Below are 71,899 nucleotides of genomic sequence, written 5' to 3'. Positions count from 1 at the left end.
ACAGCAGGACACACAGCAGGACGCACAGCAAGACACACACAGCAGGACGCACAGCAGGACACGCACAGCAGAACACACAGCAGGACTCACACAGCAGGACACACAGCAGGACACACAGCAGGACGCACAGCAGGACTCACAGCAGGACACACAGCAGGACGCACAGCAGGACTCACAGCAGGACACACAGCAGGACGCACAGCAGGACTCGCACAGCAGGACACACAGCAGGACGCACAGCAAGACACACACAGCAGGACACACAGCAGGACGCACAGCAGGACGCACAGCAGGACACGCACAGCAGGACACACAGCAGTGCGGTCGCGGTTACTGCTTCTGGGGGGAGTGGCGGCCGGTAGCTGAGCCCTCAGCTCTCGGGGCTGCTTAAAGGGTACCGGCGGCGGGGGCTCTTTCCCGGAGGCGAGGGCGAGGCGGAGGACGTGGCCAGGTCCTCGGCGGGAGGCGTACAAGGTGTGGAGGGCGGCGATAAGGACAAGACACTCTTCATCCAGTAGGAGTATGCGCCAAAGAGATTTATTCAGGGGTGATCACAGGTTATATAGGCTGGTAAGAAGGGCAGGGCTGGAAAGGAGGTGAAGCAGCCTTAAATGGCAATACTGAAGGGAGAGGGGCTAGGATTGGTTCTGAGAGGACGCAGGAGCCGTTGCAGCGGGCGGGGGTTGTTCTGGCCACGGGCATGCGCGCTGGCGGTGGCAGGAGTGGCCTTGGCACCAGGGAGTGAGTGGGTAAGATAAGGAAGTGGGGAAAGGGCAGTTGGGAGAAAGGCGGTTTCCTCCGGCAAGCCTCCCCTGCCAGTGGCATTTTGGGTGAGGAAAAGGGAGCTGCCTTGACCTCGCTCCCCAGGCTCGGGGGGGCTGCAGAGGGCACTAACGCCCGTACCTACTACCCTCCCCAGGGGGTGATATCAGGTCCCCTGGCCCAGGCCTGGTAAGTCGAGGTACAAGCTCAGTCACCCGCACAGCAGGACTCACACAGCAGGACACACAGCAGGACGCACAGCAGGACGCACAGCAGGACGCACAGCAGGACGCACACAGCAGGACACACAGCAGGACGCACAGCAGGACGCACAGCAGGACACACAGCAGGACACACACAGCAGGACACACAGCAGGACTCACAGCAGGACACACAGCAGGACGCACAGCAGGACGCACAGCAGGACGCACAGCAGGACGCACAGCAGGACACACACAGCAGGACACACAGCAGGACGCACAGCAGGACACACAGCAGGACGCACAGCAGGACGCACAGCAGGACGCACAGCAGGACACACACAGCAGGACACACAGCAGGACGCACAGCAGGACGCACAGCAGGACGCACAGCAGGACACACACAGCAGGACACACAGCAGGACGCACAGCAGGACGCACAGCAGGACACACAGCAGGACGCACAGCAGGACGCACAGCAGGACGCACAGCAGGACACACAGCAGGACGCACACAGCAGGACACACAGCAGGACGCACAGCAGGACGCACAGCAGGACACACAGCAGGACGCACAGCAGGACGCACAGCAGGACACACACAGCAGGACACACAGCAGGACGCACAGCAGGACTCACACAGCAGGACACACACAGCAGGACACACAGCAGGACTCACACAGCAGGACACACAGCAGGACACACAGCAGGACGCACAGCAGGACGCACAGCAGGACACACAGCAGGACGCACAGCAGGACGCACAGCAGGACACACACAGCAGGACACACAGCAGGACGCACAGCAGGACGCACAGCAGGACACACAGCAGGACACACACAGCAGGACGCACAGCAGGACACACAGCAGGACTCACAGCAGGACACACAGCAGGACGCACAGCAGGACGCACAGCAGGACACACAGCAGGACACACACAGCAGGACACACAGCAGGACGCACAGCAGGACACACAGCAGGACACACAGCAGGACGCACAGCAAGACGCACAGCAGGACACACACAGCAGGACACACAGCAGGACGCACAGCAGGACTCACACAGCAGGACACACACAGCAGGACACACAGCAGGACACACAGCAGGACGCACAGCAGGACACACACAGCAGGACACACAGCAGGACGCACAGCAGGACGCACAGCAGGACACACAGCAGGACGCACAGCAGGATGCACAGCAGGACGCACAGCAGGACACACAGCAGGACGCACAGCAGGACACACAGAGCAGGACACACAGCAGGACACACAGCAGGACGCACAGCAGGACTCACACAGCAGGACACACAGCAGGACACACACAGCAGGACACACAGCAGGACGCACAGCAGGACACACAGCAGGACACACAGCAGGACGCACAGCAGGACACACACAGCAGGACACACAGCAGGACACACACAGCAGGACACACAGCAGGACACACAGCAGGACGCACAGCAGGACGCACAGCAGGACACACAGCAGGACACACACAGCAGGACACACAGCAGGACGCACAGCAGGACACACAGCAGGGCACACAGCAGGACGCACAGCAGGACGCACAGCAGGACACACACAGCAGGACACACAGCAGGACGCACAGCAGGACTCACACAGCAGGACGCACAGCAGGACGCACAGCAGGACACACACAGCAGGACGCACAGCAGGACGCACAGCAGGACACACAGCAGGACGCACAGCAGGACACACAGCAGGACACACAGAGCAGGACACACAGCAGGACACACAGCAGGACGCACAGCAGGACACACAGCAGGACACACAGCAGGACGCACAGCAGGACACACAGCAGGACGCACAGCAGGACTCACACAGCAGGACACACAGCAGGACACACAGCAGGACTCACACAGCAGGACACACAGCAGGACGCACAGCAGGACACACAGCAGGACACACAGAGCAGGACACACAGCAGGACGCACAGCAGGACACACAGCAGGACACACAGCAGGACGCACAGCAGGACGCACAGCAGGACACACAGTAGGACACACAGCAGGACACACAGCAGGACACACAGCAGGACGCACAGCAGGACTCACACAGCAGGACACACACAGTAGGACACACAGCAGGACGCACAGCAGGACACACAGCAGGACACACAGTAGGACACACAGCAGGACACACAGCAGGACACACAGCAGGACGCACAGCAGGACTCACACAGCAGGACACACACAGTAGGACGCACAGCAGGACGCACAGCAGGACACACAGCAGGACGCACAGCAGGACGCACAGCAGGACACACAGAGCAGGACACACAGCAGGACGCACAGCAGGACGCACAGCAGGACACACAGCAGGACACACAGCAGGACGCACAGCAGGACTCACACAGCAGGACACACACAGCAGGACACACAGCAGGACGCACAGCAGGACACACAGCAGGACACACAGAGCAGGACACACAGCAGGACGCACAGCAGGACGCACAGCAGGACACGCACAGCAGGACGCACAGCAGGACGCACAGCAGGACTCACACAGCAGGACACACACAGTAGGACGCACAGCAGGACGCACAGCAGGACTCACACAGCAGGACACACACAGTAGGACGCACAGCAGGACGCACAGCAGGACGCACAGCAGGACACACAGCAGGACACACACAGCAGGACACACCAGCAGGACGCACAGCAGGACACACGCAGGACCACCACAGGGACGCACAGAGACACACACAGCAGGCAACACGCAGGACAGCACAGCAGCGACAGGACACACAGCAGGACACACAGCAGGACGCACCAGCAGGACGCACAGCAGGACACAAAGCAGGACACACACAGCAGGACACACGCAGGACGCACAGCAGGACACACAGCAGGACCACACAGCAGGACCACAGCAGGGACGCACAGCAGGACACACAGCAGGACACACAGCAGGACGCACAGCAGGACCACACAGCAGGACAGCACAGCAGGGACGCACAGCAGGACACACACAGCAGGACGCACAGCAGACGCACAGCAGGACACACAGCAGGACGCAACAGCAGACACAGCAGCAGGACACACAGAGCAGGACACACAGCAGGGACACAACAGCAGGGACGCACAGCAGGACACACAGCAGGACACACAGCAGGAGACGCACAGCAGGACACACAGCAGGGACGCACAGCAGGACTCAACACAGCAGACACACAGCAGGACCAACAGCAGGACACACACAGGACTCCACAGCAGGACACACAGCAGGACGCACAGCATACACACAGCAGGACACACAGAGCAGGACACACAGCAGGACGCACAGCAGGACACACAGCAGGACACACAGCAGGACGCACAGCAGGACACACAGCAGGACACACAGTAGGACACACAGCAGGACACACAGCAGGACGCACAGCAGGACTCACACAGCAGGACACACACAGTAGGACACACAGCAGGACGCACAGCAGGACACACAGCAGGACACACAGTAGGACACACAGCAGGACACACAGCAGGACACACAGCAGGACGCACAGCAGGACTCACACAGCAGGACACACACAGTAGGACGCACAGCAGGACGCACAGCAGGACACACAGCAGGACACACACAGCAGGACGCACAGCAGGACACACACAGCAGGACACACAGAGCAGACACACGCAGGACGCACAGCAGGACGCACAGCAGGACACACAGCAGGACACACGTAGGACAACAGCAGACACACAGCAGGACGCACAGCAGGACTCACACAGCAGGACACACACAGTAGGACGCACAGCAGGACGCACAGCAGGACACACAGCAGGACACACAGAGCAGGACACACAGCAGGACACACAGCAGGACGCACAGCAGGACACGCACAGCAGGACACACAGCAGGACGCACAGCAGGACTCACACAGCAGGACACACACAGTAGGACGCACAGCAGGACGCACAGCAGGACTCACACAGCAGGACACACACAGTAGGACGCACAGCAGGACTCACAGCAGGACGCACAGCAGGACACACAGCAGGACACACACAGCAGGACACACAGCAGGACGCACAGCAGGACACACAGCAGGACACACAGCAGGACGCACAGCAGGACACACACAGCAGGACACACAGCAGGACGCACAGCAGGACGCACAGCAGGACACACAGCAGGACACGCACAGCAGGACGCACAGCAGGACGCACAGCAGGACACACAGCAGGACACACACAGCAGGACACACAGCAGGACGCACAGCAGGACACACAGCAGGACACACAGCAGGACGCACAGCAGGACACACACAGCAGGACACACAGCAGGACGCACAGCAGGACACACAGCAGGACACACAGCAGGACACGCACAGCAGGACTCACAGCAGGACACACACAGCAGGACGCACAGCAGGACACGCACAGCAGGACACACAGCAGGACGCACAGCAGGACACACAGCAGGACGCACAGCAGGACTCACAGCAGGACTCACAGCAGGATGCACAGCAGGACTCACAGCAGGACTCACAGCAGGACGCACAGCAGGACACACACAGCAGGACACACAGCAGGACACGCACAGCAGGACTCACAGCAGGACACACAGCAGGATGCACAGCAGGACACGCACAGCAGGACACACAGCAGGACTCACAGCAGGACACACAGCAGGACGCACAGCAGGACACACAGCAGGACACACAGCAGCAGGGACTGCACAGCAGGACTCACAGCAGGGAGCCACAGCAGGACACACACAGCAGGACCACCTCAGCAGGACGCACAAGCAGGACACACACAGCAGGACACACAGCAGGACGCACAGCAGGACGCACAGCAGGGACACACAGCAGGACTCACAGCAGGGGACGCACAGCAGGACACCAGCAGGCCTTAACAGCAGGCCGCACAGCAGGACACACACAGCAGGACACACAGCAGGACGCACAGCAGGACTCACAGCCGGACGCACAGCAGGACTCACAGCAGGACACACAGCAGGACGCACAGCAGGACTCACAGCAGGACGCACAGCAGGACTCACAGCAGGACACACAGCAGGACACACACAGCAGGACACACAGCAGGACGCACAGCAGGACGCACAGCAGGACACACAGCAGGACACGCACAGCAGGACTCACAGCAGGACACGCACAGCAGGACTCACAGCAGGACACGCACAGCAGGACACACAGCAGGACGCACAGCAGGACGCACAGCAGGACTCACAGCAGGACTCACAGCAGGATGCACAGCAGGACTCACAGCAGGACTCACAGCAGGACGCACAGCAGGACACACACAGCAGGACGCACAGCAGGACACGCACAGCAGGACTCACAGCAGGACTCACAGCAGGACGCACAGCAGGACACGCACAGCAGGACACACAGCAGGACGCACAGCAGGACGCACAGCAGGACACACAGAGCAGGACTCACAGCAGGACTCACAGCAGGACGCACAGCAGGACACACACAGCAGGACACACAGCAGGACGCACAGCAGGACACACACAGCAGGACACACAGCAGGACGCACAGCAGGACGCACAGCAGGACACACAGCAGGACTCACAGCAGGACGCACAGCAGGACACACAGCAGGACTCACAGCAGGACGCACAGCAGGACACACACAGCAGGACACACAGCAGGACGCACAGCAGGACACGCACAGCAGGACTCACAGCAGGACACACAGCAGGACGCACAGCAGGACTCACAGCAGGACTCACAGCAGGACACACAGCAGGACACACAGCAGGACGCACAGCAGGACGCACAGCAGGACGCACACAGCAGGACACACAGCAGGACGCACAGCAGGACACACAGCAGGACACACAGCAGGACGCACAGCAGGACGCACAGCAGGACTCACAGCAGGACACACAGCAGGACACACAGCAGGACGCACAGCAGGACGCACAGCAGGACTCACAGCAGGACTCACACAGCAGGACACACAGCAGGACACACAGCAGGACGCACAGCAGGACTCACAGCAGGACGCACAGCAGGACACACAGCAGGACGCACAGCAGGACGCACAGCAGGACACACAGCAGGACACACAGCAGGACACACAGCAGGACACACAGCAGGACGCACAGCAGGACTCACAGCAGGATGCACAGCAGGACTCACAGCAGGACTCACAGCAGGACGCACAGCAGGACACACACAGCAGGACGCACAGCAGGACACGCACAGCAGGACTCACAGCAGGACACACAGCAGGACGCACAGCAGGACACGCACAGCAGGACACACAGCAGGACGCACAGCAGGACGCACAGCAGGACACACAGCAGGACACACACAGCAGGACTCACAGCAGGACTCACAGCAGGACGCACAGCAGGACACACACAGCAGGACACACAGCAGGACGCACAGCAGGACACACACAGCAGGACACACAGCAGGACGCACAGCAGGACGCACAGCAGGACACACAGCAGGACTCACAGCAGGACGCACAGCAGGACACACAGCAGGACTCACAGCAGGACGCACAGCAGGACACACACAGCAGGACACACAGCAGGACGCACAGCAGGACTCACAGCAGGACGCACAGCAGGACTCACAGCAGGACACACAGCAGGACGCACAGCAGGACACACAGCAGGACGCACAGCAGGACTCACAGCAGGACGCACAGCAGGACACACACAGCAGGACGCACAGCAGGACGCACAGCAGGACGCACAGCAGGACGCACAGCAGGACACACAGCAGGACGCACAGCAGGACTCACAGCAAGATACACACAGCAGGACACGCACAGCAGGACACGCACAGCAGGACACACAGCAGGACACACAGCAGGACACACACAGCAGGACACACAGCAGGACGCACAGCAGGACGCACAGCAGGACACACACAGCAGGACGCACAGCATGACGCACAGCAGGACGCACAGCAGGACACACACAGCAGGACGCACAGCAGGACGCACAGCAGGACTCACAGCAGGACGCACAGCAGGACTCACAGCAGGACACACAGCAGGACGCACAGCAGGACTCACAGCAGGACGCACAGCAGGACTCACAGCAGGACACGCACAGCAGGACTCACAGCAGGACTCACAGCAGGACACACAGCAGGACTCACAGCAGGACACACAGCAGGACGCACAGCAGGACACACAGCAGGATGCACAGCAGGACTCACAGCAGGACACACAGCAGGACGCACAGCAGGACACACAGCAGGACGCACAGCAGGACTCACAGCAAGATACACACAGCAGGACACGCACAGCAGGACACGCACAGCAGGACACACAGCAGGACACACAGCAGGACTCACAGCAGGACGCACAGCAGGACGCACAGCAGGACACACAGCAGGACACACAGCAGGACGCACAGCAGGACTCACAGCAGGACTCACAGCAGGACTCACAGCAGGACTCACAGCAGGACGCACAGCAGGACTCACAGCAGGACACACAGCAGGACACACAGCAGGACGCACAGCAGGACGCACAGCAGGACACACAGCAGGACGCACAGCAGGACGCACAGCAGGATGCACAGCAGGACTCACAGCAGGACTCACAGCAGGACACACAGCAGGACACACAGCAGGACTCACAGCAGGACTCACAGCAGGACACACAGCAGGACACACAGCAGGACTCACAGCAGGACGCACAGCAGGACACACACAGCAGGACACACAGCAGGACACACAGCAGGACTCACAGCAGGACTCACAGCAGGACACACAGCAGGACGCACAGCAGGACGCACAGCAGGACGCACAGCAGGACACACACAGCAGGACGCACAGCAGGACGCACAGCAGGACGCACAGCAGGACGCACAGCAGGATGCACAGCAGGACTCACAGCAGGACACACACAGCAGGACACACAGCAGGACGCACAGCAGGACGCACAGCAGGACACACAGCAGGATGCACAGCAGGACTCACAGCAGGACTCACAGCAGGACGCACAGCAGGACACACAGCAGGACGCACAGCAGGACACACAGCAGGACGCACAGCAGGACGCACAGCAGGATGCACAGCAGGACTCACAGCAGGACTCACAGCAGGACGCACAGCAGGACACACAGCAGGACGCACAGCAGGACTCACAGCAGGACTCACAGCAGGACGCACAGCAGGACACACAGCAGGACGCACAGCAGGACTCACAGCAGGACGCACAGCAGGACGCACAGCAGGACACACAGCAGGATGCACAGCAGGACTCACAGCAGGACTCACAGCAGGACGCACAGCAGGACACACAGCAGGATGCACAGCAGGACACACAGCAGGACGCACAGCAGGACTCACAGCAGGACACACAGCAGGACGCACAGCAGGACTCACAGCAGGACACACAGCAGGACGCACAGCAGGACGCACAGCAGGACGCACAGCAGGACTCACAACAGGACGCACAGCAGGACGCACAGCAGGACACACAGCAGGACGCACAGCAGGACGCACAGCAGGACGCACAGCAAGACACACACAGCAGGACACGCACAGCAGGACACTCACAGCAGGACACACAGCAGGACACACAGCAGGACACACACAGCAGGACACACAGCAGGACGCACAGCAGGACGCACAGCAGGACACACAGCAGGACTCACAGCAGGACGCACAGCAGGACACACAGCAGGACTCACAGCAGGACGCACAGCAGGACACACACAGCAGGACACACAGCAGGACGCACAGCAGGACTCACAGCAGGACACGCACAGCAGGACTCACAGCAGGACGCACAGCAGGACTCACAGCAGGACGCACAGCAGGACTCACAGCAGGACTCACAGCAGGACACAGCAGGACGCACAGCAGGACTCACAGCAGGACACACAGCAGGACGCACAGCAGGACGCACAGCAGGACGCACAGCAGGACTCACAGCAGGACACACAGCAGGACGCACAGCAGGACGCACAGCAGGACGCACAGCAGGACGCACAGCAAGATACACACAGCAGGACACGCACAGCAGGACACGCACAGCAGGACACACAGCAGGACACACAGCAGGACTCACAGCAGGACGCACAGCAGGACGCACAGCAGGACACACAGCAGGACGCACAGCAGGACTCACAGCAGGACACACAGCAGGACGCACAGCAGGACGCACAGCAGGACTCACAGCAGGACGCACAGCAGGACTCACAGCAGGACACACACAGCAGGACGCACAGCAGGACACACAGCAGGACGCACAGCAGGACTCACAGCAGGACTCACAGCAGGACGCACAGCAGGACACACAGCAGGACGCACAGCAGGACTCACAGCAGGACGCACAGCAGGACGCACAGCAGGACACACAGCAGGATGCACAGCAGGACTCACAGCAGGACGCACAGCAGGACGCACAGCAGGACACACAGCAGGACGCACAGCAGGACTCACAGCAGGACGCACAGCAGGACGCACAGCAGGACACACAGCAGGACGCACAGCAGGACACACAGCAGGACGCACAGCAGGACTCACAGCAGGACACACAGCAGGACGCACAGCAGGACGCACAGCAGGACGCACAGCAGGACACACACAGCAGGACGCACAGCAGGACGCACAGCAGGACGCACAGCAGGATGCACAGCAGGACTCACAGCAGGACGCACAGCAGGACGCACAGCAGGACTCACAGCAGGACTCACAGCAGGACACACACAGCAGGACGCACAGCAGGACGCACAGCAGGACGCACAGCAGGACGCACAGCAGGACTCACAGCAGGACGCACAGCAGGACACACAGCAGGACGCACAGCAGGACACACAGCAGGACGCACAGCAGGACGCACAGCAGGACACACAGCAGGACGCACAGCAGGACTCACAGCAGGACTCACAGCAGGACGCACAGCAGGACACACAGCAGGACGCACAGCAGGACTCACAGCAGGACACACAGCAGGACGCACAGCAGGACGCACAGCAGGACGCACAGCAGGACTCACAGCAAGATACACACAGCAGGACACGCACAGCAGGACACGCACAGCAGGACACACAGCAGGACACACAGCAGGACACGCACAGCAGGACGCACAGCAGGACGCACAGCAGGACGCACAGCAGGACACACAGCAGGACTCACAGCAGGACGCACAGCAGGACACACAGCAGGACTCACAGCAGGACGCACAGCAGGACACACACAGCAGGACGCACAGCAGGACGCACAGCAGGACTCACAGCAGGACGCACAGCAGGACTCACAGCAGGACACACAGCAGGACGCACAGCAGGACTCACAGCAGGACACACAGCAGGACGCACAGCAGGACTCACAGCAGGACGCACAGCAGGACGCACAGCAGGACACACAGCAGGACGCACAGCAGGACACACAGCAGGACGCACAGCAGGACGCACAGCAGGACACACAGCAGGACGCACAGCAGGACACACAGCAGGACGCACAGCAGGACGCACAGCAGGACTCACAGCAAGATACACACAGCAGGACACGCACAGCAGGACACGCACAGCAGGACACACAGCAGGACACACAGCAGGACTCACAGCAGGACGCACAGCAGGACGCACAGCAGGACACACAGCAAGATACACACAGCAGGACACGCACAGCAGGACACACAGCAGGACACACAGCAGGACTCACAGCAGGACACACAGCAGGACGCACAGCAGGACGCACAGCAGGACACACAGCAGGACGCACAGCAGGACGCACAGCAGGACACACAGCAGGACTCACAGCAAGATACACACAGCAGGACACGCACAGCAGGACACGCACAGCAGGACACACAGCAGGACACACAGCAGGATGCACAGCAGGACTCACAGCAGGACTCACAGCAAGATACACACAGCAGGACACACAGCAGGACGCACAGCAGGACTCACAACAAGACACAGCAGGACTCACACAGCAGGACACACAGCAGGACTCACAACAAGACACAGCAGGACGCACAGCAGGACACACACAGTAGGACACACAGCAGGACTCAGAGCAGGACACACAGCAGGACACACACAGCAGGACACACAGCAGGACTCACAGCAGGACACACAGCAGGACGCACAGCAGGACTCACACAGCAGGACGCACAGCAGGACACACAGCAGGACGCACAGCAGGACTCACACAGCAGGACGCACAGCAGGACGCACAGCAGGACACACAGCAGGACTCACACAGCAGGACGCACAGCAGGACGCACAGCAGGACACGCAACAGGACACACAGCAAGACACACACAGCAGGACACACAGCAGAAGCCGATTAGCGGAGGAGTCTTGAGTGCGGCCTTAAGGAGACACGGGATCTGGATTAGTTTCGCAGAGTGGCGGGCAACACGTCCGGCACTGAGGGCCAGAGAAGAAACCGGCCTGCAGGGGCGGCCTGGGAGCTGGTCCCAGCGGCTTCTCCCTGCTGTGGCCGCTCTGCCGGGTGTGCAGGACTGTGACGGGAAGGGCCTGGGCAGAGCCACTGGGCACCACGCTCGGGAGTGGGTCTGTCCACCAGGGCAAAGGCAGCCCCCGGGTGCGAGGTCACGAGGGAGGGATTGGGGCTGGTCAGGAAACTTCCAAGAGCCTGTCTCCTTCCTGCATCTCCACCCAGACAGCGGGCGTTGCTGGGCGTTGTGGTGTGTGTGAGAGAGAGTGTAGGTGTGAGAGTGTGTGCATGTGTATAAGAGAGATATGCATGTGTAAGAAAGTGTGTAATGGAGTGTGTGAGTTGTGCATTGTGTAAGAGTTGTGTGCATGTGTGTAAGAGAGTGGTTGTGTATAGGAGAGAATGTGTGTGCATGTGTGTAAGAGTGTGTGTGCAAGAGCGTGTGTGTGTGTGTGTGTGTGTGTGTGTGTGTGTGTGTGCAGACACCTGGGAAGGGCTGGCCTCTGTCCTGCAGCTTCTGGGGCAGGCGGACAGGTGGACAGGTGGGCAGGTGGGCAGGTGGACAGGTGAACAGGTGGGCAGGGCGTGGGGCAGGAGGCCACCCTCGGCTGGCCCTGACCGTCCTGCGGGAGCACAGGGAGGCCAGGGCTCCCCCCAGCCTCAATGCTAGGCTCTGGGGCTCCTCTTTGAGCTGCCCAGAGTGCGGGAGTCAGAGGGTGGGGAGAGGCAAGAACCCGAGACTGGGGTTTAGCTGTACCTGGAATGTTCCATCCATCCTGGGCCCTCGGAAGCTGCTGCCGGGAGCGGGAGTCCCTTCCCCAGGGCCCAACTCCCTCGTGGACCGTGAGGGCATCTCTGGGGACCCTCCAGCAGACACCCAGGGCACCCGGCGGCAGGTCGATGGTGTGGCTGACGCACAGGTCTGGGGTCCAGCCAGGGGAGCGAGGAAACCTCTGACGAGTCGAATCAGCTCGGCCTGGCCTCGCCGGGGCACTGACGGGGTCCCCAGGGCAGCAGGGAGACGCCCCCACCCTGCAGAGTTCCCATCCTCCGTGGTTCTGGGGCCTCCGCACTTCCCATCACGTCCCTCCTGGTAAACCCGCCGCCGTCCCAACAGCCCCCCCTCTATGTGGGAGACCCAGGACACCCCTCCCCGCTACCCTCCCTGCAGCCTCTCCGGGGTCCCGGGCCCCAGCTGTGGGGTTGCCGCCCTGTTTCACTCGGCTCAAGGGCCAGGAGGGGGCTGGAGGCGCCCAGCAACTGGGGGGGGGGCAGGGGGGCCGAGGGAGGCCAGCAAAGGCGGAAGGAGGGAGGGGTCCGGCACCCAGTTGCCCCCCACCCCAGGCCTGACCCCTGACCCTCCTCCCCTGGCCGCAGGCAGGGTCTCGTCCAGCCAACCCTCCCCACCGTCAACCACTAGGCTCAGGGATCCCGAGGTGGTCCAGGGCCCTGGGGGGCTCAGGGGGCCCCAGGGTGTGTCTGGAGGGCTTGGGGGGCTCAGGGGGCTCAGAGGTGTGATGGGGTCTGGGGGGTTGCTTGGAGGGTTTGGGGTGGCTCTGGGAACTCGGGGGGCTCAGGGGTGGGATGCGGCCTGGGGGTTGGGGTCTCGGGGCCACTGCAGGGCCTCAGCGGGGGCAGCGCGCGCTCAGCCAGTGAGGATTCTAGTTTGGAGCACGACCCGGTCAGGACTCGCTTCCTCTCGGGAAGGACGATGGCCGCGCGGGCGGGGGGCTCTGTGTTTGGACGGCAGCTGCCCCCTCCGGGTACAGACGCGGGGCACACTCGCCACAGAAACTTTGGAAAGCACCTCCTGAGATAGCCCCTGTCGTCTGCTGTCTCCTCGCCGCCTTTCCCATGCACGGCCGGGGAAGTGCTCACTCCCACGGGGAAATGAAGAAGACGCAGAACTACAAACAGCATAAACCCGAATTTGTTGTACAAATTAGGCTTTTCCTGTGAGTACAGCTCTGTCTCCTCTTCCTCTCACTCGGCGTGAAAACTCCAGCATCTCCCGCGCGTCGCTGACCATCCGCTCCGGGACGCCCAGTGGCCGCTGGCCTCCGTCCCTCGCACAGTGGCCGAGTGGTCCCGCGCTGAGGGACACGGAGCCATTTCCCAGTTTTCACTGTTAGAAGTCACTCGACGACCTTCCTGTACAGCTCTGATTATACCCCGGGCTGGATTTCTAGAAGTGAAGATGACTCAGGGCTCTGCTTGCTCGTGGTCGAACGGCCCCTGCAAGTTTGCAGCGACGGCTCAGCCCCTAGCAAAGCCGGGATGTCCGGGCGCCTCGGGAGCCGCCGAGCCCGTGCAGGGAGGGTCCGGGGCCAGCCCTGTGGGACCCTGGCCCCTGCGACGCCCACTGGCGTGGCCAGCTATGGCTTTGTCCCGGCCAAGCTTGGACGGGCGGCCGGGCCCGTGGTCCCCAGGAGGGCGGACAGGTCCCCGGAGCCGGCAGGAAACGGCTCGGAGCTCAGGGCTCGGGACCCGCCGGCAGAACCGGGGGCCGCTGGGGTCACCAGGGGTCACCTGCCGTGCGAGTGAAAGAAGAGTGTGCTTGTGTGTTCATGTACGTGAATTTATTAGCTCCATTATAGTAATGGAGATGTGTTGTTAAGTACGAGAGTCAGAAAAAGTCATTCATTTTTCAAAGGGGGCTCAAGCGCGTGCACTTGCAGGAAAGAGAACTAAGAGGCTTGCCTGTCACTCACACTCGTTTTTACAGTTTGAATTTTCCCTGTGTTTATATTGCTTTCCTCCCCCCAAAAATTTTTTTTAATTTAAAACCAGTTCTTCCTCAGAGAAACTGCTTTCCCCCCGTGCCGCGCGTGTGGACTGGTTTCCCCCACCGCACCCACCCACACCGGGACAGGCCTCGAGTCCCATTCCCGGACCCCAAAACACGGTTTCTGAGAGCCGGGAAGGACGGACAGCCCAGTGCCAGGGGAGATGCCGAGCATGGGGAGGTCTGCGGTCGGTGGAGAGGAGCCGACGGGGCGAGACGGCGGCCGGGGCCCCACAGGCAGGGCAGCTGCTGTGGCCGAGACCCCCGCAGCCCCTCCCCACCGACCCACACGGGCTCGCGGCCAGCAGGGCGCTGCTGGGACCTGACGGACAGGCGTCACCGTGTGGATGCGGGGGGCACAGACGGCACACCACGGGGAGCCCCAGGCACGGTGGGGGTCCTGGGCTGGACTTCCAGCTTCCAGGGGTCTCTGGACGTGTTCTAGCAGGCTCACTGGAGCCCCCCGTGATCACCCCGTTTCACGCACAAAGTTGCTCACCTGGAGGCGGCTCCTGGGTCAAGACCTTGAGCAGGAATCCGGCCGGGCACCCACCTCAGTGATGCAGCGCACCTGCCGGGAGGCAGCCAGGCCAGGGTGGGGAGGAGGCCTCTGAGAACGTGAGTTAACCCTGAGCCCGACCCCGACCTGACCTGACCCCGACCCTGACCCCAACCCGACCCTGACCCCGACCCTGACCTGACCCCAACCCCGACCTGACCTGACCCCAACCCTGACCCTGACCCTGACCCGACCCTGACCCCGACCTGACCTGACCCCAACCCTGACCTGACCTGACCCCCAACCCTGACCCCGACCCGACCCTGACCCCAACCCCAACCTGACCCCGACCCTGACCCTGACCCCGACCCGACCCTGACCCAACCCGACCCTGACCCCAACCCTGACCCTGACCTGACCCTGACAATCCCAGCAGTGCACGGCCTCGCCGACACTCATGCTGGGACACTCTGCAGTTGGCAGAATAAAATAAACACCCACGGATTCACAAGGTTATGAACAAATGGCTGAATGAACAGGGCGGGAGGGACAGCTCTTCCTAACAGAAGAACTACGATTAGCAAACGTAGAGGCAGTGAGGGCCGGGACTCTCCACCGACAGACGCCGGGAAGCGAGCCCGGGCTTGAACGCTCTCCGGACACGGCTCGGTCAAGGCCGCCGTCATCACCCTGAACTTCACCGTCACTTCACCGGCCCCGCGAATTTCACAGCTGGCCCACGGACGGAGGCTGAGTTCGTGGGCAAAAATTTAGGGGAAAACAAGGTATTCGTGTAGCCTCAAAGTACCTCCCTGCAAATATCTGTTAGTTGCAAGCGGGAAAAAAAGCGCTTCACGGTGGAGCAGCCGCAGCCACGCGCCTGACCCGGCCGTCCACGTCGGCGCACGGAGGAGGGCAGCTGGCCGCGCGGACACCTCCCCAGAGCCTCGCCCTCGGTCTGGTCCTGAGGAAACATCGCGGCATCTTCCACAAAACGCTGGGCCACTGCTGCAAACCGCCAAGGTGACAGAAGACAACGAAGGCTGAGGGAGTGCCACAGGGGGAGGGGATGGAGGAGAAACGAGAGCTAATTGCAAATGGGATCCCGATCGGATCATGGAATGGAAAAAGGACATTCGGTGAAAACCTAGGAAACCCAAAGTCTGCCCGTGAGTGCGCAGCGCTGCACGGACGTCCCTGGTTCCAATAACTGCACTGCGGTTAGCGAAGGGTCAGGCCAGGGGGGCTGCACCAGGGCAAAGGGGGCTCCCTGTGCTGTGTCTGTAACTCTTCTTTAAGCCTGGAATTATTTCAAAATTTAAAAAATGATACTTAAAAGCCATGACAAAACACACACACACTCAGCAACGATGACCTGAAAGCATCGTAAGCCGAGCCAGAAGGCAGATGACAACCCCTGGGGACTTCTGCTGCTCCCGCCACAGACCAAGGCCTAATCTCCCTGTTTCATAACAAGCTTCTAGAAAAAATCAATAGCCCAAAAAGAGAAAACCAGAGAAAGGGCATGAACAAATAATTCAAAGAAGAGAAATGAAAATGGCTCTTAGATGTATAAAAAAGATCCTCAAACTCACTCATTGGAGAACTGCAAATTGAAACTGCAGATGGCAATTTTCACCTATCAGACTGGCAAACACCTGACCCATTCTTCATGGGAGTGTAAATTGCAAGTCCCTCAGGAGTCTGCAAACAGTGAGACAAGGCACTTGGCCAGCAGTTCCACTTTTACACGTCAGATGGTCTTGTACACGCCCGTCATGACCACGTGTGCAACACCTGCCTCTAATAGTGAAATGCTTGTAAATCCCATCAGTAAGGACTGGCTAAACCACGTCAGGTCCCCCGTGGAATACCCCACCTGGACGCAACCGGGAGAAAGAGCAGGGAAGCCGTCCTCCACCAACAGGAAGATGCCCAGGCGAACGGATAACTGGAAAACAGCGGTGGGGGGGGGGGCAGAGGACATCACGGGCTGCATCGTGTCAAAGACAGGGAGGGATAAGAGTCTGCATTCATATGTGCTTGTATTTGCATTAAAAACTCCAGAAGAATATATAAGAAACTGAGAACACAGGGTCAGAGGACAAGGAAGGTGGTAGAACTAGAGATGGGGGCAGAGGAAAGGAAAAACTTTTCACAGGACACTGGTTATTGCTGGATTGTGAGCTGCGCAAACATGTTACCTGGTCAAAATATCAAATTAAGATATAGGGAGAACGGACATTTGCACAGCGGGTTTATAGTGGCAGTATTCATGACTTGCAGTGGGTGGAGGTGGCCTAAGGGTACAGCGAATGATGCACGGAGTGGTGCACTGTGGTGTAGACATGCAACGGAACACTGAGCTGCTACAGGAAGAAGTGAAGTCATGAGGTGAATGGACGTTGAGAGCAGTATGTTGAGTGAAATAAACCAGAAATGGAAAGAAAAACATTAAAATACCTCCCTAATATGGACTAACTATAATGTGCAAACTCTGAGAATTGAGTCAGAGAGCACAGGTTATCAGGAGAAGGCGTATTGTAAAGGTTCCTAGATTGTAAGCTCTTAGAGCAGTTACATCTATTCCTGAGTTGTAATGGCTATTTCTAAACTCTGAGATGCTCTGCTCTTTGTGTATAACCTGGTCGGGCCCTGGAACTTTGGGTACCTGTGTGACACCTGAGACTCGGAGCCAGAGTCCGGCAGCTATGAATGTCAGCATTACCCCACACAGCACCTGTTATAGAGCCTGGAAAAAGAGATCAGACTTCAATTAGAGATATGAACAAAATGGACTCGGGACTAAGGTAAATCAGACTAAAGGGTAAAGGACAATAGTGATGGTGTCTTTAAAACTTCAACTTCTGTGTGAGACCAAAAGGAGATGTTTATTAGGTGCAAAATCTATATTTTTTATAAAACTATATAATTTAACTTGTATGATCAGTTTATTCAAACAACATAATTACATGGAACATTGAATAGGGAGTGAAATCTGGTTGATTTGTACAGGTTAGTGTGAAGCCTCAATACATCCCAGAGTAATTTGAGCAGAGAATAAAAATGTATTTGCAAAGCCCCTGGAATGGGGGAAAATGTGGAAATATTAAACTTCCCACCTGGAGAATTAATGATACTCTCACAAGCTTTGGGGACTACCAATTTAGAAGGCAAGCCCTCGATCTTGGGGCTTGGTCTTAAGAAGCTTGTTACTGCAAAGGAGAGGCTGAGCCTATGTATAATTGTGCCTGAGTCACCCCCAGAGAACCTCCTTTGGGGCCTCTCTCTCTAAGCCCACTCAGCAGGTGAACTCACTGCCCTCCCCGCTGCACGGGACCTGACTCCCAGGGGTGTAAATCTCCCTGACAACGTGGGGAGTGACTCTCGGGAATGAACCTGGGCCCAGCATCGTGGGATTGAGCAAATCTTCTTGGACCAAAAAGGGAAAGATAAAGGAAACAAAATAAAGTTTCAGTGGCTGAGAGATTTCAAGTGGAGTCGAGGGGTCATTCTGGAGGTTATTCTTATATGCTATGTAGATATCCCTCTTTAGTTTTTAGTGTATTGGAATAGCTGGAAGGAAATACCTGAAACTGTTGAACTGCAACCCAGCAGCCTTGATTCCTGAAGAATAACTATAACTATATATATAACTATAACTATGTAGCTTACACTGTGTGACCGTGTGATTGTGAAAACCTTGTGGCTCCCACTCCCTTTATACAGTGTATGGACAGATGAGTAGAAAAACGAGGACAAAAATTAAATGAATAATTGGGAGGGGTGGGTATAGGATGTTTTGGGTGTTCTTTTTCACTTTAACTTTTATTCTTACTCTCTTTTGTTCAAAAATTGTGGTGATGAATGCACAACTATGTGATGGTACTGTGAACAATTGATTGTACACCATGGATGATTGTAGGGTATGTGAACATATCTCAATAAAATTAAATTTAAAAACATATATAGGGAAATTAGAAATAAAGTGGCAAAACAATCAAAATCAAAATTATAACCTTAGCACAAGTCATTCCTTAGAATGTAAAATGCATTTGTTGGTTTTTATTGACAAGACAAAAACAAGCATAAAACCAAACATTTCAAAAACAAGTTAAGTACACACTAAATGTCAGTGTAATACGGTGATGGGATTTAAAGTAAAATGATAAATAAGTAGTTAGTGTGCTAAGTATGTGAAACCATGGATACATTTTGTGTCTGTTCCTGTTATTCCTATGGAAAAAGTAAGGTTTTTGCTTGTTTGTTTACCTGTTAGGTACAGGGGAGGGAAAGGAGGAGGAAGGACAATGAGGAAGGTAAATGGTGCAGCCTGTTTGCAACATCTGTCAACATTTTCAACACAAATACCCTTGAACCGAGACATCTCTTTTCTGGGAATTTACCCAGCAGATATGTCACCATAGCTATGCAAAGATTTATGTATGCAGACATACAGAGGTGTATAGAGAAAAATCTGGAAGCGACCAAGAATGCTCGTCAACCGAGAACGGGTTAAATGTGGGGCATCCTAAGATGTCACCTCTGCAGACTGTGGTGGATGTGTCCGTATGGAAATGGAGCGACAACTGCGATATCAGCAGGTGAAAACACGAGTTGCGGGAGACTTAAAAAGCATGACTCTCTAACTTTGTGCTCGGTTACCACCGTGGTAGAGCAGTGAGTGCGGTCAGGGGAGTCCCCGGTGCTGGGGGCCTCGCTCTTCTCTTTCGGACAAGTCTCCCCTCCTTCCCTTGCTCCACTTGCCTTCCCCACTCCACCCCAGTGTCTTGCATCCCCTACAACGACCGTATGCACAGCCGCCTCTCTTCGCAAGTGACTGTTACAGAATTCCACTTTTTCAAACTTGAAATCGTGTCTGTCCAAGGGGAGTTTTTTCAATCCTGAGTCCTCGGCAGGTGCTTTTCTTGTGGCCGTTTCCCCCACAAACCGGACAGGCTGGGAGAAGGAACCATGGCGCCTGGGACGCTGGTTTCCTTGCGTAAACCGTTTGTAGACGCCTCTCCTTTGGGCCGGGTCAGCTCACCCAGGAGAGGCCGGCGGGCGGCGGGGACCGCAGAGACCCGGGGTGGGGGCAGCTCTTTCTCCGGTGGGTGCGGACCCCCTGCTGCTACATTTGAGCTTTCACACGAGAGGTGATAGTTTGCATCATAAAATTCTGAACCATAAAACAGCGTGGTTCTATTTGTGTAAAGACAAAACATGATACGGGACAAGACCCTGCTGAGCGTGGGGACCCGGCAGTGCGACGCGGCACCAGCGGGAAGACATCTGCTTTCGCCTTAGGATGAACTGTTTACCACGCGCATGAAAAGGCATTGACTTTTTAAATTTTTCTATTTTAAATTCAATAAGATGTTTTCTAGTTTTTTTTTTTTCATAAAAAATATTGTTAGATTACAAAGTCCTGGAGGGTAGGGACAATTCAAAAAAACAAAAACAATACCTCGGCCATTTGCTTAAGACGGCGCCATCCGCGCGGCCTCCCGCGGGAGGAGAAAGTCCGGGCCGGGCCGCGAGGCCTCCCCGGGGCGCCGGGTCCCGGTCCTCTCGGAGGGGCGCGGGGCGCCGGCTCGGGTCGGGGGGACCCCGCGATTCGAGGCCCTGCGCGGGGGTCGGCGCCGCGCTCCCCTCGTGGGCGCGTCCGCGGCTCGCGGTTTCAGCCAAGCGCCTGGAGGGTGGGCGCGCCCGGGCGCCGCGGCAGGTCCCCATTGCGGGGCTGGGGCTCTCCGGGCCGCGGGGCTCCCACCCCGGAAGCCCCCAGACCCAAGGGCCCGTCCCCGCGGGCTCCGAGGGGCGCCCCGGGAGTGGGAGGGGTGCCGGCCGCTTGGGGCGATCGGGGACCACCACCCCCCGGGTCGCGGAGGCGGGTCCGCACCCCCGAGCACGGAGCCCCCCGCGGGCAGACCCTCGAAGCCCCCGCGCGCTCCTGCCCTCGCCCCCATCTGTCCCCGACCCGAGGCCTTCCCTCCACCCACAGCCAGACTGCATTCGGAGCAGAGGGGGCCTGAGCAAAGCCCACGCCCAGCCCCGCCTGGTCAGATGGGCCTCTCCCCGGGAGACGGGAGGGCGCCCAGCGGAACGCGGACGGAAGAGAGAATTCCCGTGGGCGGCTCCTCTGCGGCTTTTCTTCCCGGTGGAGCGCGCACGTGGCTTTCATTTGAGGGCTTTCTCTCTCCGCACTTGCGCTCGTGGCAGAGGCTCGCACCAGTGCCCCAGGACCGACGCTGGCGGTGGCGGGAGACCCCGGGCACTCGCGGGTCCCGGGCCCGCCTCACGGTGCCCTGGGCCTCTCCTTCGCTCGGACTCTGCTTGTCGTGGAGGAGGTGATGGCGCTCTTGTTGCCCTCCATCCGTGGGCCCATTCTGCACACTTCCCATGTGCACGCTCAGGACAACTCTGGTGGCTCGTTCTGCAGCTTGCTTCACGTGGCTGCTTCTTTCTTGCAGAAAGCGACAAGAAAAGGTCACCACAAACCTCCCCCCGCATCACCAAGGAAGTGTGGCCCAGGCCTCCTTCCCCTCGCACATCAACATTTTAACTCCAAAAATGTCTTTTAAATGCTGTCCTCCCCTAGTGTCCAGGAGAAAGGTCAAAAATGCATCCTTCTTTGTGCAGTTGGGACAACGGAGACAAGACACGCTGTATTAGTTAGGGTTCTTCTTGGAAACAGAATCAATGAGAGATGTCTCTTATTATCAAATTGTAAAAGGGACTCATGCAACTGCGGGAGCCCACGAGTCCAAATTCTGCAGAGCCGTCAACAAGCTGTCAACTCCAAGGAAGACGTCCGACGAACTCCTCGGGAAACGAACCGACAACTTTGACGAACTCCTCAGGAAACGAATCGGCAACTTTGAAGAACTCCTCAGGAAACGAACTGGCAACTTCGACCAGCTCCCCAGGAAAAGCTTCACTGAGCAGCTGAAGAAGAAGTGAAGGTTTCTCTAACCGTCCGGCTTATAAGCCTGTAATTGATCACCCAGACCAAATCCAGCCAATTGCACTCTCTCACTGCAGAAGCACACCCCTTGATGAATCATCAGTCAGCTGCAGTCAACTGACTGATGATCCGACAAACCAACCAGCCTCAAATAGCCTCACAGCAATCGTCAGGCCAGTGCCCGCTTGGCCACCTAGCCAAGTTGACACATGAACCCAACCATCACACACGCCAACCACTTGGCTTGGTTTTTCCTTGCCGTCTTAGGCGAGTGTGTGCCCTCATGGGATCACTGCATTTTCCGTCACGCAGAATCCAACACATGGCCCCACCCGTCACCCCAACATTGCTTCTTGCTTCCTGACCTTCTGTTTTCTCTCTTTTGCCTCCCCACCTTGCACCACTCTTGAGAACACTGTCAAAGTCAGAGGGATGTCTGATCTAGGGAGCTGCTCTCGAGAGCCGGGGCCACTCCCCCAGGGGCAGCGCTGAGACAGGTGCATCCTCCAGACCAGATGGGAACTTAGTCCTCAGCCTCCCCGGGAGGACTGCTGCTCGGTCCTCGAAAAGGCCTCCCTGGGTAGGATTCGGGGGCTCAGCTGCCTGGCAGGGAGGTCACTGCTGAGACAGGCCTGTCCTGCCCCCAGAGGCTGCCTGACGCACCGTGAGCCACGTGGGAACCTTATGCCTTCGAGTTTTTGATGGCAAACTTTAGATCCTAGCCTGGCTTCCCTTTGCAGCCCCAGGCCTGGGGCCTTCTCTGCCTTTATCACCAGGACTTGTCTATATGCTTTATATACAGATATATTTCAAAGGTACTGTGTCAAATGTATCATAAATCTATGTCTATACCTACTCAAGGAACACAAATTAATTTTCATATTAACCCAAGGAAAACACAATTAGAAAGGAAAATGCCTGCAAAGAAAAGAGCATGTCATATATTCCAAAAAACATGAACGTTAGGAAAAAATCATCTTGCAGTTTGGATTTTTTATGTCCTTTCTCCTTTTCATGAGAAAGTTGAAAATTGAAATTATGAAGTAAAAAGAACATGTGAAAGTCTGGAGTTTTGTATTTGACCCTTCTCATTTTGGAGTCATTTTGTTTAAATGCCCTTTCCTTAGGATGTAACTTGGGTAAATATTAGGTCCTCTCTCACTATTCTTACTGAAAGCCAAGCTTTTCAAATGTTGAAAATATTAATAACCAAATTACTTTTATCCTGGTAAATGTCAGAATTGTTTGTTCACCTAATTTAGAAAGGGCAGAACCCAAAAAGCATTGCAAGTTTAAAGGGGAAGTGCTTTCCCTCTGTAGCTTTATTTCCCGCCTTGCTCTCCCCCCAGCCTGTGGCTGCCCCATGGCTCCCCCTGTCCCAGGGCCGCTTTGCAGTGCCGTGCCCTCCACGTGCTTGTCCACTCCCGGAACGCTCTGGAACACTCCAGAATGTTCTGGAATACTCTGGGATCCTTCGTCTCTCAGGGCTCAGCTCAGGCATTCCTTTCCTGGGACGTTCCAGGTACCCTCGACCAGCCAGGCTCCTGTGCCACCCTCAGAGTGCTTGTTCTGGGCGTTTCTCTCGGGTCTTAAGCGCCACGAGAGTGGGGGCCCTGTCCACCCTGTTCACCTCGTACGTGTTGGTCATTGATGCCTGTGGCCTCCATGTGGGTCTGCAGTTTCCAGAGTGTTCTGTGGCAAGGATGGCCGGGCACGGCACCGCGTCCGCTCCTCCAGGATCTGCCATCCTTAAGGCAGCGTCAGGGGCCAGCGTGTTTCCACCTGCTTGCATTTCACTTCCTCCTCCCAGCTGTTAACACACGTGTTCTCCCAAGAAATTCTCACTCTTCATTGATAAACGTACACCCCTGTGGGAGCAAATGTAATGTGGGCTCTTCTGCTCGCTAATATACTCTTGTAAACAACAACTAAATATGGAAGACCTTCAGGATGCCTTGGAGGGGAGGGGGGTCCAGTGGTCCTGCGGTGAGGAAAAGCATCAGGGTCTAGACGTGGGTCTTGACTCCCTCATTCCAAATTGTAATGGGAGATTTCCCACAAATTGTGAAGCCAAGGGAAAAACTTAGAATTTAAAAAAACTTTCAGGACCTTCTACAGACAAAAATGTCTTGGCTACTTAAAACTGTAACTGTTTTATGACTACTTTAGCTTTTGCATAAATTTGTCATATTTTACGTAATTGAAGATGAAATCCAACATTGCGGTCGCGGTTACTGCTTCTGGGGGGAGTGGCGGCCGGTAGCGGAGCCCTTATCTCTCGGGGCTGCTTAAAGGGTACCAGCGGCGGGGGCTCTTTCCCGGAGGCGAGGGCGAGGCGGAGGACTTGGCCAGGTCCTCGGCGGGAGGCGTGCAAGGTGTGGAGGGCGGCGATAAGGACAAGACACTCTCCATCCAGTAGGAGCATGCGCCAAAGAGAGAGTTTATTTAGGGGTGATTACAGGTTATATAGGCTGGTAAGAAGGGCAGGGCTGGAAAAGAGGTGAAGTAGCCTTAAATGGCAATATTGAAGGGAGAGGGGCTAGGATTGGTTCTGAGAGGACGCAGGAGCCGTTGCAGCGGGCGGGAGTTGTTCTGGCCACGGTGCATGCGCGCTGGCGGTGGCAGGAGTTGCCTTGGCACAGGGGAGTGTGCGGGCAAGATAAGGAAGTGAGGAAAGGGCGGTTGGGAGAAAGGCGGTTTCTTCCGGCAAGCCTCCCCTGCCAGTGGCATTTTGGGTGAGGAAAAGGGAGCCGCCTTGACCTCGCTCCCCAGGCTCGGGGGGGCTGCAGAGGGCACTAACGCCCGTACCCACTACCCTCCCCAGGGGGTGATATCAGGTCCCCTGGCCCAGGCCTGGTAAGTTGAGGTACAAGCTCAGTCACCCGCACAACATAAAAATTTTTTTTAAACTTTTCCCTCATTTTGATGACAATATCAAATGCCCTGGAAAATTATAATTTTTCTGATTTCTTCTGGATATTTTACATTTTAGATTTTAAGTGTTATTATGTCCTTACGTAGCAACATGAAAAAATTATGCAGTATTAAGCATAAAGGATATAATACTGTATGTTCACTTTGTGATTGTGTAAACATGTATGTATCTGAAAAAAATTGGGTGGGATATTGTAGTATCGGTAGAATTACTTACTCATATTCTTATTTTAAATTTCCCATTATTTCTTTGCAATAAAAATTAAAAGTGTAAGCATACATATATGCACACACGTATATATATATCATAAGTGTATTTTTAATTCTTGTCAGAATGTTTTTTTCTGGAGTGATTATACCCGTGAGTTTTGTTTGATGGTGCTAGTCTTTCTAAAGCATATGTGTTGGAGGAGAAAAGTCGTTCTGAGGCCCTAACAGCATATGTTGCTTTTTAGAGTCACCGTATTACTCTAAACCTAAGAAAGTGGCGTCCTGGCGGCCTCCAGGAACAGCAGGGAGCGTGCCTCTTGGTGGCAGGATGTCCCTGACCCCACAGAAGCTGTGGCTTGGAACTTCGAAACAAGGTGTGTGCTTGCGGTTGTGACCGTCTAGACCTTCCTCCTTGAAGGAGGAGATTTAGAAAGGGTGAGGGGTGGTTTAGGAGAGAGATCTTAATGTAACTGTATAAATAACGTTGCTTTTGATCTCCTCAGAGACTATAGTACTGGCGTCATTGTTTTTACATAACATGTAAATACGGTTTCTGACGGGTTCCACGCGTGTGACGCCTCAGCCTCTTTCGGTCTCATGTGGTTTGAGCGCTGCTGGCAGTGGGCTCTTGGGGCCAGTTGCTATTGGCTTGCAAGAGCCAATTGTTAAGCTTTTGGGAATTTTGTGAACTGGTTGATGTCACACTGGCAGCTTGAAACTGGTCTTGGCGGGAATAGTTAAACCCTGGAAATCAGCAAACTCTACAAATCAGCTTGTTGCATTTTGTCTTCTGAGAGTCAATTGTTAAAACATTTATCAGGCCACCCTGACCACTGGTATCTACTGGTTGACTTAAGCTTTCCGGTTGGTTGTTAGAGGTGAAGCCTTCCAAGCGTATTTGCTTGTACCTGTCATGTTAAATCCACGCACATTCCAACCAGGAAGTTTGACCCAGCCCCTGAAATCAGACCTCACCTTGGAGCATACGTGGAGCAACCCCCCCAGCAGCACGCCCGACTATCTGTCAGAAGCTTTAAGAATGAAGAGGTCAAATCTCAGTTGTTCTGCCAGCAATGGTGAGCATGTTGGTGGTGACAAGGTCACGGCCAAGGAAAAGCAGTGAGGAAATCTTTTGGATTTGAGGGTGTCCTTTGACAAAGTGAGCTGGCCCTGTCCGTACACCGTCATGAGCCGTCCTGAGGACAGTGGCTCCTGGAAATCCTCTCTGCTCCCTGAGAGAGTGGGTTTTGTCATGTGGATAGCAGCATCCTCCCAGGCTCCAACCTGCCTCCCTAACCTGAGAGGCTAATTTAAACTTAGTGTACAAACAGTAGCAGAGAGAGAAATTAAAATTGAAAGTATTGATCAAAAACCTTAATCTCACCCAGAAGTTTCAGTTTGTTTCCATGTTTCTGTATTCCTTTCTGCTTTTCTTGGAAACCTTCCAGGAAGATGGGCTCAGCTTACAGATCATATTGAGTTGGTCATCTTACTGCTTTTAGTGCTTAGTAGTTGTATTTTAGGCACAAAGATTTTAGAGTCCTGTATCTTAGGTGTCGTCTTGAACCCAAGTAAAGACACACTGTTCTCACAACGGAATGGGTGCTGTACTGCTGCATGCCTTTCAGGCTTCGTTTTGTTTTGTTTGCTACTTAAAATCTAAATTAAAAATTTACATCATCACCTGTCATTTTGTGACTCCCTTCTTTAATCCTTTTACTATAACTAAACTCTGTATTTATCTTTGCTTCAGCGTTCTCTGTCACTACCATTTTGGTTTCCTTTCTTCTTGGGAAAGTGTCTTGATCAGGCTAAAAGCATTGAATTAGTTTTGCTCTTCATTTTTCTTTTCTTTTTTAATAATATAATTTTATTTCCTTAAGGTAAAGCCAAGAATTATTTCTCATTTTCAGATGATCTTTTAAGAGTTTTGTGTATCTTCCTCTGGGTCATGTCCCTGGGACCCCTGTCTACAGAGAGAAAGAAGATATGTATGATGAGATTATTGAGTTGAAGAAGGTAGTGTGTTTCTGTATGCTCTTTTCTGTTTTTAAACAGTGAGAGCCTGCTAAAATACGGGATTAAAATATCTGTGTCCGTGCTGGGAAAGAACATGAGCTTCAAAATCTTGCCTGAGTGACTACTTGCCAGGGGTATGGTAGGAGGAATTCTTATTTTGGTTGGGAGGTGGTAGAAAATGAACTCTGAGAGTCCCTGAAACTCTGAATAATCACCATTGTAGCATTCTTGAAAGGAATCTTATTGGGCCTAGAAATGGGTATCTGGATAAAATTATACTGACTCTATTCAAACTTACCATCAGAGGTCTCTGGATAAAATCAGCCTTGACTTCTGAATTCTGAGAGAAGGGTTTTACTTCCAGTGCTCTATTGCTCTGGGACTTCAAGCATCAGAGTAGTTTTCCTCAGCCAAGTGAAGCTTCAGTTTCTAATTTAAAAATTGGGGCTAATAATAGTTCCTATTTCATTGAGTTGCTGTGAGGATTAAATTACATAAAATAATCCATGAACAGTGCTTTAGTACGTGGCTTGACATATAGTAAGAGGTTAATCAGTGTTGATCATTTTTTTTTAACTCATTTTGAAATCAGCATAGATTCCCAGGAAGTTGCAAAGATAGTAGAGAGAGGTCCAGTGTACCCTTCACCCACTTTCCCACAGTGATTACATCTTCCATAATTACAGTACAATATTAAAACCAAGAAAATGACATTGAAACAATGTGTGTATAGTGCTGTCATTTTATCACAAGTCGATTCACATAACCCCTACTGCCCTCAATATTCAGAACACTTCCGTCACCACTGAGATCGCCTCTGTGTTACACCTTTATATTCACGCGCACCCACCCCCCATTCCCTGGCAACCACTAATCTGTTCTCTAGCTCTATAAACTTGTCATTTTGATGTTCTCTAAATGAAAGCATGCAGTATGTGACCTTTTGACATAATGCCCTTGAGATCCATCCAAGTTGTTGCACCTATCAATAATTCTTTTGATATTTTTATTTATTGCATTTGCATTTTGCTTCAGTTCAATGTTTGTTTTTTAATTTCCCTTGAGACTTCCTCTTTGACCAGTGGATTATTTGGAAGTATAATGTTTAGTTTTGGTGTTTGGAGATGTTCCTGTTATTTTTCTGTCATTGACTTCTATTTGATCTCCATTGTGGTCACAGAACACACTCTGTATGACTTTAATTCTTTTACATTTATTGAGGTTTGCTTTCTGGCCCAGGACATGGTCCAACTTGGCATCTCTTTTGTGGGCACTTGAAAAGAATGTGTATCCTGTTGTTGGGTGGTGTGTTCTGTAAGTGTCAGGTAGATACTGTTGGTGAGGGTGGTGCCGATTTCTTATCCTTGCTGATTTCTGTCTTGTTGTTTGATCGGTTATTGAGAGAGGGGTGTTGATGTCTACAACTGTAATTGTGGATTTGACTATTTCTCTTTTCAGTTCCATCAGTTTGTAGCTCTGTTGTTCGGTGCATACACATTTAGGATTGTCATGTCTTCTTGGTGGATTGACCCTTTTATCATTATGTAATGTCCCCCTCTGTTCTAGTCTATTTCTATGCTCTGAAATCTACTTTATCTGTTACTAATATAGCCACTTCTGCTTGCTTTTGATTAATGTTTGCCTGGTATATCTTTTTCCATCCTTTTCCTTTCAACCTACGCATATCATTTTATTTGAAATGAGTTTCTGACAGGTAGCATATGCTTGGGTCATTTTTTTTTAATCCACTTTAGCAATCTCTGTCTTTTAATAGGTTTATTAGACCATCTGCATTGAATTTAATTATTCATATGTTAAGATTTAATTCCCTGTTTTTGTTTGTTCTCTCTTTCATTTTTCTGTTTTCTTTTTCCTGACTTCATGCGGCTTACTTGAACATTTTTTTTTAATTGCCTTTTGATTTTTTTGTAGTGCTTTTGAGTGTGTGTCTCTTTGTACAGCATATTTAGTGTTTATTCTTTTTTTGTATTCACTTTTATTGAGATATATTCACATACCATACAGTCATCCAAAGTATACAGTCAGTTCACAGTACCATCATATAGTTGTGCCTTTATCACCACAATCAATTTGTGAACATTTTCATTACTCCAAAAATAAAAAATAAAAACAAGAATAAAAGTAAAAAAGAACACCCAAAACATCCCATTCCCCCTATCCCCCCCCCATTACTCATTTAATTTTTTGTCCCCATTTTTCTACTCATCTGTCCATCCACTGGATAAAGGGAGTGTGAGCCACAAGGGTTTCACAATCACATGGTCACACCATATAAGCTATATAGTTATACAATCATTTTCAAGAATCAAGGCTACTTGGGTTGCAGTTCAACAGTTTCAGGTATTTCCTTCTAGCTATTTCAGTACACTAAAAGCTAAAAAGGGATTATCTATTTAGCATATAAGGATAACCTCCAGGATGACCTCTTGCGGGTGTCTGAGCTTGTACCTCGACTTACCAGGCCTGGGCCAGGGGACCTGATATCACCCCCTGGGGAGGGTAGTAGGTACGGGCGTGAGTGCCCTCTGCAGCCCCCCCGAGCCTGGGGAGCGAGGTCAAGGCAGCTCCCTTTTCCTCACCCAAAATGTCACTGGCAGGGGAGGCTTGCCGGAAGAAACCGCCTTTCTCCCAACTGCCCTTTCCCCACTTCCTTATCTTACCCACTCACTCCCTGGTGCCAAGGCCACTCCTGCCACCGCCAGCGCGCATGCCCGTGGCCAGAACAACCCCCGCCCCGCTGCAACGGTTCCGGCGTTCTCTCAGAACCAATCCTAGCCCCTATCCCTTCAATATTGCCATTTAAGGCTGCTTCACCTCCTTTCCAGCCCTGCCCTTCTTACCAGCCTATATAACCTGTATTCACCCCTGAATAAATCTCTTTGGCGCATACTCCTACTGGATGAAGAGTGTCTTGTCCCTATCGCCGCCCTCCTTGCACGCCTCTCGCCGAGGACCCTGGCCACGTCCTCCGCCTCGCCCTCGCCTCCGGGAAAGAGCCCCCGCCGCCGGTACCCTTTAAGCAGCCCCGAGAGCTGAGGGCTCGGCTACCGGCCGCCTCTCCCCCTAGAAGTAGTAACCGCGACCGCAACCTCTCACTCCATTTGAAATTGCTAAGCCACTGAAATGCTTTTGTTTCATTTCTCTTCCCCTTTTTGGTCCAAGAGGGTTTTCTCAATCCCATGATGCCAGGACTATGCTCATCCTCAGGAATCAGGTCCCACATTGCCAGGGAGATTTATACCCCTAGGAGTCATGTCTCATGTAGGAGGGGAGGTCCGTGAGTTTACGTGCATAATTGGCTTAGAAAGAGAGGCCACATCTGAGCAACAAGAGGTTCTCTGGGGGTGACTCTTATACACAACTATAAGTGGGCTTAGCCTATCCTTTGCAGTAACAAGCTTCATATGGGAAGCCCCAAGATCGAGGGCTTGGTCTTCTAAATTGGTAGTCTCTGGTGTTTGTGAGAATATCAGAAATTCTGCAGGTGGGGAAGTTTAATATTTCTTAGTAGTTATTCTTGGTATTATATTATACATACATAACTTATCGTAGTGTACTAGCATTGTTACTTCACCAGTTTGAGGGAAGTGTAGAAGCCTTACCTCCCTTTATATCCCTTTACCCTCCTCCATTTATAACGCAATTGTCTTAAGTATTTCCTCTGTGTACATTGAGAACCACATCAGACAATTTTATAATTTTTTCTTCTTTCAAAAGTAAATTAGAAAACTCATGAGGAGAAGGAAAGTCTGTTGTAAATACCCATATTTTTACTTTTCCCAATTCTTTCCTCCTTTCTCATGTTTAAAGTTTCCTTATTTATTGTTTCCTTTCTGTTCAGAAAACTTCCGTTTGCCATTCTTTTAGAATGGGTCTACTGGTAACACATTCTCTTGGTTTTTCTTCATCCGAGAATATCTTGATTTCCCTTTCTTTTCTGAAGGATATGTTTGCTGGACATAGAATTCTGATAGTTCTTTTCTTTCAGCACTTGCAAAATGTGCTACTTCCTTCTGGCCTCCGTGGTCTGTGATGAGAAATTCACTGTCATTCGAATTGTTTTCCCCTGTAGGTGTTTCTTTCTTGCTGCTTTCAAGATTTTTTCTTTAGATATAGAAGTTGGCTTGGATTTCTCAGGGTTTATCCTGTTTGGGGTTTGCTCAGCTTCTTGAATCTGTAGGTTTATGTCTCTTGCCAAATTTGGGAAAATTTCAGCCATTAGTTCTTCAAATACTTTTTCAGCCCCATCCTCTTTTGTTCTAGTCCCCCAGATCCCTGAAGCTCTGTTCACTTTTTTTTCTGTCTGTTCTTGTTGTTCAGATGGGTAACTTGGTTTATTTTCAAGTTCACTGATTCTTTCCTCTGTTCTCTCCATTTTGCTGTTGAGCTCTTCATTGACTTTTTAATTTCAATTATTGTATTTTTTCAGTTATAAAATTTCCATTTCATTCTTCTTTTTTTTAGAGTACACAGGAAGAAAATTTATTAGGTATGCATGTGAAGGGGAACACGTGGGCACTCTTAGAAAGAAAAGAAAGATCACAGGTGGGAGGCCCTGGCAATGCGGGCCCATGTGCTTTTTTTTTTTTTTAATCTTCATTTTATTGAGATATATTCATATACCACGCAGTCATACAAAACAAATTGTACATTCGATTGTTCACAGTACCATTACATAGTTGTACATTCATCACCTAAATCAATCCCTGACACCTTCATTAGCACACACACAGAAATAACAATAATAATAATTAAAGTGAAAAAGAGCAATTGAAGTAAAAAAGAACACTGGGTACCTTTGTCTGTTTGTTTCCTTCCCCTATTTTTCTACTCATCCATCCATAAACTAGACAAAGTGGAGTGTGGTCCTTATGGCTTTCCCAATCCCATTGTCACCCCTCATAAGCTACATTTTTATACAATTGTCTTCGAGATTCATGGGTTCTGGGTTGTAATTTGATAGTTTCAGGTATCCACCACCAGCTACCCCAATTCTTTGGAACCTAAAAAGGGTTGTCTAAATTGTGCGTAAGAGTGCCCACCAGAGTGACCTCTCGGCTCCTTTTGGAATCTCTCTGCCACTGAAGCTTATTTCATTTCCTTTCACATCCCCCTTTTGGTCAAGAAGATGTTCTCCGTCCCACGATGCCAGGTCTACATTCCTCCCTGGGAGTCATATTCCACGTTGCCAAGGAGATTCACTCCCCTGGGTGTGTGATCCCACGTAGGGGGGAGGGCAGTGATTTCACCTTTCAGGTTGGTTTAGCCAGAGAGAGAGGGCCACATCTGAGCAACAAAGAGGCATTTGGGAGGAGGCTCTTAGGCACAATTATAGGGAGGCCTAGCCTCTCCTTTGCAGCAGCCATCTTTCCAAGGGTAAATCCTATGGTAGAGGGCTCAACCCATCAAACCACCAGTCCCCTATGTCTGTGGTCATGTTAGCAACCATGGAGGTGGGGTAGGCCAATACCCCTGCATTCTCCACAGGCCCCTCAAGGGGGCTCTACATATTTTTTTTCCTTGTTTTTTGTTTTTTTTTTTAACTTTTTTTTTAACTTTTTTTTTTAAATCAACTATATGAAAAAAAAAATTTTTTTTAATTTAAAAAAAAAACACATACAATAAAAGAACATTTCAAAGAGACCATAACAAGGGAGTAAGAAAAAGACAACCAACCTAAGATAACTGCTTTACTTCCAACATGTTCTTACTCTACCCCAAGAAAGTTACCTAATATAGCAACATTTCTGTGAACTTGTTCCTACTATATCCATCAGAAATTAGCAGACCATAGTCATTCCTGGGCATCCCCAGAATGTTAAATAGCTTATCTATTCTTCTTGGATTATTGTTCCCCCTTCCTTAATTGCTCTCTGTTGCTAGTTCCCCTACATTCTAAATTATAAACCATTTGTTTTACATTTTTCAAAGTTCACATTAGTGGTAGCATATAATATTTCTCTTTTTGTGCCTGGCTTATTTTGCTCAGCATTATGTCTTCAAGGTTCATCCATGTTGTCATATGTTTCATGAGATTGTTCCTTCTTACTGCTGTGTAGTATTCCATCGTGTATATATACCACATTTTATTTATCCACTCATCTGTTGAAGGACATTTGGGTTGTTTCCATCTCTTGGCAATTCTGAATAATGCTGCTATGAACATTGGCGTGCAAATATCTGTTCATGTCACTGCTTTCCCATCTTCCGGGTAAATACCAGGAAGTGCAATCACTGGATCGAATGGTAACTCTATATCTAGTTTTCTAAGGAACTGCCAGACTGACTTCCAGAGTGGCTGAACCATTATACAGTCCCACCAACAATGAATAAGAGTTCCAATTTCTCCACATCCCCTCCAGCATTTGTAGTTTCCTGTTTGTTTAATGGCAGCCATTCTAACCGGTGTTAGATGGTATCTCATTGTGGTCTTAATTTGCATCTCTAATAGCTAGTGAAGCTGAACATTTTTTCATGTGTTTCTTGACCATTTGTATTTCCTCTTCAGAGAACTGTCTTTTCATATCTTTTGCCCACTTTATAATTGGGCTGTCTGTACTATTGTCATTGAGTTGTAGGATTTCTTTATATATGCAAGATATCAGTCTTTTGTCAGGTACATGGTTTCCAAAAATTTTTTCCCATTGAGTTGGCTGCCTCTTTACCTTTTGGAGAAATTCCTTTGAAGTGCAGAAACTTCTAAGCTTGAGGAGTTCCCATTTATCTATTTTCTCTTTTGTTGCTTGTGCTTTGGGTGTAAAGTCTAGGAAGTGGCCACCTAATACAAGGTCTTGAAGATGTTTTCCTACATTATCTTCTAGGAGTTTCATGGTACTTTCTTTTATATTGAGATCTTTCGTCCATTTTGAGTTAATTTTTGTGTAGGGTGTGAGGTAGGGGTCCTCTTTCATTCTTTTGGATATGGATATCCAACTCTCCCAGCCCCATTTGTTAAAAAGACCATTATGACTCAGTTCAGTGACTTTGGGGGCCTTATCAAAGATCAGTCGGCCATAGATCTGGGGGTCTATCTCTGAATTCTCAATTCGATTCCATTGATCTATATGTCTATCTTTGTGCCAGTACCATGCTGTTTTCACTACTGTGGCTTTATAATAAGCTTCAAAGTCAGGGAGTGTAAGTCCTCCCACTTCGTTTTTCTTTTTTAGCGTGTCTTTAGCAATTCGAGGCATCTTCCCTTTCCAAATAAATTTGATAACTAGCTTTTCCAAGTCTGCAAAGTAGGTTGTTGGAATTTTGATTGGGATTGCATTGAATCTGTAGATGAGTTTGGGTAGAATTGACATCTTAATGACATTTAGCCTTCTTATCCATGAACACGGAATATTTTTCCATCTTTTAAGGTCCCCTTCTATTTCTTTTAGTAGAGTTATGTAGTTTTCTTTGTATAGGTCTTCTACATCTTTGGTTAAGTTTATAACTCGGTACTTGATTTTTTTAGTTGCTGTTGAAAATGGTATCTTTTTCTTGAGTGTCTCTTCAGTTTGTTCATTTCTAGCATATACAAACATTACTGACTTATGTGCATTAATCTTGTATCCCGCTACTTTGCTAAATTTGTTTATTAGCTCTAGTAGCTGTATTGTCGATTTCTCAGGGTTTTCCAGACATAAGATCATATCCTCTGCAAACAATGACAGTTTTACTTCTTCTTTTCCAATTTGGATGCCTTTTATTTCTTTGTCTTGCCGGATTGCCCTGGCTAGGACTTCCAGCACAATACTGAATAACAGTGGTGACAGCGGGCATCCTTGTCTTGTTCCTGATCTTAGAGGGAAGGCTTTCAGTCTCTCACCATTGAGTACTATGCTGGCTGTGGGTTGTTCATATATGCTCTTTATCATATTGAAGAAGTTTCCTTCAATTCCTACCTTCTGAAGTGTTTTTATCAAAAAGGAATGTTGGATTTTGTTGAATGCTTTTTCAGCATCTATTGAGATGATCATTTGATTTTTCTCTTTTGATTTGTTAATGTGTTGTAATACATTGATTGATTTTCTTATGTTGAACCATCCTTGCATGCCTGGAATGAACCCCACTTGGTCATGGTGTATGATTTTTTTAATGTGTCTTTGGATTCGATTTGCAAGTATTTTGTTGAGGATTTTTGCATCTATATTCATTAGGGAGATTGGCCGGTAGGTTTCCTTTTTTGTAGCATCTTTGCCTGGTTTTGTGCGGGATACTGATTACGTGCTTCGACTTGGCGGGCCTGGGCTGGGGGACCTGATCAGCCCCTGGGGAGGGTAGTGGGCACGGGCGACAGCGCCCTCCACAGCCCCCCAGGCCTGGGAAAGTGAGGCCGGAGGCAGGCCCCATTTCCTCACCCAAAATACCACCGTTAGGGGAGGCTTGCCGGAGGGAACCGCCTTTTCCCCACCCCCTTATCTTGCCCGGACACTCCCCGTTGCCAGTGCAACTCCCATCACCACCAGTGCACATACACTGTTGCCAGACACCGTTGCCAGAGCAACTCCCGCCCCTTTTCAAACAACCTCCGTGCTCTCTTAGAACCAATCCTAACCTCCGCACCCTCTCAGAACCAATCCTAGCCTTTATTCCCTCAGCATTGGCTTGTAACAACCCCCGCCCTCTATGCCAGCCTATATAACCTGTGCTCACCCCTAATAAACGCTCTTGGCTTTACCCCCCTGAATACAGACCCTTTTGCCCTTTTGTTCTACCCCTACTGGAGGAAGAGTGTCTTGTCTTTCCCTTCTCGCCGCCCTCCACACCTTGCACGCCTCCGCCGGGGACCGGGCCCAGTCCCCCGCCTCGCCCTCGCCTCCGGGAAAGAGCCCCCGCCGCCGGTACCCTCCGAGCAACGCCGAGAGCCGAGGGTTCAGCAACCGGCCGCCCCCCCCCCCCAGACAAATCAACTGCGACCGCAACTGGCGCCCAACGTGGGGCAGGTCCTCTCCACGCAGCGGTCCAGTAAACCACCCGCTCGCCCGGACGCCTCTCCAACTCCCCTTCTCCTCGCCTGCAAGGTAAGGGCCGCCTCTCCCTCGCCGCCCCGCGGAGCCGCCTCTCCCTCGCCGCTCCACGTCAGGAGCCGCCTCTCCCTCGCCGCTCCGCGTCAGGGGCCGCCTCTCCCTCGCCGCTCCGGAGCCGCTCCTCCCTTCCCCACTACCCATTCTTCCGTCTGCCTCTCGTCCTTTTCTTCTATGACCCCCATTCCTCCTAACGCTCTCCCTCTTTCCCTCCATTACCTTGCTGTAGTCCTTTGTGTCTTTGTTTCTTTGTTTGGCGCCGTGTACCTCTTTGCAACCGCCCCCCCCAGACTGCTCCAAAATGGCGAACTTCCTCCTCCTTCTTCTACTGAGGGGAGGAAGTGCTCTAGTGATGACGTCAGCCCTAAGCCGGGCAGAAACCGCATGCGCTTTACCCCGCCCTTTCACAGGGCGGAGCTAGTCCGCCATCTTATGCCTTCGGCCCCGCCCTTTCACAGGGCGGAGCTAGTCCGCCATCTTTTGCCTTAGGCCCCGCCCTTTCACAGGGCGGAGCTAGTCCGCCATCTTATGCCTTAGGCCCCGCCCTTTCACAGGGCGGAGTTAGTCCGCCATCTTATGCCTTAGACCCCGCCCTTTCACAGGGCAGAGCTAGTCCGCCATCTTGTGTCTTAGCCACGCCTACCGCGCCGCCATCTTGCGACGCTTGGGGCCTCCCACTTCCGCCTCCCCCTTCGACAAGCTCCCCCTCGGAGCCGCTACCAGCAGCTGCCGCCGCCTCTGGGGCAGTGCTTACCACGCAGCCCCCCCAATAATGTGCGCCACTGCTCGTTTCACCCTGCTATGGGTGGAGCAGTGGCCCCTTCCCACGCACAAATTAGTTGCACTCCAAGCCCTTGTTCAAGAACAATTAGACGCAAGCCACATACAACCTTCTACTAGTCCATATAATTCGCCAGTGTTTGTTATTCATAAAAAAGCCACAGGGAAATTTAGGCTCCTCCATGATCTGCGGGAGATCAATAAGCATATTCTTCCCATGGGTTCCCTGCAGTCTGGTCTCCCCCATCCGGTGGCCATCCCAGCCCACTATCATGTAGCCACCATTGACATCAAAGACTGTTTCTTTTCCATCCCGCTACATGAGCGAGACCGCCCGCGCTTTGCCTTTACAGTCCCCGTCCCCAATCACGCGGGCGCGGCCAGCAGGTACCAATGGAAAGTCCTCCCTCAAGGGATGCGTAACAGTCCGGCCATCTGCCAAATGTATGTTAATCACGCAGTGGCCCCCCTGCGAAAGCGGGCCATGCTCATCCATTACATGGACGACATCTTGGTGGCCTCTGAGGACGCCGAGGCGCTTCCTCTAATCCTCAAAGACCTCACCACTAATTTAGCTGACCTCGGCCTTACGATTCAGCCCGAAAAAGTTCAAATTGTGCCTCCATTAGCCTTCTTAGGGTTTAGTATTGATAAAACCATTGCCCCGTCCGCTCCCCAGCTGGACATACCGGATCGGGTCACTATCACTGAGCTTCAACAGCTCTGCGGCCAGATCAATTGGCTCCGCTCTGCGTTGCCAATCACCACCGCGCAGCTCCAACCACTCTTTATGCTGCTAAGTGTCCCTGAAGCCCCGCCGTTAGCAATCTCTCGGCGCATTAAGCTCACCCAGGAGGCAAAGGAAGCCATTGCTGCCATTAACAAGGCGCTCGCTGCCTGCTGTCTCAACAGGTTTAGCACTAAAGAGGGCAATCTTATAGCACTCATCCTTCCTACGCCCGGCACACCCATGGGCTGCCTGTGGCAGGAAGGCCCTCTGCTTTGGGTGCACCCTGCTAAAAGCCGGCTTAGGAAAATTTGCCCCGCAGTGCGGCTCTAGATCAGCCTAGCTTCAGATCTAGTCACCCTGGCTGTTCATGTATTTGGAGTGCCGCCGGAAAAAATTGTTTAGCCCCTGGACGCAGGCCAAACCCGCCTGCTCATACGTAATAACCCGGACATGCAAATCCTCTTAGAAGGATTTCAGAGAGAATTCAGCTGCCACTATCCTAGCCATCGACTGTTACAGGGGCTCGCCAAGCTTCCCTTCCGCAGCCCCTTCCATCCTTTCCCCTCCTCTGCACCCATCCCGGGTGCCACTACCGTCTTCACTGACGCCTCCAAAACCCGTTTCGCCTTCCTCTCTTATTCTCAGGACCACCCAAAACCCCGCCTATTCAGCTATGTCAACCTTCATTCAGTCCAAGTGGGGGAAATTCTGGCGGTATCATACGCGCTAAACACCCACTGCAACCACCCAGTAAACATTTTCACAGACAGCCTCTACACGTATCAGGTCTGCCGAGTCCTCGCGTTTTCCACCTTTTTCCCGGGAGACTCGGCCATTGATAAAGCACTTTCTAACCTCAGAAGCATCCTGGAGCATCGACAGGATCCTTGGTTCATTAGCCACATTCGTAGTCACTCAGGCCTTCCGGGGCCCTTGGCTGATGGCAACAGTGTAGTAGACCAAGCGGTCTCAGCTCAAGATACCCAAGCTATGCTAACCCACACGGCAGCCCCTCCGGGGAATGCTGTTAACCAGGCCAAGTTATTGCATTCCAGGTTTCACTTTTCGGCTACGTCGTTACATCATTTATGTGGCCTCCCCCTAGACACCTGTAAACATCTTGTCCGCAATTGTGCAACTTGTGCGCCCTTTGCGCCGCTTGGCCCCCTGCAACCTCAGGGAGTCAACCCACGAGGCCTAAAACCCAATTCTAGATGGCAAATGGATGTAACTCACGTTCCGTCCTTTAGACGCCTCAAATATGTGCATGTAATAATTGACACCTTCTCGGCCATGTGTTATGCAGTCCCCCTCGTCGGGGAAACGGCCAAACACTGTATCAAGGCCCTGAGACAAGGAATTCTCTTCATGGGAGTCCCCTGGGACCTAAAAACAGACAATGGGCCTGCCTATCGCAGTGCCTCCTTTGCGGCCTTTCTTCAGTTATATAACATCACCCATCATTTCGGCATCCCCTATAATCCACAGGGCAAGCCATTGTGGAAGCCGTCCATCGCCGCTTAAAAACACAAATTGAAAAAGAAAGGGCAATGCTCCCCCAGGCAACTCCAGGGGACCTTATCATAGCAGCCCTTATTCACCTTAATCTACTCACATTCAATAAAGAAGGGCTTTCGCCCCTACATAAACATTGGGGGCCCTCGTATAGGCCCACCCAGGCCCCGATGGTTTACTGGAAGGACCCAGAGAATAATGCCTGGAAGGGTCCCTCCCCACTCCTCGCCCAGGGGCGCGGGTTTGCTTGTGTTTTCCCAGATGATGCAGCGCAACCAATCTGGATCCCAGGAAGGGCAATCCGGCCCGCCACCAGCAGCCACGCGTCTAACAAGACGAGAACGCCGTCGTCTTCGCAACCTGGTGCACCAGATGACAACAGTACACCTGGGCCTGGACCCCAGTCCAAGTGAACCCCCTTTTTCCACAGCCCTCCAGCCGCACCTCAGCTCCAACCAGCCGCACCTCAGCTGCAAACAACGCATCGCCAACCCCACCACCCCAACCTTTCCTACCCCCCTCTCGTTACTCCTCTCCCCTCCTCGACCTTATCCAAGCGGCCTTCACCTCAGTGAATTCCTCCAACCCCTATCTTACCTCCTCTTGTTGGCTTTGCCTCTCCACTTCTTCCCCCCTGTATGAACCAATTGCCTCCAACCTCTCCTTTTCAGAAAACACAGAGAACAGCCCCTTAGAATGCAATTGGAATACCTCTACCGTCCCCCTAACCTTTCATTCAGTCTCCTTTACAGGAAAGTGCATCCACCCTCGCTCAAGTAACTCTCCCAACCTCACAGCTTGTGCCAACTACTCATCTCCCAGCAGCTCTGCCAAGTTTCTTATTCCCCACAACTCCTCTCAATGGCTCTGCTCCTCTACAGGACTTACCCCCTGCTTTAATGTGCAAACCCTCAATACAACTAATGAAACTTGCCTCCTAATTGTCCTTATCCCTAGGGTCCTGTACCACAGCGAGGAAGACTTCTTCCTCCGCCTGGAAAAAACTGCAGCTCCTGCCCCTCTGCAAAAGCGAGAGCCCATCACCGCCCTCACGATTGCCTCCCTCCTAGGTCTTGCAGGCGCTGGCACCGGAATCGCTGCATTAGCCAGTCAAGGCTCCGCCCTAACTCACCTCCGGGCGGCTGTTGACGAGGACATTCGTCACCTACAAGACGCTATTTCCCATCTTAAAAATTCTGTTAACTCCCTCTCTGAGGTAGTGCTCCAAAACCGCCGAGGTCTCGACCTTCTTCTCCTCAAAGAAGGAGGCCTTTGCGCCGCTCTAGGAGAAGAATGCTGTGTCTATGCCAATTCCACAGGTCTCGCCGAAGACAGCCTAAAGAAAGTCTGAGAGGGACTAGAACAGCGCAAAAGGGACCGTGAAGCTGCCAACTATTGGTCCCACATCTTTATCTCCCTCCTCCCTTACCTCCTCCCCCTCATAGGCCCCCTACTAATAATTATTCTAGCTCTCACCCTAGGACCCTGGGTTGTCCGCAGACTTCGCCAACTTGCTACAAGCCAGGCCAATACCAATGCTGTCCTCTCATCATTTGTGCAAGTCCAGTATCAACAACTTGCCTCCACTGAAGAAGCTAACCCTCCTCAGCGTCGCCACCCTCGTCCATCCCGCAAGCAGCAAGGCCCCTGTCGAGCGCCCGGGCGCCACACCAACGTCGAGCTCCAGCCTCTCTGAGCAACCGTCAACCCTTTTCCCCTCCCCAGCCTCCCCCTTCCCTCATCCCTTAGCGGACCTCTCCGGTAAGCTTCTTCCTTTAATTAGAAAAGAAGGGGGAAATGCGGGATACTGATTACGTGCTTCGACTTGGCGGGCCTGGGCTGGGGGACCTGATCAGCCCCTGGGGAGGGTGGTGGGCACAGGCGACAGCGCCCTCCACAGCCCCCCGGGCCTGGGAAAGTGAGGCCGGAGGCAGGCCCCATTTCCTCACCCAAAATACCACTGTTAGGGGAGGCTTGCCGGAGGGAACCGCCTTTTCCCCACCCCCTTATCTTGCCCGGACACTCCCCGTTGCCAGTGCAACTCCCATCACCACCAGTGCGCATACACTGTTGCCAGACACCGTTGCCAGAGCAACTCCTGCCCCTTTTCAAACAACCTCCGTGCTCTCTTAGAACCAATCCTAACCTCCGCACCCTCTCAGAACCAATCCTAGCCTTTATTCCCTCAGCATTGGCTTGTAACAACCCCCGCCCTCTATGCCAGCCTATATAACCTGTGCTCACCCCTAATAAACGCTCTTGGCTTTACCCCCCTGAATACAGACCCTTTTGCCCTTTTGTTCTACCCCTACTGGAGGAAGAGTGTCTTGTCTTTCCCTTCTCGCCGCCCTCCACACCTTGCACGCCTCCGCCGGGGACCGGGCCCAGTCCCCCGCCTCGCCCTCGCCTCCGGGAAAGAGCCCCCGCCGCCGGTACCCTCCGAGCAACGCCGAGAGCCGAGGGTTCAGCAACCGGCCGCCCCCCCCCCCAGACAAATCAACTGCGACCGCAGTTTTGGTATTAGATTGATGTTAGCTTCATAAAATGAGTTAGGTAGTGTTCCATTTTCTTCAATGTTTTGAAAGAGTTTGAGTAAGATTGGTGTCAGTTCTTTCTGGAAAGTTTGGTAGAATTCCCCTGTGAAGCCATCTGGCCCTGGGCATTTATTTGTGGGAAGATTTTTGATGACTGATTGGATCTCTTTGCTTGTGATGGGTTGGTTGAGGTCTTCTATTTCTTCTCTGGTCAGTCTAGGTTGCTCATATGTTTCCAGGAAATTGTCCATTTCCTCTACATTATCCAGTTTGTTGCCATACAGTTGTTCATAGTATCCTCTTACAATTTTTTTAATTTCTTCAGGATCTGCAGTTATGTCACCTTTTTCATTCATTATTTTGTTTATATGGGTCTTCTCTCTTTTTGATTTTGTCATTCTAGCTAGGGGCTTGTCAATCTTGTTGATCTTCTCAAAGAACCAACTTTTGGTGATATTTATCCTCTCTATTGTTTTTTTGTTCTCTATGTAATTTATTTCTGCTTTAATCCTTGTTATTTCTTTTCTTCTACTTGGTTTAGGATTGGTATGCTGTTCATTTTCTAGCTTCTTCAGTTGATCCATTGGTTCTTTGATTTTGGCTCTTTCTTCCTTTTTAATATATGCATTTAGTGCTATAAATTTCCCCCTCAGTACTGCTTTTGCTGCATCCCATAGGTTTTGGTATGTTGTGTTCTCATTTTCATTCGTCTCTATATATTTAGCAGTTTCTCTTGCTATTTCTTCTTTAACCCACTGATTGTTTAGGAGTGTGTTGTTTAACCTCCAGGTATTTGTGAATTTTCTAAGTCTCTGATGGTTATTGACTTCTAATTGTATTCCATTGTGGTCAGAGAATGTGCTTTGAATAATTTCAATCTTTTTAAATTTATTGAGGCTTGTTTTATGTCCCAGCATATGATCTATTCTGGAGAAAGTTCCGTGAGCACTAGAAAAGTATGTGTGTCCTGGTGATTTGGGATGTAATGTTCTGTATATGTCTGTTAAATCTAATTCATTTATCAGATTGTTTAGGTTTTCAATTTCCTTATTGGTCTTCTGTCTTGTTGATCTATCTATAGGAGACAGTGATGTGTTGAAGTCTCCCACAATTGTTGTGGAAACATCAATTGCTTCCTTTAGTTTTGCCAGTGTTTCTCTCGTGTATTTTGTGGCACCTTGATTGGGTGCATAGACATTTATGATTGTTATTTCTTCTTGTTGAATTGCCCCTTTTATTAGTATGTAGTGGCCTTCTTTGTCTCTCAAAACATCCCTGTATTTAAAGTCTATTTTATCTGAGATTAATATTGCTACACCTGCTTTCTTTTCGCTATAGCTTGCATGAAATATTTTTTTCCATCCTTTCTCTTTCAATTTCTTTGTGTCCCCGTGTCTAAGATGAGTCTCTTGTATGCAACATATTGATGGTTCATTTTTTTTTGATCCATTCTGAGAATCTATATCTTTTAATTGGGGAGTTTAGTCCATTTACATTCAACGTTATAACCGTGAAGGCATTTCTTGAATCAGCCATCTTATCCTTTGGTTTATGTTTGTCATATATATTTTTCCCCTCTCTCTATTAATATCCTTTATTGTACCCATACCGAATCTCTTTAGTACTGAACCTTTCTCCAAGTCTCTCTGTCCTTTCTTTGTTTCTCTGTCTATAGGGCTCCCTTTAGTATCTCCAGTAGGGCAGGTCTCTTGTTAGCAAATTCTCTCAGCATTTGTTTGTCTGTGAAAAATTTAAGCTCTCCCTCAAATTTGAAGGAGAGGTTTGCTGGATAAAGTATTCTTGATTGGAAATTTTTCTCACTCAGAATTTTAAATATATCATGCCACTGCCTTCTTGCCTCCATGGTGGCTGCTGAGTAGTCACTACTTAGTCTTATGCTGTTTCCTTTGTATGTGGTGAATTGCTTTTCTCTTGGTGCTTTCAGAACTTGCTCCTTCTCTTCTGTGTTTGACAGTGTGGTCAGAATATGTCTCGGAGTGGGTTTATTTGGATTTATTCTATTTGGAGTTCGCTGGGCATTTATGATTTGTGTATTTATGGTGTTTAGAAGATTTAGGAAGTTTTCCCCAACAATTTCTTTGAATACTCTTCCTAGACCTTTACCCTTTTCTTCCCCTTCTGGGACACCAATGACTCTTATATTCAGACGTTTTGTATTATCTATCATATCCCTGAGGTCTGTTTCGATTTTTTCAATTTTTTTCCCCATTCTTTCTTTTATGCTTTCATTTTCCATTCTGTCGTCTTCCAGGTCACTGATTCGTTGTTCAACTTCCTCTAGTCTTGTACTATGAGTGTCCAGAATCTTTTTAATTTGGTCAACAGTTTCTTTAATTTCCATAAGATCATCCATTTTTTTATTTAGTCTTGCAATGTCTTCTTTATGCTCTTCTAGGGTCTTCTTGATCTCCTTTGTATCCCGTACTATGGTCTCATTGTTCATCTTTAGTTCTTTGAGTAGCTGCTCTAGGTGCTGTGTCTCTTCTGACCTTTTGATTTGGGTGCTTGGGCTTGGGTTATCCATATCGTCTGGTTTTTTCATATGCTTTAGAATTTTCTGTTGTTTTTGGCCTCTTGGCATTTGCTGAACTTGATAGGGTTCTTTTAGGATTTGTAGACCAATTGAAGTCCTTATCTCTAATTTATCAGATCTACAGCTTCGTGGAGTACACTTTCTCTAACTAACCAGCAGGTGGCGTCCACAAGCCACCTGTTCTCCACAAGCCAGTTCTCCCCTGCTTTGCCTTTGTGGTGAGTGGGGGAATGAGTCTTGTGGGGTCCAATTGGTGTACCAAGCTTGCGTGTGTAGTTGGTGTTGCCTGCCCTGTATATGGGGCATGTTTCTGGGCAGTCAGGGAGGGGGGGTGGCTCTAACAATCAAATCTCCCTGGTGATCCTGGAGTTTTAAAGCTGCTGCAATAGTCTAATCCTTCAGTTCAATCCTGCCACAGTTTGTCTCTGCCACTGACCCACAAGTCCTTGGTATTGGCGTATGGCTCCTGAGAGTTGCGAGTGGGTCCCTCTTCCAGGCCGTGCACCCCCTGGTCCTCTGTTGAGGGATGACTGTGCTATGTCACAGGTGAGTGCCGTCCCCCCAGGGTGGTTCTGGGCTGCTGGGCTGTGTAGGGAGGCTCCCAGTCTGCTGAAATGATGGCTGAATGGGGCTTTGTTAATTCACACTGCTCCACCTTCCCAACTCTGGGACAACCAGCTGAGGGTGCAGGGAAGGCTAATGTCCACGCCCAGTTTTGTGGTGTGTGCCTGTTATTTGAAGCACTTCCGTCACACTGGGTTGTCTGGAGCAGCTCTGGGCTATGGGGCTGGCGATGGGCAGGAGTGTTTCCTGTCCACCAGGATGATGGCTGTGAGTGGACACCCCCCTTTTCTTGGAAAGTTGTGGTGTTCAGTGAGTTTTCTCAGCCACTGGATTATTGCCTTTTGTCTCAGAGCTCTCTTAGTTCTGCTCTTGTCTTGACCTGCCCAAATTGCAAGTCTTTGAGGCTTTCTGTATTGGGCTTCTTAGAGTAATTGTTTTAGAAAAAGAAAAAAAGATTTAAAAAAAGGGGGGGCCCTCCTCACAGATCTAATGGTTTATCGAAATGCTAAGAGACAAAGCAATTAGGGCCATTAAGGAAAGGTCCACAGGGCAGAGAGATCAGTTTTTCTTCGGGATTTGCATATGAGCCTCAGGGCCTGAGCTCTGCCCTTCCCCTTTCTATGTTCACCAGAACTCCAAAAATCCTCCGCTTTTATTTTGGAGTTTTTCGTGCTGTTTTTTTCTATGCCTGTCTCCTCTCTGCTGGGCTGGCTGCTCTCAGATTCTCTGGTGTCTGGTCTCCGTCTATCTATGGTTGGAGTTTGGATCAGTAGAATGAGTTTCCGATAAGGGCTGCCACTGCAGTTCTCCCTTCTCCTTCCCGGAGCTGACAGCCCCTCCTCCCACGGGACTGAGCCTGGCAGGGAGGGGCGCGGGTTCCCTGGCCGCAAAAACTTACAGATTTCGCTGATCTCAGCAGTTCCACGTTTTCATGAGTGTTGTATGAAGTATGCACAAAGTCAGATTGCTCCGTGGTGTCCAGTCCACGCAGTTCCTGGCTTTCTACCTACTTTCCTGGAGGAGTAACTAAAACATACAGCTCACCAGTCCGCCATCTTGCCCCGCCTCTCTCCCATATGCTTTTATAGATGAGCTTTCCTTATTCCCTCTCGCCCTTCCTTGTTCGAGGCTCTTTCTCCCTCCCTCCCTTCTCTCCATGGCGGTGCCTGGCGGTAGATAGTGCATTTGGTGGGCCGGCTGGCACCGAGTGTTTTCCGTAAGTGGGTGGCCCCTGGGCAGGGGTCTGTGCCATCCTGACCTTGATCACCCGTCTGTGCTCAAGGGCTCCTGCGCGGTCTCTTGTCTCCCCTCTCTCCCTGCTCTGGCCTGCCTCAACTTCCCCTCAGAGAGCTCTCGCCCCTTAATCTTAAGGGTTGCTGAGGGACAGGGGTCTGCCTTTTGTGGCTCCTTCCTGCTTGTCGGGGTGTACATTTGGTCCTTCTTCACATCTTCTGTTTCTTTGCTGAGATTTGTGTGTCCATAACTGTCATTGAAGCATTTTTATGATAGCCACTTTTAATCCCTGTCAGATTATTTTAACATCTGTGTCATCTTGATTTGGGCATCTGTTAATTGTCTTTTCTAAATCCAGTTGAGATTTTTCTGGTTCTTGGTGTGACAAGTGACTTCGATTGAAACCTGGACATGTTGGGTGGTTTGTTGTGAGACTCTGCGTCTTAGATAACCCTGTTTGAGCAGGCCTCCTGCGGCACTACTCTGCTGGGAAGAGGGGGCACCCCTCATACTGCCAGCTGGGGGTGGAAGTCCAGGCCCCCCACTCAGCCTGCGTTGGCACCCATGTGGGAGGGGCTCCTCGTTGCTGCTGGGGGGTGGGAGTCCAGGCTCCTCTTTAGGCCATCACTGATGGACCTCGGGGGCGGTGAGAGGCCTGGCTCCCCACCAGGCCTGCGACACTGCCTCGGTGAGCTGGTAGCTGGGCTCCCACTCTGCCTTTGCTGCTGGGGGTCAGGGAGAGCAGTGATCATCCAAAAGTTTTCTGCTTTGCCAGGCTGCCCCTGCCCTGCTCCTTTGATGAGGAAGAACAGACCTCTTAGGGCTCTTGTTATCGGTGCCCGTTGGTATTTCCGGGCTGTTGACTTCTCCTGCACCCAGTCCAGGGTCTGTGAGACAAGGGAGAGAACGAGGGAACTCACTGCCCTGGAGCCCCGCAGGTCCCGAGGTCCCAGCAGGTGCCTCTCCTCTCCTCAGAGTCTTCTTATGTTTGTTTTATAGTCACTGTTTATAGTTTTCAGCTGTTGTAAGCAAGAGGCCTAGGGAAAAGTAATTCTCCAACTTTGTGGAGGCAGGAGTCCTCTCCCTATTTGTTAGATTTCTTGTCTTTCTCATGGCTACGAGTTAATGAATTTTCTCACCAAACACGTACCGAGTGCTGACTGTGTCACGCCCTCCAGTGGTGCCAGCCGTCTTGCCAGCCCTGGGGCATGTGGCTGGTGCTGCCCTTGGTGGGATGTGTGCTTGGAATCATCTTGGCAGGGTGGTGGCTGGTTTTGCTCAGATGATCGATCTCTTTCTGATTAAAGAGCAGGCAGTTTGCAAGCTAGCCGGCTTTACTTTACTTGCCCACCCCATGCAGGCTGGCGCTGGAGCTGGCCCTGACTGGCGTCCGCTGTCCCCATAGACTTTGACCCAGACCAGGCTTTGGGAGCCCTGCCTTGACCACAAGCCTCCCAAGATTTTGGATTTCAGAAAACAGTCAGAAGATTTTCCAAGTGAGGGCATTAAAAACAAAAATTGAAAATAGCCTGCATCACCATTTCAGAAAAGTCCAAAATAATAGGAAGGATATAATTTCAAGGTTCAGGGTATTGTTTAAATTAAATAAACTTAAGTGTTGTGAAAAAATTGATGACAGTCTTTCTCAATATACACAGATTGGTGAAAAATTCATCCATGGATAAGCATTTGGGAGCCACTCTTCCTACAACTGAGTCTTAGTTGAGGAATAAGAATTTAAAACAGGTGTTAGCCATTGCTGAGTTGTAATGCTAGGTGGTGACAAAACTAGGCCTCCTCACGGGGACAGGGGAAGAGAATATTTGACACTGGCACCCTCCAGCACTGATGGCTACAGTGTGAGTCTGTTGGTTTCTCCAGGGTAATGCCACTGGCATTTGGGCAGTAGCTTGCTTAGTCATCGGGGATTGCCTGGTGTATCCTGGGGCTTTTTTGTGTCCCTGGCCCCACCCACAGAATGCCAATCATGCCCTTCATACCTTGTGACAGCTACACCCCTCCTCCACACCCCTGATTTAAAAGTTGCTTCCAAACACAGCATTTCACCTGGCTGTTTTTGTTTACGGTATGCGTGTAGGCACGGCTGGGTGTGTGTGCATGACTGTGTGCATGGCTGTGTGTGTGCATGTGTGCACGGTCGTATGTATGTGTGTGCATGGCTGTGTGCACATGCATGGCTGTGTGCACATGCATGGCTGTGTGTGCACGGCCTTGTGCATGTGTGCATGGTCATGTGTGTGTGTGCATGGCTGTGTGCGTGTGTTCACTGCTGTGTGTGTGTGCATGGCTGTGTGCATGTCCTTTCTCTCTTCAGTCATTACACATGCAGAGAGGCGACGTGGATCTGATGAGAACAAAGCTTCGACGCCTAGAAGAAGAAAACAGCAGGAAGGATCGGCAGATAGAACAGCTTTTGGATCCAAGCCGAGTGAGTTCATAGTCCTTGGGTGGTGGTGCCCCCGACCATGGGTGTGGACAGCCGGGGGCTTCCACCCCTCAGACTAACCAGGAGAGACTGAGCCGCTGTTGTCTTTGTTTCTCAATCTACTTATCACAGGGCCTGGATTTTGTTCGGACTCTGGCACGAGCCCTAGGAGCAGATTGCCCCGGGGTGGGCCGGGGTCGTGGTCCATGCCTTGCCTGGTGATTGTGGCAGCACCTTTAGAGGAACTGGTGAGGCGTCCTGCACTTGCTCCCGGCTGGGCAGTGCGTTGAGGGAGGAGATCCCGCCCCTTTCCAGGGCACCGGTCACCGTGTCCAGGCACCAGGGAGCACCCTCCCTCCCTCCTCTGTCCCCCAGCACCACACACCGGGTGCTTCTGCCACATCGGCACCGTGCAGGGCACTTGGGGTGCCTCTGCTGTCTAATGGAGAAGGAAAGCCACTGAATGGGGAGGGATGGCCATGCGTGGGGGTGCTCCCGTGGGGGCCACGCAGAGGGGCCCCTCACCTCGCTAGCTCTCCGGGCGGAGGGGCGGGGGCTGTGGCCTGTGGCCCCTGTCCAACCCGAGCTGCTGGGGTTCTGGCGGCAGGTGGTTAACGGGCTGAAACAGAGGATTCTCAAGTTGGAGCAGCAGTGCAAGGAGGACAGCACTATCAAGTACGGAGCCGGACGGGCAGGCGGGTTCTGGGCTAGACTCTGCCCCCTTGGGCCCGCTGGGCTGGCACTCACCTCCTCTCGCTCATTCTTGCTCCTCTCGCTCTTGCTCACTCTTGCTCACTCTCGCTCCTCTCACTTTTGCTCACTTGTGCTCCTTTCCCTCACTCTCTCTCACTCTGGCTCACTCTTGCCCCCCTCGCTCACTGTCACGTCTCTGATTTCTGTTTCTCAGACTGCAGCGTTAGGCCCCCTCCAGCCTGTCGTCTGTCCCTGGTGCCAGACTCGTCTTCACGCTGGTAGAATGAACTTAGATGTTAGCTGCCACTTTTAATGGTTTCTCTGCCTTCCCTTCAGATTTCACTAAGGAACAGTGTTTTCCTTTAACCCTTTCTGCTTCTTCTAATATTTAAAAAATTCTTTTTCCCGTTAGTCTTCCGCAGATCACTTCTTGTTTGCAGTCTTAGATTTTTAGGTCTTGGTGTTAATGAGCCCTTAGCTTAGACTCTCTCCTTGATGTACTTGCTTTGTGCTGTTTTTGGTGCAGCCGCACATATTTCTCCTTTACCTGTCTTGTGCAAAGGGATGGTCTCTCCTGGCTATATTTAAGTTTTTTAAAGAAAATTGAGGTTCTTTTTATTGCCTCGTGTCTCCTCTTTACACAACAGCTTCCTCCCTTTCATTTGTTTCTTGCTAAAATTTGTCAATATAAAATAAATTCTATTTATTTGCTGATTTCTTCTGTTTCAGAATCCTGAACTCTGTAAGTTTACTTTCATCTCTCTGTTAAGTGTTGAGAACGAGGTGAATTATACTATGGTACTTAGAGAAAAGTAGATTTCCTCCCTTTATAAAACTAGTCCTTTGTTCCCACCTGTCCCCACAGTCGGTCTGTCCTCTCTAAACCCTAAGGACTCTTTTAAAGACGGCGCCTTATTCAGATCCACGTATTTTCAGTCTGTCCACCCCAGCGTACGGAGTGGCCCATCCAGTCCAGAGGGAGCACTCTTGGGAGTGATCCGCTCTCCTCTCAGTCTTGAAATGAGTCTTTTATTCAAGGTCACGAGCCCATTTCAGGGCAGACGCGGGTTCTTTCTTGCCCAAGCCAGTTCTCCTGCGAAGCCATTGCTTCCCTGAGTGTTTGGGGAGACACTTCCTCGGGCTCTGCCCTCCGGGAGTCCGGCATTGCCAGCTAACTTTGAACTTGGGGCTTCAGCAAACTGCAGACTGACATGAAGACCACTGACCTGGAGGAGATGCGGGTTGCCATGGAGACCCACTACGAGGGGGACGCGCTCCTCCCGGGCGGGGGCGGCGGGGCGTGCACGCGTGGGGCGGGGGCGCTGGTCGCCGGGTGGGTCCCCCGGGCCGCACTGCTGGGACCCCGCACTCCGGCTCACCCCGCTCGAGAGGGCGCAGCAGCAGCTCGGCTCTGGCTTCCCGAGACAGGGCCCATCGGGAACCAGGACGGGTTTTCAGGGGAGAGTCTTCTTCATGCCCATATGTATTTTTAACGCATCTTCATTTGACATTTACAGATTCATCACCTCCAGAACCTCTTGGCAAGTTCTGACCCAACCGGAAAGAAGTACACCTGCCTCTGTGGGCACCACGTCCCCCTGTTGTCTCCGGGTCACTTAACGCCTCTTAAAGTGGCCCAGTCACCACACGGGACCGCACCAGCTGCCCCTGGCTGACCCCGATGGGTCGCGGGAACGTGTTTCCGCCCCAGGTGCCCCCTGAGGTGCCCTCGTGGTCACTGCTGTTGACAGCTGACACGGGCTCAGTGCCGCAGGCATCAGTCCCAGGGCAGCGTCCAGCTTAGAGTTAGAAGCTGCTTGCCAAGGCAGTCTTCCTTAGGACGGAGCCATCCCATGCCAAGCACAAGTTTGTTTTGCCACTTGCAGTTCCCAAAGTCTCTCAGGAGAGACCCAAGGGTTTGCCCAGAGATCCCTCCCGCCTGCTGAGGCGATGCGGTTTCCCGCTTTCAGCACGCTGTGGGACGGGTGAGCCCTCCTCCCGGCTCTGGTCGTGCCACTGGCCTGTGCGGCAAACCCTGCCACTGTGCAGCCAGCGTGGCCTCACCTTTTTTCCTCTCTCTCTGGTGGTTTAAAAACGGGAATTGGCAAGATTTTTCCATAAAGGGCCAGATGGTTGATCCTTTAGACTTGGTGAGACAGAGACAAAATCAAAGAGATTATGGAGAATAACAAGGGAGAAAACAAATTTCCACAAATTTGGTAGTGCTTAAGGTTAAAACGTAACAGCACGATGATCGCTGCTAAACTCCAGGGCTGGGTCCTGTGTAATGGCGGGGGGTGGGGGGTGGCGATCCCCCAAGACCCTGCAAGGTGAAGTCAGCAGGAGAACTGAGATCCAGGCACGGGTCTGATTCCACAGCTAAGTTCCTAACCCTGGGCTGTCCGTACCTGTGGCAGGAAACCCATCTGTTTTCCTGTCACGTACTATCCTCGGGGGTCTCAGCTCAAGGGACCCTGCCCCTTGGCCCGATTCTTGGACCTGCATCCCCCCTTCAGCACCCCGTCTCAGATGGCAAGTGGGTGTTGATTGTGGGGCTGTTGGATGGAACCCTCTTCCACCATTGGACTGTGAGGCCATGAGATCAGGGAGCACATCCAGCTGCTCACCATCGCCTCCCCAGCCTCCGACCTTCCCCAGCACATAGTAGGTGCTCAGTAAAGGTCTGCATGGATGAGAGGCTGGCAGACCAAGTCTGTTCTGGGTTCTGGGTCGTCATCATTACCTGCTGCATTTGTCCTGCCCATTGGTAGGAAGTCAGGAGGTTGCACTGATTTCTTTTTCCTGAAACACCCTCCTACTCTGTGGTTGTCAGTCTAAGTGTGACCCTTTGTTTTAATGAACACTGAAATGTCTTTGGTTCTGTGCTTTCAGCTTGGAAGTGAAGCAGCTACTGCAGACAAAGGCTAACTTGGAGAAGGAGCTACAAAATGTAAAGGAGAGTGAGAAGGAGAGAAGAGAAAGAGAAGAGGCTTTGAGGTAAATAAACTGAAAGGTTAGAGTTTTTCAAGAGAATACACAAAATTCCAAAGTCTTCCTGCTTCCAGATGCTACCCCTTTGCCCCTCTGTTCTCTACATAGCTTCAAAAGGGATTTTTTTGAAACTCCAGCCTGATTAGGTCACTCCTCTTCCTAAAAGCTTTTAGTGGCTTTCTGTTTCCTTTGGAATAAAAATTCACTCTGGGGCAAGCCATGATTAGGCTGGTGTTTGCCCCTTTGCCACTGTGGGGGATTCTTCTGCATGCATAACTGGGGTGAACCCAGTTATGTCCACCATTTGCAATTTTTGAATGCACCTGATTCAATACTTTGGTGCTTTATCGGTCACGACTCAGCTCAGGGGCCATTACCTCCTCAGGAAGGACGCATCCCACCAGCCTCCAGGATATCATTATTCGCAATAGCCCCAAAGTGGAAACAACCCAAACGTCCATCGCGGGTAGGACAGTACTCAGCCATAAACAGGGCTAAAGTGCTGGTGCGTGCTGCAACACAGATGAACTTTGGAAATATTACAGTCAGCAAAAGAAGCCAGACACACCAGCCCACATACCGTCTATTCCATTTATATGAAATGTTGAGAACAGGCAGATTGTTAGGGATGGAGTGCATGTTAGTGGTTGCCAAGGGGCTGGGTGAGGGGACACTGGGGTGTGACTGCTTGATGGGCACAGGGATTCCTTTTGGAGTGGCAAAAATATTTTGGAACCAGATAGTGGTGATGGTTGCAAAACACTGAACATACTAAAAAGTACCGAGTTGTGTATTTCAAAATGATGAATTTTGTTACTTGAATTTTATCTCAAAATTTTTGCAAAACGGTAGTGTAGAAATCTGAACAGAAGTATTGAGTACTGCTTAAAATTCGCAAGACGCATACTACTGGAAGAAGAACAAATATTTCAGAGGAAATACGATGAATTTTGTCTGAAGGCTAGAAGTAAAGTAAATCAGAAAGGGCAGGTGTATGGAGAGGAGCCATTCCTGCTTTCCTTTAGCATCTGTAGTAAGGACATAAGTTGTTTTTCTTTTTATGCACAGCGCCTGCTAAAGAACCCAAGGTCCCTACTGGTTTCCCCACCATGTTTTCTTGTGTTCTTCTCCGTGCAGGGAAAGGGGCCGGGCCTTGAGTCCCTCAGACCTGCCCTTTCGGAGCTCCTAGTCCTGCGGGGCGGGCAGACAGTGGAAAGCAGCTTTCTGCAGTAGGGCTCCCCAGAAGCACCCCGGGGTGCAGCCAGGGTCCTGGCCAGCTTGCTCGGGTTGAGGCAGCTTCCTGCCGGTTCAGACAAGCACCACCTCGCCCCTCACGCGGACGTCAGCCAGCAGGTGCAGACGTTTCCAGCCTGGTGAGTAAGGGATTTGTCTTTCCCCTTCCCACTCTAGAGAGGAAATTCAGACGCTTACCAGGAAGTTTCAAGAACTGGAAGAAATGAAGAAAGAAGAGAACGAGGGTCCCATGGAAATAAGTCATGAGGTATTTGTGTAGCTTTTTTTTTCCAGTCTCCTGTTTAGGCCCGCCGTGACTTTGAGCTGATGGTTCTAACTGTTTTCATACCCCAAGTTTTTCCCAGTTACAATGTTGATATCCAACTTCCTTTTTTTTTAAAATCATATTTTTTATTGTGGAATATAATATATATACATAGAAGTGATAACTTCAAGTTCAATTTAACAAGTAGAGAGCAAATTTCAAAGAATGTTATGGGTTACAGTTCCAAGTCTCATTTATTTCCTTACTGTGAAATATATATGCCAAAAGGTGGTAACTTTCAAAGTATGATTTAACAAGTACTTACATAAGAAATTTCCAAAACTGTTATGGGTTACAGTGCCATAGTTGCAGTTATTTCCTTACTGTGAAATATAACATACATACACAAATGTGATAACTTTCAAATTACAATTTAACAAGCAGCTATAGAGCAAATTTCAAAGAATGCTATAGGTTACAGTTCCACCATTTCAGTTTTCTCCTTCTAGCTATTCTAGTACCCACGTACCTAAGAAAAAGAAAACTGGATCATATTGCCACTGGCCACGCACTGACCGATCCTCACCTCACTTCAGTGGAGCAAGTCTGAAAGTTTCAAACTTGGATTGGGGGATCAAGACAAGTACCTGCCTCAGGTGGGAGATGGGATTGTCAAGGCTCTGTGCAGGAGTCTCAGCGAGGCCTGGCCAGGGGCGCTGCCCGGAGAGGCCTGCACACGCCAGCTGCGCCACTCCGGTGCGTTCCATGCCCTCTGGGTCCTGGGCCGCCCAGCCAGGCACACGCCCCTGGTGCGAGTGTCTAACAGTTTCTCAAATCTCCTTCTCCACGAGGGCTTTCCTGACAGCCTGCGTCTCCAGAGTTTGCATTTTGTGATGTGAGAAAAATCATCCAATTTTCTATGTGTTTTGGGGGCAAGGGGGGGTTGTATTTTTTCTGTTTAATTAAGAGCTATCTTTATAGACAATAAATTTGGACCCATAAGGGTAGAAATCGATGTCTTTTTGATGGTCATAGGAACAATTCTTGCTTCTTTCCACCTGAAAAACCAAGTGGGAAATATAGTGTGCTTAATTCCAGGATTTCCGTTTTTGTAATACAGTATTAAACCAAAAGATTAAATAATTGGATCCAAAAAAATGAGATGATTACCCTTGCAAAAATAAACATTTTGCTGATTTTGGAAAGCACATTAGAAGCATGTGAAAAGCTCCTTTCCAGACATCCCAGGTGCTCTCATCTCTCTTCCTCCTGGGAGATTCTACCAGAGAGTTTAGAGAGTAGGATGAAAACCTAGTTTAAGTCTAATTAAGCTCAGTTTCTCCAGGGAGTTTTGTCATATGGCCCACTGAGCAGCATTGCTGCAGGTTTTTCCTCTAAATTAGAAAGTCTGACAAGCAGAGGCTGCTCCCCTGCCAGGTCATATCCTGCCTGCGGACTGGATGGGCACCTCCCTTCAGTCTGTAATCGTCCCTCTCCGCCTTGAATTTCCTGCAGACCCCAGAAGAGCTCCCAGCCTCCCGTCCCTCCAGCAGCCACACTCAGCAAGATGCCGAGCCGGGTTCAGGAGAGCCGCCCCGCTGGCCTCCCTCCCCCTGCACCGGCAGGCAAGCAGAAGATCGGAGAAGGGAGGAGGCTGCCAGGACCCTGCAGGCCCGGTGGAAGGCATACAGACACAGGTGAGCAATCACCAGGAGACCCCGGAGCACCCGAGGGTGGACCCTCCTGGTGACACCAGCGATGGGTCACACGCCAGGAATCATTTTCCCAGCAGCAGAAAGCATTCTGTTGTTGATTAGTTCATTCACCCGGCATTTCTTGAGGGTCTTTGATGTGCCCGGCTGCATGTCAGGGGCTGCTGGCACGCAGGAACATAGCACAGCGTGATGGATGCTGGGGGAGGGGGAGGCGGACAGAGAGAGGGGCCCCTGGTGTGGAGGGAGCGACTAGCCCTGCCGCAAGGGAGAAGGGGAGGTGCCCGGGAAGGCCCACCTTGCAGCCGGGCCTCGATGAGCAGGGTGCCATCAGCCCGCTGGAGAAAAGGCAACGGCTTGTTTCCCACAAACCATCTGCTGACTCTCCTGGATCCTGCAGCGCACAGTGGCGGGAGGGCCAGCAGGTCTCGGGGGCCAAGTCCCGGTGCAGACGGTGCCTGGTGGCCCTGGCTCACCCTCTGACCACCCATGTGACGCGCACGCAGCTTAGGAATAGGTTACGGCCCATTTGCTTGATGCTGAGGACAGCTGAGGGGCGTTTGAAACCACGCGGGGGCCTCTTTCCTGGGGCTCCCTGGAGGTAGCAGCTCAGGGGCGTGTTGTGTCTCATGACGCCTGTGAAAACCCTGCCCCGTTATGCAGCTCCTGCAGCGATGGGACAGGAGGGCGCCCGGCGGAGCAAAGCGCATGCGCCGTGGTGCGGGATACTGATTACGTGCTTCAACCTGGCGGGCCTGGGCCGGGGGACCGGATCCACCCCTGGGGAGGGTAGTGGGTACGGGTGACAGCGCCCTCCACAGCCCCCCGGGCCTGAGAAGGTGAGGCCGGAGGCAGGCCCCAATTCCTCACCCAAAACCAACCGTTGGAGGAAGCTTGCCGGGTAAGACCGCCTCCCTCGTCTAACCACTCAACCCCTCCGTTACAATGCAACGTCCCCTACTGCCAGTGCGCATGCACCAATCATTGTGCAACACCCAACAACCAACCTCCGCGCCCTCTCAGAACCAATCCAAGCCTTTAACCTCTACAGCTACCCCGCCCTCTAAACCGCCCGATATAAGCTTGTACTCTCCCCTAATAAAGTCTCTCCTCTCTTGGTTTCTTCACCCTAAAAGAAACGTGTCCCGCCTGTTCCTTCTCGCCGCCCTCCATACTTTGCACGCCACCGCCGGGGACCGGGCCCAGTCCCCCGCCTCGCCCTCGCCTCCGGGAAAGAGTCCCCGCCGCCGGTACCCTCCGAGCAATCCTAAGAGCCTAGGATTTAGCAACCGGCCGCCACCCCCCCCCCAGACGAATCAAATGCGACCGCAACTGGCGCCCAACGTGGGGCCCGAACCCACGACCCTGGGATTAAAAGCCGACCCTGGGATTCAAAGTCCTCTCCACGCAGCGGTCCAGTGAAGCCGCCCGCTCGCCCGGACGCCTCTCCAGCTCCCCTTCTCCTCGCCTGCAAGGTAAGGGCCGCCTCTCCCTCGCCGCCCCGCGGAGCCGCCTCTCCCTCGCCGCTCCACGTCCGGAGCCGCCTCTCCTCGCCGCCCCGCGGAGCCGCCCTCTCCTCGCCGCTCCACGTCCGGAGCCGCCTCTCCCTCGCCGCCCCCGCGGAGCCGCCTCTCCCTCGCCGCTCCACGTCCGGAGCCGCCTCTCCCTCGCCGCCCCGCGGAGCCGCCTCTCCCTCGCCGCTCCACGTCCGGAGCCGCCTCTCCCTCGCCGCTCCGCGCCCGGGCCGCTCCTCCCTTCCCGAATTAACCCGGCTATTGCCCCCGACTACCTCTCGTCTTCTCTCTCTATGACCCCCATTCCTCCTGACACTCTCCCTCTACCCCTCCATTACCTTGGTGTGGTCCTCTGTGTCTTCGTTTCTCTGTTCGGCGCGGTGTGCCTCGCCGTGGCCGCCCCCCCCCCGGACTGTTCCCGTTGCCGGGGGGTCCTGCTTTCTGTTCTCGTTGTCTTCTTCGGCCTTGCGGCCGCGGTTTGCCTCGTTCTTCTTGCTCGGTGGACGACCCCCCCTCTTTTCCCCTCCGCTGTGGGTGGTCGTCTGTCCGCGCGCCGGGCGCCTCGGGTTCGGGCTCTGGCGGGTCTTCTGGACGCCAGATTCGGACGGTGGGACGATGCGGATCGCGGTTCGGGCACAGGGTCCTTGGTCGAGCGAATTGGCGGCGTGCTCGAGGTCGCCCCCCAGGGACGAGGCGGTACCGAGTCTCTCCAAAATGGTGAACTTCCTCCTTCTTCTTCCACTGAGGGGAGGAAGTGCTCTAGTGATGACGTCAGCCCTAAGCCGGGCCGGAAACCGCATGCGCTTTACCCCGCCCTTTCACAGGGCGGAGCTAGTCCGCCATCTTACGCCTTAGGCCCCGCCCTTTCACAGGGCGGAGCTAGTCCGCCATCTTACGCCTTAGGCCCCGCCCTTTCACAGGGCGGAGCTAGTCCGCCATCTTACGCCTTAGGCCCCGCCCTTTCACAGGGCGGAGCTAGTCCGCCATCTTACGCCTTAGACCCCGCCCTTTCACAGGGCGGAGCTAGTCCGCCATCTTACGCCTTAGGCCCCGCCCTTTCACAGGGCGGAGCTAGTCCGCCATCTTACGCCTTAGGCCCCGCCCTTTCACAGGGCGGAGCTAGTCCGCCATCTTATGCCTTAGGCCCCGCCCTTTCACAGGGCGGAGCTAGTCCACCATCTTGTGTCTTAACCACGCCTACCGCGCCGCCATCTTGCGACGCTTGGGGCCTCCCACTCCCGCCTCCCCCTCCGGCGAGCTCCCCCTCGGAGCCACTGCCGGCAGCTGCCGCCGCTCCTCCCACCCTGCCGACTAACAACCCCTGGCTGCCTTCTACACCTCAAGGCAACCCTTGGGGCAACGCTCCCCCTACCCCCACTCCCGCGCCAAGCCCTCTGCAAGCGCGTCCTCCTTTCTTTCGTGCTTTTCGCTGCTCTCCCCTTAACCTTACCCCCACCCCACAGAAACCGTACGACTGGTATCCCATTGACTCTGATACTATCAAGCAGCTTCGCAGGGGCGTCAAGGAAAACGGGTTAGGTAGCCCATACGCTTCCCAATTACTGCAGGATCTCGCCATGGACTTTTGCCTCCCCCAAGACTGGGCCTCGCTTGCCCGTACCATCCTTAACCCTGGCCAGTTCGTTGATTGGCGTGCTCACTTCCAGGCGGAAGCAGCTAGGCAAAGCGAGCAAGACGCAGCCACTGGAGTCTATCATCACCCCAAAGCTTACTTGGGCACGGGAGCGTTTATAAATGCATCTGCCTATATTAATGCACCTGCCACCTTTTGGCCTATCCTTTGGGGAATCGCCTTACGAGCGTTTGCCAACTGCTCCGCCTGTCGGCCTAATAAATTCACCAAGCTCCTCCAGGAGCCGAGTGAGCCTTTCGCCACCTTTGTCTCCAGAGTCGAAGAAACCAGCGCTCGAAAGGTAAGTGATCCCCAGGCCCAATATTACATGTGCCCATCCTCAAATCCTGGAAAATCGTACTGTAATTCCCCCAACGAGTACTACTGTGCATACTGGGGGTGTGAAACATTAGCCACTAATTGGAAGCCTCCTGTTCCTAATCATTACCTTACCTTAAAGTGGGCCCCTACAGGGTGCAAACTCCCTACAGTTAACTGGCTCAGCCAAGAAAGTGAGGGATCCTGCACACATCTTAATCTTACAGTGCAGCTCCCCACTGATCCCTCCTGGTTACTCGGTCAAACTTGGGGCTTCAGAATCTATGAGAAAGGAGCCGACCGAGAATCACTTATTCTCATAAAAAAGGAGGCTGCAAACCCACCATGCCAAAATACTGCATTAAAAACACCCTCTGGCATAGGTCCCAACCAAGTCATTAACCCCCTTTTTCCACAGCTCTCCAGCCGCACCTCAGCTCCAACCAGCCGCACCTCAGCTGCAAACAACGCATCGCCAACACCACCACCCCAACCTTTTCTGCCCCCCTCTCGTTACTCCTCTCCCCTCCTCGACCTTATCCAAGCGGCCTTCACCTCAGTGAATTCCTCCAACCCCAATCTTGCCTCCTCTTGTTGGCTTTGCCTCTCCACTTCCTCCCCCCTGTATGAGCCAGTTGCCTCCAACCTCTCCTTTTCAGAAAACACAGAAGACAACCCCTCGGAATGCAATTGGAATACCTCTGCCATCCCCCTAACCTTTCATTCAGTCTCCTTTACAGGAAAGTGCATCCGCCCTCACTCCAGTAACTCTCCCAACCTCACAGCTTGTGCCAACTACTCATCTCCCAGCAGCTCTGCCAAATTTCTCATTCCTCATAACTCCTCCCAATGGCTCTGCTCCTCTACAGGACTTACCCCCTGCCTTAACGTACTGACCCTCAATACAACTCATGAAACTTGCCTCCTAATTGTCCTTATCCCTAGGGTCCTATACCACAGCGAGGAAGACTTCTTCCTCCGCCTGGAAAGAACTGCAGCTTCTGCCCCTCTGCAAAAGCGAGAGCCCATCACCGCCCTCACAATTGCCTCCCTCCTAGGTCTTGCAGGCGCTGGCACCGGAATCGCTGCATTAGCCAGTCAAGGCTCCGCCCTAACTCACCTCCGGGCGGCTGTTGACGAGGACATTCGTCACCTACAAGACGCTATTTCCCATCTTAAAAATTCTGTTAACTCCCTCTCTGAGGTCGTGCTCCAAAACCGCCGAGGTCTCGACCTTCTCCTCCTCAAAGAAGGAGGCCTCTGCGCCGCCCTAGGAGAAGAGTGCTGTGTATATGCCAATTCCACAGGTCTCGCCGAGAACAGCCTAAAGAAGGTCCGAGAGGGACTAGAACAACGCAAAAGAGACCGTGAAGCCACCAGCTATTGGTCCCACATCTTTACCCCCCTCCTCCCTTACCTCCTCCCTCTCCTCGGCCCCCTACTAATGATTATTCTAGCTCTCACCTTAGGACCCTGCGTTATCCGCAGAATTGTCCAGCTTGTAAAGAAACAAACGGATGCTATTTTTTCCTCGTTCGTGCAAGTCCAGTACCAGCGACTCGCCACCTCTGACGCTCCCTACTCCAAGATGACAACCAACCCTCCGAGACCTCACCGCCACCGGTCAACCCGCCGACCGCGAGGCCCTTCTCGATCGCCTAAACATCGCACCAACCTCGAGCTCCAGCTTCTCTGAACCTCCAACTTTAAACCCCCCACCCTCGTCCATCCCACAAGCAGCAAGGCCCCTGTCGAGTGCCCGGGCGCCACACCAACGCCGAGCTCCAGCCTCGCTGAGCCACCGTCAACCCCTTTTCCCCTCCCCGGCCTCCCCCTTCCCTCATCCCTTAGCGGGCCTCTCCGGTAAGCTTCTTCCTTTAATTAGAAAAGAAGGGGGAAATGCGGGATACTGATTACGTGCTTCAACCTGGCGGGCCTGGGCCGGGGGACCGGATCCACCCCTGGGGAGGGTAGTGGGTACGGGTGACAGCGCCCTCCACAGCCCCCCGGGCCTGAGAAGGTGAGGCCGGAGGCAGGCCCCAATTCCTCACCCAAAACCAACCGTTGGAGGAAGCTTGCCGGGTAAGACCGCCTCCCTCGTCTAACCACTCAACCCCTCCGTTACAATGCAACGTCCCCTACTGCCAGTGCGCATGCACCAATCATTGTGCAACACCCAACAACCAACCTCCGCGCCCTCTCAGAACCAATCCAAGCCTTTAACCTCTACAGCTACCCCGCCCTCTAAACCGCCCGATATAAGCTTGTACTCTCCCCTAATAAAGTCTCTCCTCTCTTGGTTTCTTCACCCTAAAAGAAACGTGTCCCGCCTGTTCCTTCTCGCCGCCCTCCATACTTTGCACGCCACCGCCGGGGACCGGGCCCAGTCCCCCGCCTCGCCCTCGCCTCCGGGAAAGAGCCCCCGCCGCCGGTACCCTCCGAGCAATCCCGAGAGCCTAGGATTTAGCAACCGGCCGCCACCCCCCCCAGACGAGTCAACTGCGACCGCACCGTGGAACTCTGGGGGCGTGAGTGGGACCACCGAGGGGCCACCGGGGAGCTTCCCACTGTTCTCTCTCGGAGGAAAGGAGTTTCTCTCTAGGCTCCTGAGGTGCCTCTGCAGGCATACGTGCCGCTGAGATCTTAGTCCTTAAAGGACAGTGGTTTCCTTAGATGAGCCAAATGCTCGAAAAGATCCACTCAGGATTCTAAACACTTCACTGACTTTTTTCCCCTAGTTAAAAATCAAAACAAAACAACCGGGCAGGGCCCTGCTTGCCTGCCCTGCTTCTAAACTTGCTGAAATCTCAGCTCCCGCCGGCTGCCTTTGGGATTTTCTAAATTGTTTTGCTCCGACCTTTGTTATTTTCAGAATACACGGAAGAGGTGGAAGAAGAACTATATCACCAACACGCTCCCCTGCTTCTTGTTCTCCACCTGGAGCCAACAGCAGTGACCACTGAGCCGTGTTTGTTTAGATAAACAGGCTTTTCCCCCAGAACCATTTGAAAGTAAGTTTTAAATGTTATGAAACTCCAGCATGTCTTCTAAGAATAGACATTCTTCTACTTAACCACGACACGGTATCTCACCTAAGAAAATTGGCAATAATGTCACCGACCTTCTCATACCCTATTACAGTCAGACTTCCCGAAACGTGCCAGCAGTGCCGTGGAGCAGGCCCAGGAGGGCCTGGGTCAGCTCGGGTCTACTCAGGGCATTACATCTGGCTGCCTCCTTGGTCCGGTTTACAGCCGCAGCAAGCAGGCCAGGGTCTTCCAGAAGGTGTCCTCACGGTGTTGTTCAACTCATTCTATTCTCTTTCTTTCCTGTAGATTGTCAGTGAGGTCCACAGGCTTCATTAGAGTCAGGTTATCACAGGGGATGGCGTGATGCCACATGACCTCCAGATGCCCGTCTCTAGCTGTCCCCCATTGCTATTTCTGGCTTCATTCCCTCGGTGAGGGCAGTGACTGCGAGGTTTCACCTGGTAAAGAACCGTCTGCCTTTATGGTTAGCACGTAACCTGTAGAGTGACTGTCTGTCCTCTGTGAATGGCCTCCTCCCCACAACCCACTGGCTTTAGTAGCCTTTACGGATCCCGATGTGTATCCCTTATTTCAGATGATTGCTAGATGGTGATTTTTTCCCAAGATCCATCAATCCTTCCACTTAATAGCTGGTGATCCTCTATAGAGAGTTTCTCCTTATCAGCAGAGATACAGTTACTCCTAGAAGGTGGGGTGAATCTTGATGACTTCTCCTCCAGTACGGAGTGAATCCTGGTTTCAGAGGAAGGCACTGCTCTGGTAGTCACTCCATGGAGGCCGGCGAGCTTCTCTCCCCCCTTCAGGTGGGGGAGCATTACTGTGAACTCAACTCATTGTGTTTATTCAGTCTTTTAGAATTAATTACAGTCACTTTGCTCTTTAACATTCAATTGTCCCAAATTGGGGGAGCTGGGAGCTTTGCTCTGGTTCCTGTGGCTTTGCTTGGCCACGGGCATCCTCCTTTTCTGGCACAAGATGCCCCCAGCTCCCCTTGCTTTTCTCGCCCTGACCCTGAATTAGCTACGTCTGAACCGTTGGCTTTGGAGAAGGAACGTATCTATCTGCACACTTCTTTTCCCTCTCGCTTTCTTCTGATCAGTCCCTTGCTTAATTAAAAAGATAGAATACAAACTTGGCGCCATCGGAGCCGTGGCTCCGTCAGATCTTCACGACCTTTTGCTCTTCACCTCTCCCCGGCTTCCACTTCTCTTTCCCCCAACAGGAGCTAAAACCTGGCGACTGCTTGAATGATGAGTTGAACCTTTGCATTTCAGGGTTCTGCTTTAAAAGAACCCTGAATTCCAAACTGTTTGCTCCTGCTAGGATCTCTGGGAAGGCGCCTTGGACGGGCCCTGGGGTGAGAAGGCAGGTGCCCGGGCTCAGGTCTGGGGTCTTGCTGGTCCTGGCATCCCTTCTGCTCTCTGCCTCTCAGACTCACGGCGGGGGGGAGGGAAGGAGGCTGCTGGCATCTCCTGGGACAGCACACAGTGTCCCTCTCTGTGACCTGGAGTAGAGCAGACCCAGTGCCTCCCCCACATCCCCAAAGCCCTTGGCTTGACCCTGTTTGGATCTAGGTAAATGCCCACCCCCCACCAGTTGGCATGGCTGGGAAAGAGCACGCGTGGATGGGCTTAGGCCTGGGTTAAGTGCCCATCTGAGACCCAAGTCCCAGGGTTAGCAAGACGGAACTGAGCTGTTGGTTAGGCCAGGCGTGAGGAGTGGGCCAGCCTCGAGCAGTGGAGGGGCAGGGGGAGGTGCACCAGCTGGTGACCTGGGCCCCACGACACATTCTCCCATTTGGGAAATGGGCTACTGGTTGTGCCCACCTCACATTGGGATTAAACGAGCTCAAGCTCAAGGACTCGGCAATGGCACTTGACGTCCCAAGAGTTTGGCCGCCATTATGACTATTATCCCCACGATGATGACGATGATTTATAACCAGAGACAAATACACAGTTTATGGGGTCACTGTGCCGTGTGGAGGAGCCATTTGTTTCTCTGTCCAGCCAGACCTGTCCTCAGTCTGAGAATGGAGCCTTGGTTTCCGGGTGGGACGGCGCTCTCCGCGCACACAGACCGGGGGTGGCTGTCGTTAACCAGCTCTGCACCAGTCAGACACTCTGCTGTCTTAGCTGATCATTTTGGTAACATGCTGTATGGAAGCTTCTTAACTTGTCCATTTTCAGCATTATCTGGTCACCGTGGAAGATGAGAATTTAGACCTCTCTCAGCTTCTTTGCCCACCATGCACACATACCCTTCCTATGTCCCAGAGTAGTAACCTCATTTTGGTTAGATGAATGTTGAGGGTTTACATAATGAAGACCATTTAAATCTACTCATGGCTGAGCCTCAGAGTATACTAGAAGACATCTCATTTTGTTCGTTAGATTAGTTGAACACACTTTTTTCTCATCAAGAAAAAGTTTCCCAGCTGTCTGTCCTCTCAAGAGCTCAGTCCTATCCAGTTGTTCCCCATGATCTTCTGGAAGAGTCTCCAGAGCCTCCGGATCTGTGTTAGCTGGAACGGGCATCCCACCGCACAGTGGACAGCCCGAGATTTCCCTTCACCGTCATCCCAGGATCTCCTCTTCCTACAGACCAGTCTTCCTCTTTCTTGGTTTATTCCCTTGTTTTCTTGGAGCTCATCCTCTAGGAGTTATCTGAGAAAGGGCACATTTAAAGTATATTGCTTGAGACCTTGTTTGTCTTTAAATAACTTTTTCTTCCCTAATACTTGATTGAAATCCAAAGGCCTTCTCATGACTGATCCTTTGAATGTGACTTTTTTTTCTTGCGGATCTTCTCTTTATTCCTAAGGTTCTGAAATTTCACAATGATGTCCAGGGGTCTATTTTCCTCAATTTTGCCAAGCACTGGATAGGCCCTTTAAATCTTTACAAACTCATGTCCCTTAGTTTTGATCAATTTTCTTGAATGATTGCAATAGTAATTTGTTCTGTTTCTTCTGATTTTTTTTTTCCTTCAAACTCATCAACAATCTGAAACTCTTTTTAATTTTAGATTGGAAATGCATTGCTTAAAGCACATGGTAGGTAACATCTACAACAGGGTTTGGGGCAGCATTTATAATCAAACACACTCACATTTCTGGATCAAAAATTAATTAATTTTAAAATGTGGTTTTCAGAGCTTTCTGGATTTTGGAGTTGTGGGTAAGAGATTGAACCAGCTGGACAAACTCTTAAACTTTCCCAACTTTTCCTGTTTACCACCACTTTTGGGGGCTCTACTTTCTGGAGAATTTCTCCAACTTCATCTTTCAGTCCTTCTACCGAGTTTCTCGCCACTGGCCTTGTATTTTTAATTCCCAAGATCTCTTCTTTATTCCCCAAATGCTCCTTTTTCCTCCTCGTCTGCCCCTGGCTTTAGGGCTGTCGTGTGCCCTCTCCCCTGTGGGTACGGTGCCGGCTTTGGGAGACTCTGTCTTTCCCGAGGAGCCTGCTCCCCCCACACACTGACTTTGTCATCACCGTCCAGGCTGGGGCCGCCTCGGTGGGGAGTGCCCGCTGCCTATGTGTCTCCAGGAGAGGACTGGCAGGCGGGCGGAGGGCCTGGCAGGGGCCCTGGAGGGTGACCAGCTGGCCTGGTGGGTTGGGGCAGCTCTGTCCTCAACGCCGTCTTTCTGTCCTTCCTCTTGGGCAGGTCAGAGCTCCCAGAGACTTCCCTTTCCTGGGTGCAGCAGCAGTGCAGCCCCTCCTGTTTTCAGCACAGTACCCAGCCCTCAGCGGCACTCGGCTCCCGGGCCGGGCACCTCCGTCTTACCCCTCGGAGGAAAAACCCTTCGGTCCTTTGTGGGGGGGTGGGGGCAGTTGACCTGCAGGGGGGGTCAGGGGTCAGAAGTCAGGGACCGACTGTCTCTTAAATGCACCCCACCCTGCAAGCCCCAGCCCACTCCCAGGAGTACCTGCTGCCCCTCTCGCCGAGCACCTCTGAGTGTCTGGAGAGCAGATGGCCTCGGCTTCCCGCCGCGGGTTAGGTGTCCTCGGTCACCTCTGTCATGCAGCTCTCGTCACCCACCCTCCAGCGTCCAGCACTTGCTCACTGCCGCGTCCACTCCTGTCCTCCTCCAGAGGCCACTTTGTGCCTCTCAAGCTACAGGACTCAGAAGCGGGCAGGGGTGGGGGCGTCCAGCCCACCATCTTTACCCAGAAGCTGACATTTATTTTCACTTCATTTTGCTGTATTCAGGCCAATCCCTGTGTCTGTCGTCCCACACGGCTCTTTGGAGCACCCCGGGCCCGCCGAGGTGGGGGTGTGGGTGGGCCGTGCCTGGCCCCAGGGAGAGCGTGGGAAGGCCACAGGAGTGGCCTCCAGGCACACTGGGTGTGAGGAACGAGGGGCGGGGCTCCTGGCAGGTGACAGCAGGTGACAGCAGGTGACAGCCTGGAGGTGGGAAAGGGGGTGCGCGGGGTTGGGGTGGGGAGTGGCCTGACCGAGTGTGAGGGAACGCAGGAAGGGACGTGGCCACACGGGCAGGCCTTCAGGGGACTGAGGAGCCACCTGTCCTGCAGGCACGGGGGAGCCTCTGGAGGTGGCGCTTGGCCAGGTGTCCTGCTCAGAGCTGGAGGAGGAAGTTTCCAACACCAGGGGAGAAGGAACTGGGCGGAGAGGGAAGGACATGGCGGCGGGAGACCCCTGTGGGGACAGCATGTCCCACATCTCCTTCTCGGGGTGGACACTGTACCCGTCATTGCAAGTATGTGGGTGCACCAATTACAAGGTAAAGCACGAGGACGGTGTTTAAGAAGGCCCAGGCAGGGGACAATTCGGACTTAAACCCCAGTGGGGAGAGGGAAGGACAGATGAGCTTCAGGGTCAAGTGCAGCAGGAGTTTGGGGGAGAGAGGAGGTGGCCAGGAAGGCTGCCTGGAAGAAGGGGCCTTTGGCCATGTAGGAGTTGGAGAGTAGGGGAGGATGGCCCCCTTGTTCAGAGGCCAGGACCGGGAGAAAGGCAAAGCTGCAGGCTGTGAGCTTTCCGCATGAAAAACCTACTCGATAGGCTACAACCTCGGGAAAGAGGCGTGGAGTATTCCAGAACAAGTCATTCCTCGGGAGGGACTGTGGATTTGGAACACCGTGGGGCCTTGCTCTGAGGACGCGGGGAGAGGCCTCTGTCCTGACAAAGGGCGTCTCGGCTTTACTGAAGGGCTCCCTGGAGTGGGCGGCGGCAGCTCTGCGGGGCGTGGAGATGGGATTTCAGGGTCAGGGGCCCAGACGGGCCAGCACATATGGGAGGGGACGTCAGCATCCCCAGGGCCACCGTAACCCAGACGACATCTGCTGAGGGCTGGTGCACATGCCCCTCGCCCCAGTGGGCTGGGGCCGGTCATGGCCACACTCGGGCAGAGTCACACACACGGGCACACACACGCACATGGCTTATCCACCTGCCTCCGCGTCCTGCCCAGGAGAGAGGAGGCCCAGAGGACAGCCTGGGGGTCACACCCTCCTAGACTCCCCCAAGGACCCAGAGCTGGGAGGGGACGGACGTCCTCAGGCAAAGCGCGTGGTGCCAGGGCCGAACCCAAACTCAGGCCTGAATTCCGGAGTTGTCCGCCTCAGGAGAACAGGGAGGCCGAGGGGGCCGGATGGGACGCCCCTCTGTCACGGGGTCTGGTGTGGGGGACGCCAGCTCCCACCACCAGGCCGCTCTGGGTCCTGCGGGGTCCAGGGCAGCTTCCCCAGGAAGAGGGGGAGCAGGGGCCACCAGAGACCAGGACTGCCCCCCCGTGCCCTACGTGGGGTGCACAGACCTCCCTCCTGGCTCAACCCCCTTGGGTGCCTGGGAGGCACTTTCTGGGCCCACTGGCGGCCTCCCCAGAACCGGGCTTGGGGTTCTGGGCCGCCCACCCCCAACCGAGGCTCTGCCACTGCGAGGACCCAAGGGCGGCCTCTAGACTGGACGCTGGTCTGGAGGGAGGCCCATGGGTCCAAGTGCAGGGAGGGCTCGTGGGGCCCCCTCCAGGCAGAACCCCTGGGACCACCTGTGCCCTGGTGCTGGCCATGCCGTGGACGCTGCTCACGGGGAGCCCGGGCAGCGGTCAGCGTGGTCAGCACCTCGGGCCAAGGCCCTGGGCCGGCGCCACCCCCTGGTGGCCGTGTGGAGGCGCCCAGGCCCCCCAAGGGAGAGTTCAGCCACACGCCCGGTCCTGCACACCCCACTGCCCGCACAACCCTCCCTCGGCGTCCGGCCCAGAAGCAGAGGGCAGGACAGGGCTGCAGGGTCGGGCGAGCCTGGGAGCCCCCTGCCCAGGGCACAGGCCCCACCCCATGAGCCTCTCGGAGCCCCCGTTTCCCATCTGTGACTCTGGCATAGCTGCGCCCCAGAGGGAGGGGGGCTCCAAGCGAGTGACACACGCAGGTATCAACACTGAAAAGAACGTCAAAGACCGCACTGATGATTCTTATGTTCGTTACAAGCTGAAACAACAATATTTCGGACTGGATCAAATAAAATATTAAAATGAATTTTGCTTCTTGCTCTTCACTTTTGAGCGCATTATCAGACGGTGGTGGGGAAGATTCAACGAGGAGACCCCAGACCCTGGTAACTGGTGGCTGTTCCAGTCATGAGGCCAGAGCTGCCACCAAAAAAAGACATTTCTTTGAACCCCCAGTGTCTTACTCAAAAAATGTGTAGTAGTTTTGTCTTTTTATCCATAACATATCTGTGCCTGGCCAAGCCCCAGCCCTGACCCCGGGCCCCACGTGACGAGACAAGAGTGTCCCTCCCATGGCTCCTTTCACTCCTCCCGGGGGCCCCACGAGAGGCTGAGAGCAGGACCCTCCTCGGGGGGCAGCGAGTGAGCCCTGAGCCGGAATCTGAGCTCAGGCCTGGGTGAGGCCGCAACTGTCCAACCCCAGGGGAGCAGACGAGTCCACGGTGGTTCTAGCAGAAGGCAGAGGGGAGGCTGTGGGGGCACGAGCAGGGGTCGAGGATGGTGGGACGTGGGGAGAGGCCAGGCCACGGCCGGTGGGAGATGGGAGGGAAACCAAGAGTGGCTTCCTGGAGGAGGCAGTCATTGAAGCCTGGGAATGAGAGCAGGCTGCGGCCAAGGAGAGCCCTCCCGGTGCCCCCAGGAACGCCTACAGGTCCCGCCACCCCCCATGGCCCTCGGCACCGGAAGAGCTGGCGGGAAGGGAGTCGGCGGTGCAGGGGGCAGAGCTGTGCCAGGTGAATGAGCCCTTGCCCTGGGGGCTTCCCCTCGAGGAGGGGACAGGCCTCAGCCTCATCACCAGCCCCAGGCGACGGGGCCCGGCCAAATGAAGCGTGACTTGTTAACGAGTCCCGGGACCGTGGAGACGAGCAGGGCTGGGGCCCGCCAGCTCGATGCCAGCAGGGAGACGCGCGTGGGTTACCGAGCGGAGGCCTGCAGGGGACAAGACCCTCCTCAGGCACAGAGCCGGCTCCTCCAGCCACGCTCCCTCAACAGCGGCCAGGAGGCGCTGCAGATGCTTCGGAGGAGCTGGGCCGAACTGGGCACCGGAGCACGGCTCAGGAAGCCGCAGCGTGGGCCTCCTCTCCCTCGGCAGGAGCAGAGCTGCTGGGGGTGCCGGGCAGGATGCGAGGAGCTGAGGGCACCCCCACCCCCAAGCCCGGGAAGCCGGGCCCCTGGGCCCAGAGCTGTGGGAGGGGCAGTGGCATCGCCCCCAGCACCGTGGACCTGGTGGAAGTTCCCCGCAATTCTGGCTAACGCTTGGCACGTAAGACAGGGCAGGGTGGGGCGGAAGGCAGCCAGCTCTGGTGGGGGGACCTGGGGCCTCTGTGGGCAGGCAAGGGGGCGTAGAGACCAGGGTGAGCACGAGGGCAGGGCCAGGCTGGGCTGTCGTGCAGGATTGGCCAACGACGGGGACACTGAGTGTGAGCAAGTGTGCACGCGGGGACTGCGGGCTATGGGCAAGGGGGGGAGTGAGCCTCAGCTGGCACCTGCACGAGAGGGAGGACGCCGTGGTGGCAGCCCGGGCCCTCCGCCGTCTCCTGGGGCTGTCGGGGGCTGGTGGGCTCTGGAATGAACCAGGTAAACGAGTGAGCAGAGCCAGACACAGGGTGATGAAGGGCAGTTGTGAGCTCAGAGGCCAGGCCAGCCCACCCCGCACGGGCCACCTGTGGACCAGGCCACCACGGGGTGTGGGGAGGAGGGACCCCAGCCCAGTGTGCGGAGATCAAGGCAGCGGATCTCATTCCAGCATCACGTGGGGGGATCGTGGGACGCCAAGTTCCTGGGGAATCTCTCAGTGAAGTGGCACCCCGTTCTCAGGGTCGGGGCCCCCAGAAGGGCCGCGGTAGGGTCAGAGGACACCAGCAGCTCCCCTTACTGCAGCACCGAGATGTCACCACGTCAGCCGGGGAAGGTGAAGGGCTGACAACACTGCAGCACTGCATGGAGGCAGTTTCTAGAAAGCTAGACACGCAGCCACCCTGAGATCCAGGAATTCCGCTCCCAGGGGCACAGTCAGGAGTGGGGGGCACATACCCGTCAAAAGGCGCAACAAGGAGGTTCTCAGCAGTTCAGTTCAATGTGGCCTAAACCTGGAAATAACCGAACGTCCCTTAGCGGGACGACGCAGAACAGACTGGCAGGTCACGCGGTGGCACCCGACGCGCAGCAGGCCGCAAGCCGGGGAACCCCACGAGCACCGGGGGAGGAAGCCGGGCGTGCCCGGGGCTGAGGAATTCGGGTGAATCTGCGTCTGCAGACGCCGGAGCAGCGGCCCCCTCCGGGCGGGGATTTGCGGCCAGGAGGTGCCCGCAGAGAGCCCTGGGTTCGGGGAAGTTCCCCATCTGGCTCGGGGCATTTTCTGCCGGAATAAGCCTCCCTGAGCTTCCGTCTAGGATGAGCGCCCCTCGCCGTGGACGGCTCACCCCTTCGCTCCGGGCTGGGTTGCGAGGCCGGATGGCGTGAGGGGCCGGTGCAGGGACACGGGGTCCGGGCTCCGAGGGACAGCGGCCGAGGAGGCGGAGGGGGTGGGAGGCGAGGGCCCCACGCGACGGGGGACAGACGGGGGCAGCCCTGCCCGGTGCCGGCCACCGCAGCACCCAGCGCTTCTGCTCACAGCCAGCGGAAGCTGGGAATCGAGCTTTGTGTGGCGCTCCCTGACTTTTCAAACACTGAAGGCCGAGCCCAGCCCCCCCGAGGCCAGACCTGAGGGACATGCTCTCTGTCGGGGCCCCCACTCCCCGGGAAGACCAGAAACCAAGGGAGGGCGGTGAGCTGCTGCGCGAGAGCACGGACCCCCGGGCCAGACCCCAGCCCCCCTCGTGGGTCCCACTCGGAGTCAGGCCTGGGGGGCCCCTTAGGGCTGGGCCACAAGGTCTGCTCCCT

The 71,899-nt window shown here is 53.5% G+C and overlaps 1 protein-coding gene across 1 annotated transcript; it reads left to right on the top strand.

Annotated features, from left to right (window-relative positions):
* The first annotated feature begins 24,521 nt into the window (after nucleotides 1–24,521).
* Nucleotides 24,522–54,900, top strand: LOC119512169 (IQ domain-containing protein E-like). The gene is made up of 13 exons (XM_037806653.1): nucleotides 24,522–24,573; nucleotides 25,977–26,105; nucleotides 26,673–26,806; nucleotides 27,679–27,750; nucleotides 49,031–49,144; nucleotides 49,749–49,816; nucleotides 51,030–51,105; nucleotides 51,352–51,415; nucleotides 51,475–51,599; nucleotides 51,805–51,857; nucleotides 52,727–52,831; nucleotides 54,236–54,326; nucleotides 54,833–54,900. The coding sequence occupies exons 1-13, from the start codon at nucleotides 24,522–24,524 to the stop codon at nucleotides 54,839–54,841; spliced, it is 1,092 nt and encodes a 363-aa protein (XP_037662581.1). The 3' UTR covers nucleotides 54,842–54,900.
* Nucleotides 54,901–71,899: the final 16,999 nt, after the last annotated feature.

This window comes from Choloepus didactylus, chromosome 17, assembly GCF_015220235.1.
Source record: "Choloepus didactylus isolate mChoDid1 chromosome 17, mChoDid1.pri, whole genome shotgun sequence".
In the NCBI taxonomy this organism is placed as follows: domain Eukaryota; kingdom Metazoa; phylum Chordata; class Mammalia; order Pilosa; family Megalonychidae; genus Choloepus; species Choloepus didactylus.
The sequence above is the reverse complement of the archived record's forward strand: the minus strand, read 5'-3'. Positions and strand labels throughout refer to the sequence as shown.

Bases quoted from the DNA above. Each gene is read 5' to 3' on its own strand.
- LOC119512169 (XM_037806653.1), top strand. From the start codon at position 24,522: ATGGAAGACCTTCAGGATGCCTTGGAGGGGAGGGGGGTCCAGTGGTCC. The intron at 26,807-27,678 runs GGTGAGCATGTT...TATCTTCCTCTG, and splicing joins TCAGTTGTTCTGCCAGCAAT to GGTCATGTCCCTGGGACCCC. The intron at 52,832-54,235 runs GTAAATAAACTG...TTCCCACTCTAG, and splicing joins GAAAGAGAAGAGGCTTTGAG to AGAGGAAATTCAGACGCTTA.